We start from the raw sequence: 72,089 nt of genomic DNA on the forward strand, positions 1-72,089 counted from the left end.
AAATCCCACTTAGGTCAAATTTGCTGTTCATCTTTTCCGGGTCAATAAAATAAAGTATCAGTCTTAATGCTGGGGGGCCGATGGTATTAACTTGCTGCCTCCCTTCACAAATTGATAGCCTTGTGCCTTTCCTTTTTAAATCCTCTTAGGGTTGGTTAGTTCCGGCTGAGGACTGGGGTCGATGCAATCAACTTCCCCTTCCACTCAAAAACAGCTGGCCCTCTGCTAAAATTTGAAACCATTGTTGCGAAAATGGCAGGAGTGGATGGTACCTCTCTCTAAGTGTAGACCTGTGAGGCAGAGGGAAGAAATTGGAGAGGGCGCTTGCTCTTGGAGTTTCAGGGAAATCTCGGACAGTGGGGTTCCTCGATTATCCCTAGAGGCCTTCCTGTATCAGGAGGGCCACATCTCTATCATCCCCCCACATTTTTCTTACCTTTGTATGCTATGCATATGTCCCTTCTTTTCCACTGTATACTTTATTTTTTTAATGTTTTTTTTATCATTTCATTATTATATGTAAACCCCTACACTTTATGTCTGTCTTTGTATTGTCCCTCTTTTCCTTTGCCCTTGTGGCAAATAACTGAAATCATCATCATCATCATCATCATCATCATCATCATCATTATTATTATTATTATTGTTGTTGTTGTTGTTGTTGTTGTTTTGTAGTTGTTGTTTATGCTCTTAAATTTGGTTTGGAATATTTTTGTTCATTCAAAAGTTGAATGGTATTTGATGCTGTTTTTTTTTCTGCTTTTTTTTTTCAATGAATTTGTAATCTTATATTTTTTCTTTTCTTTCTTTTTCTCTTTTAAAAAGCTGTGATATAAATACAATGACCTTATTGAATTCTGTCATCTGATCTGAATATTGTTTCAACCACTACTCTTCATACGATGGATTCTACTGTACGATTTCCTGTCCTCAATCCTGTGAGTAAAACCCACTAAAATAACTTACTTCCTACAACACGTCAATGAAATACATTCTTATCACTCTCATCTAAACACGCCAATGAAATCCATTCTGTATTGCTTGATTTAAAACAATGAAATCTGTTCTTATCCGCTTCATCTAAGCCATCACTTGAAATCTATCCTAGGTTATTTAGAATTAATAAAACAAACAAGAAAAAAAAAAAGAGGAATAAAAAATACAATACTTGTTCTTATCTCAGCCATCTCAGCACTTAAAGTATTAACCATTGTGCTGGCAGAATTGTTACTGTGCTGGACAAAATGTTTAGCAGCATTTTGTCTGTCTTCATGTTCTGAGTTTCAAATGTCACTGGCATTGATTTTGTCTTTGGGGTCGATAAAATAAACACCAGTTGATCACTGAGGTTGATGTAATCAATTAGCTCCCTCTCCATAAAAATTACAGGCTTTGTGCCTGTAAAGAAGGGATTATTATTATTATTATCATCATCATTATTATTGTGCTGGTGGCATGTAAAAAGCACCATTCGAGCGTGAACGTTGTCAGTGCCGCCTGACTGGTTCCTGTGTCATGGCATGTAAAAAGTACCATTCAAGCTGCCAGTGCCGGCTGACTGGTCCCTTGCTGGTGGCACTTAAACAGCACCATTCAAGCGTGAACGTTGTCAGTGTCGCCTGACTGGCCCTTGTGCTGGTGGCACCTAAAAAGCACCCACTACACTCTCTAAGTGGTTGGTGTTAGGAAGGGCATCAAGCTGTAGAAACATTGCCAGATTGGATTGGAGCCTGGTGCAGCCTTCTGGTTTGCCAACTCTCAATCAAAACACCCAACCCATCTAAAAATAGCAGCCAAGTCCCTCTCAAATCACAATGTGTTGCCTGCAAAAGAGAAGGACATATTACGCAATGTAGTTTTAGATACACTGCCTGGGAGAAAGTAAAAGGAGTGGTCATGGTTAGAATTATTAGAAATTATAGTAAAGAAAGGGTTAAGATGATAGGGTGTGAATCCAGGGGGATTTGGTTGCTATTTCTAGCCTGTTGAACAGCTGTATACAGACTTGTTTGTTATTGGTCTTTGTGTTGTTTATCTTATTGTTGTTGTTGGTGTTATTGTTCTGAGAGAGGAAACCAAACACATTTCAACACAGCAACCAATAGCTTTATCATACAGCTGCTGCTGTTTAATATTCTCACCCTCTCTCTCTCTCTCTCTCTCTCTCTCTCTCTCTCTCTCTCTCTCTCTCTCTCTCTCTCTCTCTCTCTCTCTCTCTCCTTCCCTCTCTCTCTCTTTCTCTCCTTCTGTCTCCTTCTGTCTCTCCCACCATCACCACACTCACTTATAACTCTATTCTTGTTTTGAGATCTGGCAAATACAATCGCAGCAAACTAATTGTGTTGTTTAGTTTATTACTACGACTACGACTACTACCTCTACTACTACTACTACCACTGCTGCTGCTGCTTAACCTGAAATCTCTTCAGATCCAGCAGAGAAATCTACGATCAAAGACGTTCTAACCGTGACAGTCTTTAGTTCAGACATTATATACATCTAGTGCTGGTTCTCATTCCTTTTCCAACACACCGGAGGAAATTTAACTGCTCTTTCTAAAAAAAAAGAGGTTATATGACGCACCCGTTGTCATCTCTTGTCGTTGTTAAGAAACGGTCAGCAGTGTCCTCCTCACCACCACTGTATGTTCTAAATCAACCAGTCCCTGTCCTTCCCACTTCCAATAAGATCTCATTACTGGTGAAGGAAGTTATTAATGGAATAATCTTGGAATTGTTTTTACCATGTCTTCAGACCTCCACATGCTTCTCAATTTACCAAAATATCAGGTATGCTCTGAACATTTCTCCTTTTTAATTTCATTTTACTTCTAACCTATTATTTTTTCTATTTTCCTTTTTTTCTGATCTCCTATCCTTCCCTCGTTTTGGCCGTTTGACCGTGGTCATGCTGGGGCACTCCCTTTGATGGTTAGTTTAACAGGTTGACTTCAGTTCTTTTCTTTTAAATTTGTTGCTTATTCTATAAGTTTCTTTTGCCGAACTGCTAAGTCACAGGGTTGTAAACAAACCAACACCAGTTTTCAAGTGGTAGTGGTAGGGGGACGACAGCACAAACATGAAAACTTATGCACACAATGTTTCAGTCATTTGATTGTCTGGCCATGCTGGGGTACCGCCTTCAAGGGTTAGTTAAACAGACTGACTTCAGTTCTTATCTTTTAAATGTATTACTCATCCTATTGGTCTTTTTTTGCCGAACTGCTAAGTTACGGGGTTGTAAACAAACCAACATCAGTTGTCAAGTGGTGGGTGGGTAGGGGACAAACACAAACATGAACACATATACACACACATATACCTAAATATATACAACCGGCTTCCACAGAGTTTCAGCCTAACAGATTCATTCATAAGGCATTGGTCAGTTCCGCAAAGGTCGTCTTTGTTTTTCAACCTTTCATGCGTGTGTGTGTGTGTGGAGGTGGGGGGGTCGATAGAATTCATATCAGTCATATACTGGGGTTGATGTTATTGACTAGTACCCTCCCCACAAATTTCAGGCTTTTGTGCCTTTAGTAGAAAGGATTATTATTATCATTATTATTATTATTATTATCATTATTATTATTATTATTATTATTATTATTATCATCATCATCGTTATTGAGGTGGTGAGCTGGCAGAGTCGTTAGCACGCCGGGTGAAATGCTTAGTGGTGTTTCATCTGCCGCTATGTTCTGAGTTCAAATTTGCCTTTCATCCATTTGGGGTCAATAAATTAAGTACCAGTGATACACTGGGGTTGATGTAATTTACTTGTCTTCTCCCTAAAAATTTCAAGCCTTGTGCCTTTAGTAAAAAGGATTATTATTATTATTATTATTATTATTATTATTATTATTGTTATTGTTATTATTGTTATTATTGTTATTATTATTATTATTATTATTATTATTATTATTATTAAGGTGGTGAGCCAACAGAAACGTTAGCATGTTGGGTGAAATGCTTAGTAGTATTTTGTCTGCTGCTACTTTCTGAGTTCAAATTCTGCCAAGGTTGACTTTGCCTTTCTACCTTTTGGGGTCAATGAAATACCAGTGAAACACTGGGGGCGATGTAATCGACTAGTCCCCTCCCCCAAAATAGGAGTGAAATAGGAAATGAAAGAATACGTATGAAATATAAATGTCAACAAACAGAAATTAAAACACACACACACACACACGAACACACACACACACGAACACACACACACATACACTCTCCCCCCCTCTCTCTCGCTCTCCCAAAATGCAACACAGCTGGGATGAGTTGATAGTTGATCTTCCAGGACCAAATCCGGTTGAAATATTTCCTTTTCGGAGTTTATAAAATAAGAGGAAATTACTCAGTTTTCTAGAAAGTTCAAACACCACCACAATCATCATCACCACATTCATCATCACCACAATCATCATCATCATAACATTATCATATATTTGCTTTTACCTGCTGGTATGGGTTGGATGGTAAATATTAATTCAAAGTTACTGCCCTTCCCAGCATGTTGAAAAACCCTTTTGGATAGAAAAAGTCAAAGGCTGCCTGTGGGCATTGGTTGGCCTGGGGCTATAATAGAAGATAATAGAAGGTGCCATGCAGTGGCCTTGAACCCAAAATCATGTGGTTGCAAAGTGGGCTTCTTAACCACACAGCCATTCCTGTGCCTGTAGCAGCCTTCAATTTTTTTGTATCCAAAAGAATTTTTTTTTCAACTCAGTATTTATTTACTTACCATTATTTATAGCATTTATGTTCTTCAAGAACCAATTCCAAAAGAAAAGAATTATTTCACATTTTTCAAAAGTTTTTTTATGACATTAAAAAAAAAACTAATTTTTTTGTTTTTTTGCCAGAGGATATATTGCGAAACATCGAAGTCAAAACTGGCTTTTAATAAACCTAAAGGTGACAGCTGGATACAGCTGGCTGGACATGAACGTAAGTTGAACCCATTGCTTTTATCATATTTTTGCTGTTGTTTGATAATCCCAGGTCAGCTCTGACCTTGCAGGATTATGATTAAAGACATTCTAACTATGACCACCTCTCTTTGTTTTTAAAAAGACCCTGTACATTTTAGACTACCTGTCACATCTTCACCACCATCTAACTGGGATAGCCATGTGTTTCCCCAACTGCAAGACATATGTTCCTGTCCTTATCATACTTTAACCTCTCATCACCTGGTATAAAGTCATCCTCCTTAATACACCTCATCCCACACCATCACTTGTGGGGGTGGGGTCTTGCCTTGTCTGTCTTTCTCTATCATGTGTTAACTTTCATTACATGGAATAAAGCCACCTCCCTCAATACTAAACCAGTAAAATCAATGTAAAGACCCCCTTTGGTCACAAATGACCATGGAATTGCACCTAGGAAGCTCCCCTCCGAGGCACAAGTCCAGGCAAGGCTGTTTTATGAAAGACCAGCAGTTACCCATGCATACCAACCTCCCCTCACTGATGTTTGCAAGGGACAGGCAAAGGGGCTGATACAGCATAGCACCAGTGATGTTGCAACTCATTTCTACAGCTGAGTGAACTGGAACAAAATGAAATAAAGTGTCTTGCTCCAGAACCCAACACACAGCCCGGTCTGGGAATTGAACTTGTTACCTCATGATTGTGAGCCTGTAATGAATGAGAAAAAGAAATTTTGGCATTTGGAAGGGCATCCAGCCATAGAGACCATGCCAAAACAGACATGACATGGAGCCCGAATGAACCCTTCAACTGATTATCTCCTATCAAACCGTGTAACCCATGCCAGCATGAAAAGGGACGTTAAATGATAATGATGATACTTACCTGTATATTCCATACCTGTCTGCATGCTGAAATCTTTGCTAAACTCATTGCCTACTCCCACCTCTCAAACACCATTTCTGTACATGGCTTGCACAGTTCTCTCACAAGCCATTAACCAGCACTGAATTTTTTCAGCAACCATCTAATTACAGCTCTTACCCAAGAACTTCTTATGAAGTTGTCTCATTAGGAAGAGAAAGCATAGGTGGTAATTCTTTTTGGTGCAAACACAAGCTGTACCTTATCTAAGCTAATCCTGTCATTGATCTGTGTTGAGTGGTACATTCTAAACTCCTGAAGGATTTGATATTTAGAACTAATCATCTGTTCTGTTTCCCAGTGAGTGTTAAGTATGGTCTGTGCGTTTGCCTGATTGGTTGGTGATCGAGTGACTGTTGAAATTTTTGGCGTTAGTTTTGTAAACTGTTAGGTTACTGACGTCAGTAAGACTAAGAACCTTGAACCTTCTCCATTCCTTGTCTCATATATATATCCTCCAGCATAGATATCATGGCATTGCTCTATATATATAATATGCTTTTGTATTGCTTTTATTTTCAGTTTTTTTATTTCTAGTTTCTGGCCTTCCAAAGCACTTTAAACACGATTTCACGTACTTCAAATAAACTATTGTACCCTGCCACCCCCACAATACATTAATATTCTAACCAAACTTTTCTCTCTTGTAGAAACATTTGCTCCAGCCACAAGTAACACAATCTGGAAGAGACGATTGTCTGATGACAGCAACGAATTCCAAACATACAAAGAACTACAGACTGATGTAGCCAAGTCTATTGTTCCTAAATTCTACCAGCAGATTGAATACCATGGGCAGTGTATCCTTTTATATACATGCACATAGACACTCCATAACATACACACTATCAATTCAACTGATGTGCTGACTTGCCAAGAACTTCGGGTGTATATGTGTGTGTGTATGTATGTACGTATTGTGGTGTATTTATAGATATGTTTATATCTGTCTCTCTCCATATATATATATATTTGTGTGTGTGTATGAGAATATATACATATAAAATATAAAGAAAAAGAGGAGGGATAAGATAAAAATATTTTTCTCATCTTATACCTCCTCTTATTCTTTATATTATATACACTCGTTATGAAATAATATGTACCAAATGGATTTACCGGATTTCAACTGGATCGGATTATACATTACATCCCTTTGTATTGTTTTGGTTTACTATGAGGTAATTAAAGGATCCTTTTTTTATGAATGCCACTGGATTAGTTAAATCCATATACTGTCCATTATATATATATATATATATATATATATATATATATATATATACATATATATATATATATATATATATATATATATATATATATATATATATATATATATATTTCTTTATTTGTGAATTAAGGCTACCATTGGTTTCATGTTAAGAAGATTAAGAAAATATCCTGCTGTCTTAACAATTTTTCAAACTGATCGCACAGAGAAAGGTGTTTGCTTTCATTTTAGAAAACACTGCCTGTGTTTTTGAAAATGGAAATGATCAGCTTGAAAAATTAAGACAGCAAGATATTTTCCTACTTTTCTTAACATGAAACCAATGGTAGCTTTAATTCATAAATGAAGACATTATAAATACACACACACACACACACACACACACACACACACACACACATGAGAGAGAGGGATACAAATATCTATAAATAACAGATGTTTCAACATTGAGTGATTATCAATAAGAATTTGTTGTTGTGTGGTCCAGGTTGTTCCCATTGTGCGGTTAAGTATCTCTACCATTGCCAAGACTTATGAGAGAAAGTGCACAGCAGTCAAAAGGATTGTACCTATTGTTGGTACACTTAATCTGTTACTTGATTTAATACCACTACTTGACCTTTTGGTGCCCTAAGTAGATTTCATTGTGTTGCAAACTTTCAGAATGACCCTCCAATTACTTCCTCTGTTTAATCAACCAATCTTGATTGCCTTCCATAAAAATAATAAAACCAAAATGTACTGTTTTTCTATAAATACCCCATCCCATAAAAAATTTTTTTTAAAAACCCTGCCATGCTGTTCATATTTTGTTTTACAGGTGCAGCAGTGGGTGTGTGGTAAGTACCAACCACGTGGTTCCTGGTTTAGTCCCACTGTGTGGCACCTTGGGCAAGTGTCTTCTACTATAGCCTTGGGCTGACCAAAGCCTTGGGAGTGCCAAATAAACACACGCAGAATATATTCATTCTTCACTTGTTTATTATTGTTCTTATTTTGTGTCCATTGTCTGGAAATCTTTCATCACACATCTTGCGACCTCTTCAGCAACAGAATGAACTAAACAGAACAGGAGGATACATGTGGGATGGATCATTACTGAGGAAGTCACAGGATGTGTGACAAAAGATTTCCAGACAATGGACATAAGTAAGAACAATAATGAACAAATGAAGAATGAATATATATAGTGTGTGTGTGTGTGTATGTGTGTTTATTTGATAAGAAAAAATATAACCATCCCCCAATATATCAAGATCTGTTTCAACACACAATTTCAGATAAGGAATCTAGCAAAAAAATATATAAACATAATTTTTAAAAAATGTTTTACATTTATTTTGTCCTTATTTGCATGAAAGGGTTGTGTTTTATCTCTATCACACAATTTTTTTTTTTACAAGTGCATGCTCTTTCTATTATAGACTATCTAACTGAGAATCAGTAGTCAATTATGAAGGGGTGCTGAAAAATTCCTGGCTTTGGGTAAAAGAAAATACAGGAGGATCAGTTAATTATGATTTTATTCAACATATTCCCCCTCTCAGATTCACACACTTATTGCAGTTGTCCTTCAGTTTTTCTAAGCCCTGTAAAAGAACTTGGAAAGTTGGGCCTCCAACCAGGCCTTTTGCAATATGCTTAAAGCTAGGAACGTTTCAGCACTCCATCGTATTGTGTCCATCTTGCAAGCTGAGATCATCAGTTACCTGCTTTGTCTTTGCCACAGATTAACTGCTGTAGCATTACTCATTCTGAGTTAAGAGCTATACCTTAATGAAAAGAATATATTTTATAAAACTGTGAAAAATACAGAAATATCATGACTGGAAACAATCCTTAACACTTCTCAGATTTTATTGAAATTCAGAATTTGCTGGAAGATTTCCATGATCCGAACATAATTGATATGAAATTAGGAACCAGGTAAACTAAATTCCATCCAATTTCTTTAATCCTTTAATCATGTAAACCAACTATATCTGGCCCAAATATTCTAAGTGGGATCCATATAGCATGTGACTCTCTCAACTGCTGCCTATAAGACACAGGGATGCAAGACTGCATTCAAAATGTCATCAAATTGATTGACATAAAGGTACAGGCATGGCTGTGTGGTTAAGCAGTTTGCTTCCAGTCATATAGTTTTGGTTTCAGTCCCACTGCAGGGTACCTTGGTTAGACATCTTCAACTATAACTCTGGGCTGCCTTGTGAGTGGATTTGGTTGAAGGGAGTTGAAAGAAGCCCATTATGTACACACACTGTGTGTGTGCGTGCGTGCGTGTCTCCTTGTATTAATGTCATGCATTTGTTGTAAACAAATGTCTTGATTTCCAATATTTTATGGAAACATGTCTGGCCACGAGAAATATTAACTTGCTTGGAAACAGGTGACAGGAAGGGCACTCAGTCATAGGAAATCTGCCTTAAAATCGAACTCTGTCCAACCCATGCAAACATGGAAAAGTTGGTGTTAAATGAATGATGATGTGAGTTATTGTAGAGTCTTTTGTGAATCATTGCTATGATAGATCTTAGTTAAGATATCTGCTGGTTATATCTTTGCAGGACATTTCTTGAATCAGAAGTGATAAATGAGTCCTTAAGGACAGATTTATTTAAGAAGATGGTCATGATTGACCCTACAGCACCTACAGCTCAGGAGAGACAAGCAAAAGCCCTCACCAAACTTCGGTATATGCAGGTAAACTTCAGTACCAGATAATTCTATAGTCTTTGAACCTTTTGCATAGTTTCCTATCATTATTGATCTTTTTTCTGTCTTTCCTTGAAATGTTTGCTGATTACCCTATATACAAAGTGAAAAGTCCTGTTGTTGTCTTTGCCCTTTACTCTTCCTGGATTTCGGTAAACCCCAGCCAGTTGGTGACCCCCTTGACCTTGTATAAATTGTATAAACTATTTCTTTTTCAGTTTAGAGAACAGCAAAGTTCATCTGCATCACTCGGATTCCGAATAGAGGCTGTGAGGGTGAGTGAAGCTTCAGATCATTCTTAGTGACGGCGTTTTGAAAAAAATTGGTGGACAGGGGAGGGTAAACTTTGCGGTTGGCCCTCTGATCTAACACAGTTGTTCCTGAGATCTAAGCTAGGAACACTTTTCAGTGATCCTGACTTCGTGTGTGTGGATGTGTGTTACTGTCTTCTTCTGCTGGATGCCCTTTCTGTCACTACCCTTCACTTGTTTCCAAGTAAGGTAATATTTCCCCATGGCCTAACATTATGTGCTGTGAATAACCCCCCCCCCCCACTCAAGCACACACACACACACTCTGTGGGCTTCTTTCAGTTTCTGACTACCAGATCTACTCACAAGGCTTTGGTCGTCTTGGGGCTATAATTGAAAACATTTGCTCATGGTGCCATGCAGTGGGACTGAAGCTAAGAACATGTGGCTGGAAAGTGAACTTCTTATCCACACAGCCACACCTGTGCCAATAGTATTTATGTTCACAACCTGGAATTGAAGTCTATTGTAACCAAGACAAAAGCAACAAGGTATAAATAAACAATGTTGTATAGTTGCCTGCGAAGTTGTAACCATAGAAATTTGTGTGAGATAAAAGAGGAGAGGAGAGAGGGAGAGAGAGAAATTTACAAAAAAGGGAAAAGTAAGAACATGCTCAATAACAATAACAACCACCTTGTTTTTCAGAAAATATTTAGGACATTTTTACCCTGAATAATGAGGATTGACATTTTCTAAGCTAGATAAATGAATACAATGAAATGTAATATATTATACAAAGGTGTGGCTGTGTGGTTAAGAATTTTTCTTCCCAACTACATGGTTTCGGGTTCAGTCCCACTGCATGGCACCTTGGGCCAATGTCTTCTACTGTAGCCCAGGTTTACCAAAGGTTGATTTAACCCTAATTACAGTGGGATTGTTCACCCCAAGTAATCCTAGATGCTTCTTATTACTCGATGCACTCAGCCTGAACCTAGACTATACCTGAGTACTTGTACAGTGCATACCTGGATATTTTATGACTTTATACATATAAATATGTGTGTGTGTGTGTGTATGTATGTATGTATGTATATATATATATATATATATATATATATATATATATATACATATATATATATATATATATATGTAGCATGGAAAGCGGACGTTAAACGATGATGATGATGATGATGATATATATTTACTTGGAGAATGGAGCAACAAATACAAGAAAAAGCATTTTCGTTGGACTAGATAGCCGTTGTTTTATTATGTGGAGCTTGTGAAATGAGTCAGTGTGGAGGTTTAGGTTATGTAATAAGTCATTTTGTATATTATGTCATAGTCACTTACGCACGTTTCGATCCAGCCAGAAGTTTGGCCGATCTCTTCAGAGTGTTGCAGGGTATATTCGAAGTTTGTGGTGTGCGAAACGTAGGAGAAGTAATTATTGGGTGTAGTATATGTAGTGGTGTGATAGTGGTGATAGGTAAATACAGCCTTACGTTTTAGTTGTTGCGTTGGTCTTCTTGTAAGGGGATATAGGGTGGGTGCTATTTAAGAACATTGTTCCAGTTTTAGTCGAGCGCATCTCCACGTGTGTGTATATATATATACACACACACATATATTTATATGTAAGTATAAAGTCATAAAATAAATTTTGTGGATGTTGAAGTCTCCATACTGTTTATTATTATTATTAATAATAATAATAATAATAATATATACCCCAGACAGTTTTTACCATCCAGCGAAGCATATACATGGAATTACCCATCAAAAGAATTCAGAGTGACTAACAACAATAGTAATCACAGGCATTAAATATTGATTGAAGTTGTTAGCCATTAACTGGAACTTAACTGAGAGCCAATACAGTATCCACCTGGGTAATATATCCCTCCAAAGTCACATTTATATATATATATATATATATGTGTGTGTGTGTGTGTACATGTATGTGTGACTGTATATGTTTTGGTGTATGTTTGTACATGTCTATGTTTGTGTCTGTCTATTTGAGAAAAACCATTGAAAAATTCTGTTGAGTTAATCCTTCCCTATATTTGTTGCAGATGTCCGGAGAAGCACCAAATGCTAATTTGAAGAAAGTCAAAACAAGAGAACAAGTAAGTCGAAAGAGTTAGAATCTTTTTTGTTTTACTTCCTCTGCTTCATAATATCAAATGTGAGTTGTATGAAAGTAAGTCAGCTTCAGAATCATGAGTGATGATCACTTTTGGATGGGCATAACCATGAGAATGGTATGCATTGCTGTAGCATACCAGCAAGTAGTTCCGACACTATTTGTATAGAGTTATAGGTTGGTCATTGAGTTTGTCCTCCGTCTGATTCAGGTACGTGATGTTGACAAGCCACAAAAATAGTGAAATGTCGTTATCCATCACGCCTGAATGAGATTGCAGGTGAATTGTCTTCCATGTGTAGGACTCTCAAGTGTTTAAACACCCAGTACTAAAAAGGAGTCATCCCCAGAATGCTGTACCACAGCGAACAAGCAAAACACAAAGAATATGTGTGGTCAGTAATGTTTACAACACTAGCATGGCTTTTAGTCCATATATATTTTGTTCATTTTGTTTTTCTCTCTTCGCCAGGTATCACATATCATTCACAAATTTCTGCGAAACAAAGCAGTTCGACACTCGTTTCTTCGGCGTCTCAAAGAGATGCGTGCCGTATTAGAATCATCAACATTTTTCATGACACACCAGGTAAAAATCACTTCTTACCTAAACTACTCCTCCATCCCATTCCTTTTATTTTTCTGTCTTCCTTTCCTTCTTTCTTTCCTTCCCCTCTCCCCACTCCCTCTTAATATTTAATTAAGGTAAGGTGATGAGCTGGCAGAATCGTTAGCATGTCACACAAAATGCTTAGCAGTATTTCATCTGTTTTTATGTTTTGAGTTCAAATTCCGCCGAGGTTGACTTTGTCTTTCATCCTTTCAGGGTTGATAAAATAAGTACCAGTTAAACTCAGGGGTCGATATATTCAACTTACCCCCTCCTTCTAAATTGCTGGCGTTGTGCCAGAATTTGAAATCAACATAATAATAACCTTTTAGGTGGTGGATTGGCAGAACTATGAAAGTGTTGGGCAACTCTTCACTTTATTTTCAGTTCAAATTCCACTTAGATCAGCTTTCCACCCCTCTAGGGTGGAAAGAATAGATACCAGTCACATACAATCAATTATACACTTCCCCACCCCACTCCACCAAATTTCTGGCCTTGTGCTTATTTTGAAAATTAAAATAAGCATCAGAAAGTATTGTAGTGAGTGACAACTCAAAAGAAGTTCGTATTTAACAATACTTTTTTTTTCTTAATTTTTTTTTCCAGTTAATTGGAAGTTCATTATTGGCAATATATGACAGCACTGGCAAAACTGGGGTCTGGCTAATAGATTTCACAAAGACAACTCCTATACCAGACCACATCCAAATTGACCATCGCAGCCGCTGGAAGAAGAATTCCTATGAAGATGGTGTCCTCTTCGGTTTAGATAATATCATACAGGTATATTCTCTATTGATTAACATGCATTATCACATGCACAGACAATAAATATATATATTCACACATATATATGCAGGTATGACTGTTTGGAACTTACCACATACACACAAGTCATGTGATGCATATGGATGAGGACAGCTGTGTAAAGAAGTGCCAATCTATACATAGAACACACCCCATCATCCAGAAAGACACATTTTATTATAATTATAATAATAATAATAATAATAATGATATGATGTATTTCTTTGATTTATTCCAGATTTGGGAAGAAATGGATGAAGACACTGCTGAATCTCAGACTAATGCCAAACCTACGTGAATGTCATTGTAGACTGTCTGTGTGTCCCCTCAAACTAGGAGCAGCATTTCCATATAGAACCCCTATGCAGAAAGGCAATGTCTTTGAAGTTTACCAATCAAATTTGATAATCATCATTCCAGACATACACACACACATGCTGACAGTGTGTGCATGTGTATGTGTGCGTGCATGTATATATATATATATATATATATATATATGTGTGTGTGTGTGTGTGTGTGTGTGTATGTTCACACATACTCATGTGTGTATATACATACGCACACACACACATATACATGTATGTGTGTGTGTATATCTATATATATATATACGTACATACTTATGTATATATGTGAATGTATATGTATGCTTATATGTATATATGTGTGTGTATACACTCACACAACACACACATGCATATATATGCATATATATGTATGTCTGTCTGTCAGTGTGTGTGTATGTATATTTATATATGTATCTGTATGTACATGTGTGTGTGTATACATATGAGATAGGTAAACCAGATAATACAATCAAAAGAATCTAAAATTATAAAATGCATTCAATGATAATAATAAACAGATGTTGAAATTATGTGTGAGAGTTCCAGTTTGTGTGTGTATGTGTGTGTTTATATATACATGTTATCATTAATATGTAGATGATGGAAATGTTATTATTATTATGTTCAGTTCCTGCCGAGGTCAGCTTTGCCTTTCATACTTTTAGGGGCTGATAAAATAAAGTACCAGTCATGTACTGGGATTGATGGTAATGATTGACCCTGTGCTAGAAATAATAATAATTATAATTATTATTATTATTATTAAGTATGATTTTTCTATTACTTTATTTTCTTAATGGAACAGCAGCTATTGTAAGTGAACGAAAAGAAATCTTATCAAAATTAATTATTACTTACTAAAATAGAAGGAAAAATGGCATTAAAAAAAAAGCAGAAAATGCAACATCATTTGATTTTAAAATTTTTGGGTTAATAAAAATTTCGAATGATTACTATGAAACATTGCTAACAATTTTTAGTTCTAATTAAAAGAAAAAAATTGAGAAATAAAAACACTTCCTAAACAATTACAAGTACTATATACTGTTTTAACAACCATGTCAAAACAGACACAGAAGTCTAGTATCATCTTCTACTTGGCTGGCTCCTGTCAAAATGTCCAACCCATGCCAGCATGGAAGGCAGACTTTAAATGATGATGATGATGATGAATATCAAAACCAATTATAACTGTATGAAAAATTAGCTGTATTATAAAGAGTAAACTTTGGAAGCCAATTTGTATCACACTCTAAAGATTGAGTGTAACTGTAGGACTAACAAGAACTATCTTTTGGATGGAAAATGTCTGACAAACTATGACGGAGCAATAGAATCAAATCGAAATCCAAGATTTTAACAAGATTGACTGGTAGTTTACAGCCTACTGTCTTGTACTGTTGAAAAGCAATGGAAAAACTTAGTATTAGGAATATTTTTTTGATGCATTTGACCATCTGATATAAATAAGTCAAACCTAAAGTTTACTGTGTGGTATCATGTGATGCTGAATGTTATTGAAAGAAGCCCATTGACATTGGAAACACTTTTTTTGTTTTTTTTTGCTGATACACCTACCTGCTGACATTAAAACCTGCTGATTGCCCATTCAGCAAGAAATTTGGAGTAATGGAAAAGTAGTCAACTTGAATATTGTAATAAATATTTTCTCTGCTTGACCGGTGGTGAGAGTGACGCATATTCATCCCCCTCTCACCCCTATTCAAATATTGCTTACCCTATTTGTAGTGTTAAGTCAGTTAATATATTAATTTACACGAAAATATCAACTAATAATTAATGTTATTTTTTGTGTACGTGTGAAAATGCATGCACGTACGCGTGTGTGTGTGTGTGTGTAAATTCATATGGATATGTGTGCATGTATTTAAATATGTATATAAATGTATGTATGTGGTTGTATCTTGCAATCTCAAAAGGAAAAAATAAAATAAATAATATATAGTTTTCAATAAAAAAACATTGTTTTGTTATTATTTTCCATAAATTTATGTTTTGAGCAGAATCAATAGTGCACCAGATAAATTGCTTTACAATCCAGATTGCAATCCTGTCCAAGTTGGCTTTATTATTTGTTGCATCGATGTATTATATGTTCGATGTATAATATAACGGGACATTGATGACGTCCTCACAAACCATTCTACTCAGGATACTGGTAATAACCCTCAACAATACACAACTCTCAGCTTCACCCTACTTGACACTGCTCTGAAGGCTCTCTGCGTACGTCCATTTATATTGTGGCACAGTCCATAAGGAGCCGACCAATAGGGGTGTTCTACTTCTACACAACATTATTATATAATGCCAGCATTTTGCTTAGTCATTCATTAGCATGCTGGGAAAAATGCTGAGTGGCATTGCGTCTGTCTTAACACTCTGAGTTCAAATTCCGCTGAGGTTGTCTTTGCCTTTCATCCTTTCGGGGTCAATTTAATTCCTTGTTACACATGTTTCATTACAATATAGGAAATACTTTATGAATAGAAATATTACTATTAATAATAATAATAATGATAATAATAATAATAATATTGGTTTCAAATTTTGGTTCAAAACCAGCAGGTTTGGGGGTAGGGGTAAATAATTACAGAGGCAACAAATTGTTGGATCAGGTGATGAAGGTTACAGAGATGCTCACAGGCAGGAATTCCATAAGATGTGCCTGGTGCAAGCTATGGACACACAAGATGTGCAGCAATATCAGATGAGGGTTAACTGGGAAAATAGGTTTTGTGTGTAGAAGGTGCACGGGTACAATAAACACTGAAAATGTACAGAAAATAGACTCCATCAAATACCAAGCAGGTAAGCTAGATGTTGTTGATAGCTTCTGTTGATAGGTAACCAAGTTAGTAGTGGAGATGGATGCTCCAAGAGTTAGCTGCAAGAATAAGAATAGGCTGGGCGAAGTTCAGAGAGCTCCTCCCTCCGTTGTTAACAAATGGCTTCTCTCTCAGAGTAAAAGACAGACAGTATGATGCTTGTGGTGCGAACAGCTGTGCTACATGGTAGTGAAACATGGGCTGTCACCACCAAGGACATGCGTAGGCTTGAAAGAAACAAAGCTAGTATGCTTTGCTGGATGTGCAATGTCAGTGTGCATGTATGATGGGGTGTAAGCGTCTTGGGAGAAAAGTTGGGCATAATAGAGGCATCAGATGTGGTGTGCAAGAGAGACGACTGTGCTGGTATGGTCATGTGATGCATATGGACGAGGACAGCTGTGTAAAGAAGCACTGATCTCTAATTGTGGAGGGAGCCTGTGGAAGAGGTAGACCCAGGAAGACATGGAACGAGGTGGTGAAGCATGATCTTCAAACATTGGGCCTCATGGAGGCAATGACTAGTGTCCAAGACCTTTGGTGATATGCTGTGCTTGAGAAGATCCATTAAGCTAAGTGAAATTCTAGTCATAGCCAATACCAGTGTCACATAATTGGCACCTGTGGTGGTGGCACATAAAAAGGACCTTTTAAGTGTTGGGCCTCATGGAGGAAATGTGGCCGATGCTGGTGTTGCATAGCTGGCACCTGTGCTGGTTGCACATAAAAAGCATCTTTTGAGTGTTGGGCCCCACAGCAGCACCTATCCTGCAGACCTATGAGAAAATAAATAGCAGTAATATGCTCAGGATTGATTTGACGACTTCATTCTCAAATCAAATTGCTGCCTTTGTGTCTGTTGTAAAAATCCATGTTTTCGTCTATATTTTATTTCAAGACTGCTTCTCAATCAGAGAAATCCCTTGATTCTGCTCCCACTCTCAAAATTAGGAGAATTTTTTTTCTCTCACTCCTCATTATTGATGAGAAAACAAGATAGAAAATACAGCCATATAATTCTACTTTCTGCAGCGAAATTCTGGTCTAGGCACCCCATAACGTTTTTAGTTTTTGGAATTTCCCGAAAATTTTTGCGAATTTGTGTTCCACTCATGGGAATTCATACAATTATGCAACAAAAATTTTCTTAAAAATTTTTTTTACCCCACTTCCTAATAAATCTTAAAAGTTGGCATTTTTGCGCATTAAAAAAAAAATCAGTTTAAAATACGGACAGTCCGAATTTTTTATTCTTAAATCCCAGCTGTTCACCACCCTTGGGTGCACCATCATTCCATTAAATGTGTTTATGGGAAGAAAAAGTTGAAACATATCAATACAAGTTAGAAACGAGAAAGGTATCAGGCGGTCGTGAGTTGTGCTAAAAACAACAGCTAAACCAACCTTTAAATCATGCAAAAATTATTTTTCTGCATAATCGTATAAATTCCCGTGCGTAGAGCAAATTTGCAACAATTTTCTAAAAACGTTATGAGGGATTATATGGGGTACTTAACCAGAATTCTGCCCTTTCTTCGCCTTTTTGTTGGTTCCGCTAAAATAGTTCCGCTAAAATAATTTTAAACCAATGTAAATTTTAATTAACATGTAATTTAACCGCTGCCCCACCTCCATCTATGTTGTTGTTGGCACTCCGTCGCTTACGACATCGAGGGTTCCAGTTGATCCGATCAACGGAACAGCCTGCTCGTGAAATTACCGTGCAAGTGGCTGAGCACTCCACAGACACGTGTACCCTTAACGTAGTTCTCGGGGATATTCAGCGTGACAAGGCTGGCCCCCTTTGAATTACAGGCACAACAGAAACAGGAAGTAAGAGTGAGAGAAAGTTGTGATGAAAGAGTCCAGCAGGGTTCGCCACCATCCCCTGCCGGAGCCTCGTGGAGCTTTAGGTGTTTTCGTTCAATAAACACTCACAACGCCTGGTCTGGGAATCGAAACCGCGAGTCCACTGCCCTAACCACTGGGCCATTGCGCCTCCACCCCCATCTATGAGACAGTCTTAAAGCAAACTATAGTAGTTTTTTTAGCGGTTTAAGCGGCTCATCGGGAAACAAGGGAGGGAATCGAAAGGAAAGGAAAGCGGTTCGGTTATCTGAAAACGAGGCTGAAATTCAAACTATGGCGGGCATCGAACAAATTATCGCGATTCTAAACGATTTGCCTCTTGATCAACTGGAAGATAGCTGGGTAAAGTCGGCATGGGAAAAAGATTTTGTTGAATTAGACTCTGTTCCGGAAGACTTGATAATTGATTTAGAAGAGAACAACTTCTACATCGAAGATCTGCTTAAACTTCAATCTTCTCTCGATCGCTGGATAAACAGAGAAACAAACGAGGTTAGTTTTTGGACGGTTCTAGTCGAAAGTAATGTTTCCTATAAACATTTCATCGCTTATCTGGCATATTTGATAGAATCTGCTTCTTCCAAAACCAAAGTGGGTGCAACAAAAAGACATGCAGGTCTGTTGGCTTCTTGTAATTATTTCCAACTCGTATCCATTTCTGGTAGTGGCGCTTTTAAAATTTTTAATCCGATGTTATTAAACTTGTGCCTGGACGTTTTGCGTAGGTGGACGTCGAGCGCCGGCGCCAACAGAAAACGTAAACTCTCACAAAAGAATTCTCAGAAGAATATCCGCGCGAAAAATCGTAGATTGAATAGAAATACTTCGGTCGAGATGGATGATGATGACGGGGACAATGGAAGCGAAGAAAGTGACGGAGAAGAACTTTCTCCGCAAGATAACATCATTCTACAGAAAGCCTTGGTTAGTGCGCTAAAAGCTTTTATTCAACTTGTTCAGAATTTTTCTTTGCGTGGATCCGATTCTTCAATTCACAAAAGCGTCCAAGTTATGGCCGAACTTATCCGTCCCTACGCAGGTTTGGACAACCATATTAACTGTTCGTTTACTACTTCCACCGCTAAATATCCAGTCGAGTTGGCGTATGTTGCCTTAAAACAATTATGTTCCGGCTTTCAAGGTAACTCGTCTGCCATCATCAGCATTGTTTACAAACAACTAATGAGCAGCATATTAATGCTTGGTATCAACAACAAAGTGGTTTTCTCCCAAACAATTCCTGCTGCCTACACTCAATGCCGACTGAATTCTATTTCATTTGTATGTGACATTCTTCGTCAGCACAAAGATTCGGCAATGAAGTCTGCTAGGACTTTAATTCAACATTTATGTATTAAAACTCCAGACAAAACAGATTATAGAAGCAAAGTGGCGGAATCTATTTTGACTATAATGGACGCTTTTGACAAAATCAATTATGCCGAAATGATAAAATGGCTTGGTGTGTTGGTAAATACTTCGAAAACTAACAACCGAATGATAGCTCTTGAAATTTTTTCGTTGTTGCTTTCGAAAGCTGAGATACAGTCAATCGAAGATGTTCCTGTCGATCTACAAGAATATTTAAAACATAAACATTATATTGGTTACGTTGTTGACCGCTGTTCCGACAATTCTTCATCAGTCCGTTCAAGAGCAATTGTAATCTTTTCCCAGTGTGTAGGGTCGAGGAATCAAAAAATTGTAAATGTGTGCCAAAGTTTGTTTACGCCACAAAATAAAGAATATGACAGCAACCCTTCAAATTTAGAAAGTCTTCCAAATGTAGAAGCTGACAATGTGACTCCAATTTCTTGTGAGAAAGAAATGAATGGTACCACTCTTCCTTCAGGCTCTGAAAATAACAATACCCCTAATCAAGTTATTGTCCTCACTGGACAGACACCGTTTGTCAACTTGGATTTTAGTCCTGCTGATAATAATCTTTCTGATAATAATGGTGTTCTTTCAATGTTGAAAAGGAGATCATCAGATGAAAAAGTTTTTGTGAGGAAATCAGCTCTTCAGGCTTTTGAAAGTCTTGTACGGTTGCTGCAGAATGACTGCCAAATGGGTGTAAATATTTTGGAAGAAAGATGCCGAGACCCGTCTTTGTCTGTTCGGAAGCAAGCTATGCAGTCGCTCAGCTCCCTTCTAATTGATTTACCAACATGCTATTTCATTCAGAAGGCTTGGCTCAATGGAGTTTTACCTTTGATTTTGGATTGTGAAAGTACTTTACAAGAAAAATGCATGAAGTGCCTTGAAGAAGTCCTCCTTCAGAATCTGTGTACATACAATAGGTCTCTGTCAAGTCAGTACCAGTTAACATGGAATTTATTAAAAATAATGGCTGGAGAAGAGGAAGAAAGTCTTCGGCGATATTTCCAACGCGCTGTTAGCCAGTGGTCAAGGTTGAAGCTGATCAAAGCGTTTCACATCAATGTCCTTAAAACTCACATTGGTACTGAACATAACAATGCAGCATGGATGATGCTTTCAGAACTTTCGACTGCAAAAGTAAAATTCGATTGCTCTTTTGTAGTTCAGTTTTGGGAAGAAAATTGTTCATTAGACAGTGGCAACGAGAGTACATCAACTTGTAAATATGTTTTGAAAGTTTTATTGAATGTGGCTGAATCAGTGCCTTTTGAAGAGAAGCAAAAACTTGTAGCTGACCTCAGCAAGCGTTTGTTGCAGTTCTGTTCTCCTATCGACTTAATTTCTGTAACCATGGCAACTATCAAGAAACTAACTGAAGACAATAAATTTGAGAAAAACAAGTTGAAAACGTTATGCCAGGACATTCTGCAAGCTTCTGATAAATATTTATCCAAATTAATTTTGTCTGAAAAAGAAAACACTGTTGTTGATGAAGAAAAAGTTATTTGTCATTTGTTTACTCTTGGAGAAGTTTGTCAACTTCATCCAGCATATCCCATCAAACATATTTTGTTAGTAGTCCAGAGCATCATTGCTTCTCCTTGCATTTCGGATTTTGTATTGAAATGTTCCCAAGGATCAGCCGCCTCCCAAACAAATGGTCTGGATAATTTGTCTAAAACAAAGTCCAGTAAAGATCATGAAACTTTGCTTCATTTTGCCGGTTCCAAGTTAAGCAGTCGCGTGAGAGGGCATGCTTTCATTACACTCGGGAAATTCTGCCTTCAGAATGAAGATCTTGCGAAAAAGTGTGTTGCAGCACTTGTACGAGAGTTGGAAACGTCATCCGAAGAAGCGATCCGCAACAATGTGGTTTTCATTTTGTGTGACCTGTGCATACGATACACTACCCTTGTCGATCAGTATATTCCCAAGGTAGCAACATGTCTCAATGACGTTTCTCCTTTGATCCGGAAACAAACCATGACATTACTCACCATGCTCATCCAAGAAGATTATCTGAAATGGAAAGGTCCACTCTTTTATCGTTTCATCACAACTTACTTAGACGAACAAATAGAACTGCAAAAGTTCTCCGAGTTTTGCTTTGTTCATTGTCTGTTGGTTCGTAATCCAAACATCATGTTCTATCATTTTATTGAATGCATCTTTTACTTCAATCGTTACCAGAAACATCCAATGTATAACAGATTCACCCAAGATCAAAACACCAAAAACAGCCTTGATCTACGTGGAAAATCCAAATTTGAACTGCGGTGGCGTCTTTACACTTTCATGCTCCAACACATGACCGATGAACATAAAATCAACTTATCTGCAAAACTGAATCAGGAAATCCTTGCAGGCGTTGTTGATGGAATCATTGAACTTGATGCAGACGGAACTACAGTGTTGCAGGATTCTTTAACCATCCTTGGTAGTAAAGAAATCAAAATATCTTTAATTGTCAACAAACAAAATGAAGGTAACATGGATGAAGAGGAAATGGCAGCTGCTGTTATTGCAAAAATGAACAAAAATCTTATTTCAAAAGTGATGAAGAAAAATTTGATAGAAAATATAGTTCCGATTGTTACATCACTAAAGCTTGTCTTAGAAACTAAACGGTCTCCAGTGTTGAAAGAGCTGATGTTGTATCTCCGAGAACTCATTAAAGATTTCAAAAGCGAAATTCAACAGATTCTTGGTACGAACAAGCAACTTGCTGATGAAATCGAATTTGATTTACGTAAGTTTGAAGAACAACAACAACAACAACAGCAGCAAGAAGAAGAAAATGAAGAACAACAAGAAATCGCTCAAAAATCTCCTTCTCCTGAGCAAGAATTTGATGATGTGAATAACAATCGTAACTCAAACCAAGTTCCTGTTTCTACTGAAAAGCTGGGCAGAAATTTAGAAACCCTTTCCTTATCTAAGAAAGCAATTTTGAATTCTGCGAAAAAATCTATTGAAAGACTTCAGCAAATTAATGGAGAAAAGAGGCAGTCTCTTGGAATGAGTTCTGACAGCTCAACAAGCAATACTTCAAAATCAAGACAGGATGTCAGAGACAGTTCAGACGAACAGAATTATCTGAACCGTGCTATCAGCACTCCATTTGTTGCCAGCAGGTCTAAAAATGTCACATTTCACTCCGACCAAAATATTAGTATGACGCCACCTTCCCCCATTCGCCACAACTCACCAAACAGTTTAAGGAATACATCTTTGCAGTCGACAAGCTTAAATTCACTGCAAGACAATGCCGAGAATGTCATCCACCTCACTTCTCCTTTAAAGATCTCCGAGGCAAACAAGGTTTGGAACATTACCCCCGGACGGCATAGAACTAAATCAGCAAGACTAACAGCCTTGAAATGTGAAGACGAAGATGAAAATGACATTAAGATGGAAGAGCCTGCTACTACTGTTGCAGGCCAGACACGTCGAAGCTGATAGACTGAGATATAGAACTCTCAATAGCAATTATTGAGTAATGGAACTAGTTGCATTAATTCCCACTTAAATTTTTGCTTGTATGTGTGTGTGTGTGATACGATTGTAGTGTGGTGTGTTGTAAACTTATATAATATGTATGTATGATTCACTGTTAGAGCTATGTATATATAAAATTTCCTATTGAAACAGACTGTTTATGTGGGTATGTGCATATACATATATATATACATACATACATTAAACAAATAAACAAACATGTATACATACACACACACATGTATTTATGTAAATATGTGTATGTACATATATGTGTGTATATATTTACATGTATCTAGTTGTGTATGTATATATATATGTGTGTGTATATATTGTATATATGTATGATGTATATATAGGATGCAGTGAATAAACTGTCATCTAAATTATGCAAAAATGAAAATAACATTGACATCTCATTTTAACATATATTTACCAAAATTACATAAAAATATCTTGAAATACTAAAGAGTAAATTTATTCAATGAAATCGTCATTGGCTTCAACCACAGCCTCCAGACGATTTCGGAATCTCCTGCAACTCTTCTGGATGGTCTCCTTGTTGGTGAATGCTGCCATAATCCTTGCCTCCAGTTTATCTTTGGTGTTACAAGGAGTTTTGTTGGTCTTTCGTCCAACTGCGCCTCACACATAATAATCTAAGGGGTTGCAGTCTGGGGAGTTAGGTGGTCAGATGTTAGGGGTGGTGTGGTCACAGAAATAGTCTGACAGCCATGACTGGGTTCTCCTGCTTGTGTGGCATTGTGCAGAGTCCTGTTGCCAGACATAGGGTCTTCCCGCAGCCACCCTCTTGACCCAGGGTTGCACTACCTCATCCATGTTGAGTCTGAAGCCTGTGGGAAAATGAATGGAAGCATCACGTCACCATTCCTAGTGATCGCTTTACTGGCAGGTGAAAAACAACATTTGAGCATGGTTGTTGCCGGTGCTGCCGGACTTGCTCACGTGCCAGTGGAATCTAAAAGCACCCACTACACTCTCGGAGTGGTTGGCATTAGGAAGGGCATCCAGATGTAGAAACTTTGCCAGATCAGATTGAGCCTGGTGCAGCCTCTGGTTCACCAGTCCTCAGTCAAACCGTCCAACCCATGCCAGCATGGAAAGCGGACGTTAAACAATGATGATGATGATGATGATATATATATATTCATACATTGGTTTATATTGGATGAATGAGATCGGAGTGTTCAATACATACTGTAGAGATAATGCTCACATATACATAATTATTTGTCTACATAAAGGACCGATACAAGACTTTACTCGCTTGAAAAGAAAATGGTTAAAATAAAAATAACCTTAAAATAGAATGCTTGTATATACTTTATAAATGTATATATATATATATGTACATAAAACTTTAATTCTTAACCTGTCAACTTAAAACATGAACTGTTTTTCTCTTTTGTAAATAAATGTTCTATTTCTGATTTTCTTTTAAATGTAAGTTTTTATTTTCCGTGAACTGAGATGGTTTATTGGTCGGAGTATGTTTTTTATTGTTTAACACAGTAACTGTCACCTGCACCTTATTGCAAACTTCGTACAACTGCCATATGCACCACTGGTGGTATATTTTCATAATTTGTGAAAATATTTTATTCCATATCTGACTTGGTTTCGAGGATATTTAAATAACATGAATGCTAAATATTAAAATTTAATTATGAAATATTGTCTTTTTTTTTTTTCTTTTTGCTGCTTTTACGGATTCCCATGATTCTCTGCCACCAATTATTATTATTATTATTAATTTGAATTGGGAGTCTGAGTCAGAGTGACTCTTTCATCATTAGCTAATTACACAACCACGGACACCACCCCTACAGCTGCATTTCAGTTATTCTCTTGCTAGAACCTGGTGATCTTGACTTTGATCTAGGATTCCTCTGCTCAGCATTTATGTAAGAAGCATCAACGACTCATTTGAGCTCTCACAATCCACCATGCTGCAGTCCCATGATTTCGGCATGTCCCTGGCAAGGTGGCTAAACGGGTACTATGCCTAGCCAAGGGGCAGCCTGTAACTATGCAGAGCACTGTCACCATGGGGTATTTTCAAAATATCCACATAAAAGTGCAAGAAAATTATATTTCCTTGTAATTAAGCAGTGACTGAAAATATGTAGCATCACTGATAAGTTCTAGTAACAGACCATGGCAGTTACCATGTTAACCCCAGGTCTGTCCTGAATTCAGGTATTTCAAACATGACCATCCCTTCATATTTTACCCAAGACTGCATTATATGATGTGGCCTACCATTTTTTTTTAAAGACTAAATCATTACTTAAAGGAGATTTGGCTGTTATTTTGAACTGATCAAGCAATCATATATGAGGGATTGCTGAAAAATTCCTGGCCTTGTGTAAAAGAAAATACAGGAGGATCAGTTAATTATGATTCCACTCAACATATTCCCCTCTAGGATTCATACACTTATTGTAGTGGTCCTTCAGTTTTTCAAATCCCTGTAAAAGAACTTGGAAGGTTGGGCCTTCTGTAATACTCTTAAAGCGAGGAACTTTTCAGTAACCCCTTGTAGAAGATTCCCTTGTTTTTGGCAAAAATCATTTAATTCAGTTAGGAAATTTGAATGAGGTTTTATACGATTAGAGAGACAGAAGTTGTATAGTGTGATTAGTAAACTTGCATTATAATGTATTACTCTATAATGCATTGTGTAACCAGGTCACCCTTATATTACAAACGTCATTTATGTTTAAAAATGAAGTGAAAAAAAAAAAAAAGGTTGTTAAATGAAAGGAAAATATATTTTCTAGACATTAAGCTGTTGTTTCTAGCATATCGGGTTTTCTGGTGATGGTTTGATATTTTTTGTCTGCTGTTTCAAGGGAAATCTACACATGCGTAAAACATACGGAGTTCTTAGCGTTTTGAAAGTGGTGAGTGGGAGTGGGGGGAGAATAGAGTATTTTCTAAGAAAAATTAAAAGGAAAAAGGAAAAAAAAAAAAATTTTCCAGGTTCGTAATCGCTGTATTTCTGCGTGAATTAAAAAAAAAAATTCGAAAAAAAGTGATAAATTAAAAATTGGGGGTCCGGAGGGGGAAATAAAAATTTTGAAAACGTGCTTTTTTTTTTTGCAAAATCTTAATATTGATAACAAGAATCCAAAGAAATTTTTGAAAACAAAAAATGGGCGAATTGGGGTACAGTCCTATAGGTTTATTTTTTGAGGAAATAAATACCAGTAATATGCTTGGGAACGATGGCGTTGTGCTTTTATGCACATTTATTTTCATCTCCTAAGGCTGATTCTCAAACTGAGAAATTCCAAGACTCCACTTTTCTATTCTCAAAGTTAAGGTAATTGTTTTACTCCAGGGGAGATAGAGAGAGAGAGAGAGAGACAAGTGGATTGCAGTGATAGTGAAAACTAACAGGAAGTACAAAAAAAAATATTTCCAAATGTATTATTAACAACAGGATTTTAATAACTTTCAATGCGAATTGCAGTAATTTCATCTGTGATACTCACGATGCTAAAAAGAATGGGCACAACTGTGGTGGGTGTATTATTTAACGATTGATGATGTAGCTGCTGTTTCTAGCAGTACGACCCACTGCAACGTCGGACCAGGAAGTGAATTTGTTAGATTTTTTGAAGGGAGATAACTTTCAAGGGCGAGATCGCTCAGATACGACGAAAACTTTTAATGCCGGAAAAAAAGTAAGTCTAACTTTATTCCCGAATTGAATTTCAGATGGAAGGATGCCTTATACAGGTAAAGGATAAGGAAGTTAGTTCTTTCTTTACTCACTGCTTGCGTTTTATTTCTATAAAATATTTTGTTGATGGGGCTAATGTAGTTTCGCAACTTCCCTTGAAAAATGCAAAGTTTTTCACGTTTCTACGTTTTAGACGTCGGAGATTACGAAAAAATTTTTTTAATCCCCCACTCCCTTAAAAATTTAGAACTTTTTCGAAATTTTTTCCCCAGTGCCGGAGATCCCGAATATGCAAGAAAGTACGTTTTCAAAATTTTTAATTCAATAAGCTTGTATAAAGAGACGGATATGAATGTCTTCCTGGAGCTAAAAACAACAGTAACACCTTCTAATAGGATCACCACATTTAGTTGACAAATATATTTTATGAATAAACAGACAGGGATAAATAAATAGACAGATACATAAATAAATGGATGAAAAAGTTCAAAATTTAAAATTGGGGGAGGAGGTGAATTTTTAAACTTTATAACATTAATTATTAAACATTGCTTGTTTCTCATTTAATTTACATTCAATTATTATTTACGATTATTTAAGGCAAACACAAGTGAAACGCAAATTCTTTTCACTTTAATGTTGTTGTCTGTATTTAATTTCGATTTGTATATGTTCGTTAATTCGCTACGATCTCTTTAAAGTGAACAAAGTCAAAAATTTTAATTGGGAGAGGGGGGAAATGCGAAACTGCATTAGCCCCGTTATTGATAAACGTAATGTTATTATATATATATGGCCCAACAGGTTGTTGGGATCTGACGATAAGCCATAAAACTAAGCTGTTTGGTAATTTTTCAGATTAACACCCGCACGATCTTCACTAGGGTGTTAGGGTTAGGGTTTTAGGGTCAGGGTTACGGTTACGGTTTGGGTTAGGGAATTCCGTCCTTAACCGTAACCCTAACCCTAAAACCCTAACCCTGACCCTAAAACCCTAGAGCCCTAACACCCTAGTGAAAATCGTGGGGGTGTTAATCTGAAAAATTACCAACTGTTTATGGACGAGAAACCTAAGGTAATCCCATAAACCGGTCTATCCCTACTTTTAACATTAAAATATGTGTGTTTACACATATTTTACATATATATATACATGTATACATATATTACATACATTTCTATGTGTATATATATATATATATATATATATATATATATATATATATATACACACACATTTATTTATATGCAGTTAAGTATATTTCAGGTCAGAGTGACCAATGCTTTTGCATCCATAATAAAGAGCTTACCTCCATGGATGACTCATGTATATATATATATATATATATATACATATACATATAGGTTTATATATATATATATATATATATATATATATATATATATATATATATATATATATATATATACATATACATATAGGTTTATATATATATCATCATCATCATCATCGTTTAACGTCCGCTTTCCATGCTAGCATGGGTTGGACGATTTGACTGAGGACTGGTGAAACCGGATGGCAACACCAGGCTCCAATCTAATTTGGCAGAGTTTCTACAGCTGGATGCCCTTCCTAACGCCAACCACTCAGAGAGTGTAGTGGGTGCTTTTATGTGTCAAACCTATATATATATATATATATATATATATATATATATAAACCTATATATATATATATATATAGGTTTATATATATATATGTATATATATATATATATATATATATGTTATGAGCGAAAATGGTGTCAATTAGACCCAGAGGTTTCAGGTAATGCTGAGTAAGTGCTAGGGATAGACTACAGTTGAGCTCCAGGTTCGGTGATTATGTGAATAAGGGGTCCAACGTAGGTCATATATCATGTATATATATGAGGAGTTTATTTTAGTTTCTGTCTACGAAACCCACTCACAAGGCTTTGGTTGGCCTGGGGTATAGTAGAAGACACTTGCCAAGGCCCTGCATAGTTAACCACACGCTTGTGAAATGATCTTCATAACCACTCAACCATATCTGTGCTTCATTATTAGCTGTTTTATGTATATATGTATATATATATATATATACTCTTTACTCTTTTACTTGTTTCAGTCATTTGACTGCGGCCATGCTGGAGCACCGCCTTTAGTTGAGCAAATCGACCCCGGGGCTTATTCTTTGTAAGCCTCGTACTTATTCTATCAGTCTCTTTTGCTGAACCGCTAAGTGACGGGGGACGTAAACACACCAGCATCGGTTGTCAAGCAATGCTAGGGGGACAAACACAGACACACAAACACACACACATACATATATATATATACATATATACGACGGGCTTCTTTCAGTTTCCGTCTACCAAATCCACTCACAAGGCTTTGGTTGGCCCGAGGCTATAGTAGAAGACACTTGCCCAAGGTGCCACGCAGTGGGACTGAACCCGGAACCATGTGGTTGGTAAGCAAGCTACTTACCACACAGCCACTCCTATATATTCTTATTTCTGTTTCTCTTTACCAGATACCATGATGGAGGTTGACCACAATCTAAATGTTACTTTAGTCAAGATAGCTGAAAACCTTCGAGAGAAGGATGTGAATAATTTGAGGTTCCTGTGCCATGATATCCTACCAGCAGGAGAAATAGAAAAGTGTAATGCCTTAAATATAATTGATATACTTTCAAACTACCATATTATCACTTCAAATGACTACAATTTTTTATCAAAATGTCTGAAGAAAATTCATAGGATTGATTTATTGAAAAAATTGAATTCTGGTTCATCTAAAATTGATGATTTTGAACCAAATGAATTAAATCCATTTAGGTAAGTTTTTTTTCTTTTCTCTTTATTTTCTGTTAAAATTAAAAAAAAAAAGTGAAATAAGAAATGAATTGAAGAAAAGCATGTTTAGATTAACACTCAGAATGTTAATGGCTCATCTATTAATTAAGCGACTCATAAACTGCCTCACTACCAGCAATATCTTTAAATATCTTTAGGTAGTGTTTAGGTGACTCTCCTGCATCTAATCACTGTCCTGTTCTCCTGCTGTTGTCAAAGAGTATCCATTTCTCATCACAAGTAATGTTTTGATGCAAAAATGGTTTTTTTCCAGTCAAGAAAGCAATAATGAGCATACTTTGAGACATCTTTTTTTTTAATCTCGTTCAGTTGATGTGGAACAAATCTATCCATTTTCTTGACTTTTCCAATTTTTTACAAGTGTCCAAAAACAGTTGTGCGAGATGTTTGGAGTTCTGATGAAAGTTTTTGAACCTTTGTTCCTGGATTTTGTTCAATCAAAGCATTTAATCCATCATGCCAAATAACTGATTTTGGCCTACTCCTTGGTTTATTTTCAAGGCTATCATCTGAACGAGAGCTTTGGAACCATCTCTGAACAGTTCTGATGTCAACAAAACCATTACCAAAGGCCCACTTGATATTCCGTAGTGCTTCTGCGGCAGAGTGACCCAGTTTGTACTCATACAAGAAAATCACTCAGTATAGTTTTGTTGTTATCATTTTCATAAGGCCTGAGGGTACGAATTTTGTATACCAATATTGTTGAGAAAGAAAAAGAGTCAAGATTAAATGCATAACTGAGTTTTTAAATGACTGAAATAACGAATAAATAAGAATGTGACATTTCATGTGAAACAACCTAATATTATAAGCAAAGAAAATAACAGGCTTATTGTTTTATAAATTTCAGATCATTACTCTTTGATTTGGCATTGGATCTGAGATCAGAGGATGTTAAAAAACTGAGGTTCTTTTACCGGAATCATATAAAAGAAAATAATGTTGATGCTTTGTCTATCTTTACTCTCTTGTTGGAAGGTGATGTTATAAATGAAAAGTCTTATGCCAGTCTTGTGACTAATTTGTCTTCAATTAGCAGAAAAGATTTAGCAAGTAAATTAAGAGGTAAGCAATTATCCTCTTCTCTTTCTTCCTATTTCTCATTTCAAATTATATTTATTCGATTTAATCAGCTTTCGCTGTTTGTTGTTTGAAACAGACATGTTTTCCTAATAAATCACTTCTCTCTAACATCTTTGAATGAGAAAGAGAGAGAGAGAGAGAGAGAGAGAGAGAGAGAGAGAGAGAGATAGAGAGAGAGAGAAAATGTGTTTTTTATGTGTGTGCTTGTCTATGTGTGGGTGTGGGTGCTCAATGTGGTGGCTTGATCTACTAGAAATAGCAGCCAAATATCACTAAAAACTACACCCTACCAACTTAAAAAAAAACATGATATTTTGACTGATATAGTTATGGATATATAAATTAATGGAATGATCACAGGTGGAATGCAAGCAGAATTACAATCTGTTTGATCTGAGCTGACCCAGCACTAAACAACAATGACATGTTTTAGCAGTTTCACTTCCATATTTCTGTGTATGTATATATATATATATATATATATATGTATATATATATATATATATATATATATATATATATATATATATATATATATATATGTATATATATGTATGTATATATGTATATATATGTATGTATATATGTATATACATATATATACATACACACACACACATATATATGAGTGGTTGGCGTTAGGAAGGGCATCCAGCTGTAGAAACTCTGCCAAATCAGACTGGAGCCTGGTGTTGCCATCCAGTTTCACCAGTCCTCAGTCAAATCGTCCAACCCATGCTAGCATGGAAAGCGGACGTTAAACGATGATGATGATGATATATGTATATGTATATATGGCAAATGAGACAATGAGGCCTGGTGTGACCCCTGGCCTTGCTAGTTCCTGTCAAACTCTCCAATCCATGCTAGCATGAAAAATAAACATTAAATAAAGAAAATATAAAAACCAGATTCTAACAACGTTATGTGATGTTAAAATAAAAGAGGAGACTATAAAATACAAGAATCGGGTGTTTTTGTTACACAGAATCTCGTCAATCAATAAATGTTACTTTAAAATCGTTTTCCTTTTATGTAGACTACTGTCATTATCCAGTTGAACAGAGAAGGCTGCCCATTCCAGAAAGTCATGTGAAAGGAGGTGAGGAATTGTTTTATACTTTATCTATCTTCCATTTGTTTCAGTTATTGGAAAGAAGAATTTAGAAATTCTGAGAGAACGTGAAATAATTCTTTTTTTTTTCTTTTTTCTTTTTTCCTTTCTTTTTTTTTTTTTGTTTTGGAATAGTTTAACTTGGATCAAATAAAGCTATAGATAACAGCATGTAAATATTAGTTTCACCTTTTCATTACTGTATTTCTTTTAAGATGTTCTGTATTTCTTTCAATTAATTTTAAATATAACAAAGAATTTAGTAAAATAACTTAGTTATCATTAAGTAAGTGTTAGGAACATAAATTGTGACTAAGGTTTGGTGGAAGATTTTAATTCAAAACTTATGAAGACAAGACATTTGTAGTACAGAGCCAGAGGCGGTTTCAGCCGGGTTGGTAACAAAAGGGTTAAAAAACCATTTTTACATGGCACAAGCATTAGAGAGGTTGTCAAGTCTTCAGTTGGACTGGACTTAAGGAACCTTTCACTCCTACTTCTCCTCTGCTTGCTTATCAATCACTGTAAAGGGTGGGTTGGGGGAGCTTTTGCCATAGTATCAGCACAGAAAGAGTTCCCTTGTAAGTACTTACTACCCTTAAAGCTGTACTCACTACCCTTAATAGCTGTACAATTGCTCTTAAATATAAAAGGAGGTAGTCAAAGAAATGTGTATTTGCAATGATTTTGTCATTTTATCTTCCTTCTGGGCCTTTGCAGCTGAAATATAAAGGTTTTTGTAAAACTTTCTGCATTGTTAGAAGCTTTCTTTCTTTTTTTTTTTCTTTTTCTAATTTGCATTTATATTTCTCTATCTCTGTATTTTTGGGTATTGTGATCGCTATGATGTTGTCTAATATAGAATATCTCTAATATGCAGGCCAAGGAACAAAATTGCCTTCCGAAGAAGCTTCAATATCCGAATGTGAGAATCTCTTTTGTATTTCATGTTTTTACTTTTCTATGCTAAATAAAATATTTTAATAAAATATTTTAATAAAATATATAATGCATGTAGAATGTATAATATATAAATTTTTATATTCACTCACACACAAACATTATGCAGGGGAAGCCCCAATACTGCACTTTTCGAGTATTGCTTGTGAGAATTTATTTATTTTGTATTTCAAGTTTGTAATAATGCCAGGCTCAAAGGCCTACCTTCAGAAGGAAGAAGTCCAAGAAATGTGTATTTACATGAAGTTTGTCATTTCATATTCCTTCTTAGTCTGGGCCTTTGCAGCTGAAATATAAAGGTTTTTGTAAAACTTTCTGCATTGTTAGAAGCTTTCTTTCTTTTTTTTTTTCTTTTTCTAATTTGCATTTATATTTCTCTATCTCTGTATTTTTGGGTATTGTGATCGCTATGATGTTGTCTAATATAGAATATCTCTAATATGCAGGCCAAGGAACAAAATTGCCTTCCGAAGAAGCTTCAATATCCGAATGTGAGAATCTCTTTTGTATTTCATGTTTTTACTTTTCTATGCTAAATAAAATATTTTAATAAAATATATAATGCATGTAGAATGTATAATATATAAATTTTTATATTCACTCACACACAAACATTATGCAGGGGAAGCCCCAATACTGCACTTTTCGAGTATTGCTTGTGAGAATTTATTTATTTTGTATTTCAAGTTTGTAATAATGCCAGGCTCAAAGGCCTACCTTCAGAAGGAAGAAGTCCAAGAAATGTGTATTTACATGAAGTTTGTCATTTCATATTCCTTCTTAGTCTGGGCCTTTGCAGCTGAAATATAAAGGTTTTTGTAAAACTTTCTGCATTGTTAGAAGCTTTCTTTATTTTCCTTTTCTTTTTCTAATTTGCATTTATATTTTTTTATCTCTGTATTTTTTTGGTTTTCTGCTCTCTATGATGTTGTCTAATACGAATACCTTTAATATGCAGCTGAAAATACATCACTGATTTCCCAAATATCTAAAAGTTCTACAACTTTTGAATGTAAGAATCTATTTATTTTGTATTTTTACTTTTCTAAACTAAATAAAATATTTTAATAAAATATATAATGCATGTGGCATGCATAATATATGAATCTTTATGTTCATTCACACACATCATCAACATCGTTTTAACATGCAATTTTCCATGCTTGCATGGTTTGGCTGAAGTTTATTGAAGCAGATTTTCTACAACCAGATGCCCTTCCTCTCATCATCTTATACTTATTTCCAAGTTTGGAGACACACACACACACACACGCCCCCCCTCCATACACATGACTGGATTCCACTGTTTCCGTCTACTAAATTCTCTCACAACACTTTGGTCAGTCAACGAGCTATAGTAGAAGACATTTGCCCAAGGTGCCATGCAGCGGGGCTGAACCCCAAACCATGTGGTTCAGAAGGAAACCTCTTAGCCACAGACTCACACCTACACCTATTATATATGTACATATATAATGGTGCAAAACTGAGTATTACCATTTGGTTGACACCTGTTGAAGAATTAGGGACCTTCTCTGTCTGTTTCTCATCTGGTTATACACCCTCAGTATAAGTATATGATTTTTATCTGTTTACAATGCATTTTGTCATTTATTAAGTAACGGTACACAATACACACCCAACTTTTGTTAACAGGAAGTCTATACATATATTCTGTGTGACTCTATTCTTGTCTTCATTCTTTCTCCTTTTCTCTCTCACCCTCTTATTCCTAGTTTGTCCAATTTACCCTTTTTTCTCTCTCTGGCCCTCTCACTTGTATTTGTGGCCTTTGTCCTTTCCCTCCCCCACCTTCATTCCTTCCCTTATTTTCTCTCTCCATCCCTCTCTCTCTCTCCCTCTTTCTTGCCTTCTTTCTCCTCTAACCTGCTGCTGACACTTGACCTGTGGTCAGCTTCCCTTCAATTCTCTCCCTTTTTCACACCAGCTGCATAGCTATCTGGTTGCAAAAATTTCTCTGTCAAACCATCCCACCCATGCCAGCATGGAAAGTGGACATTAACTGATGATGATGATGAAACAATTTTCTGTTTTCTCTGTCTTTTAAGGTAGCAGAAAGATTAGTAGAGAATATTATAGAATGGAATCTCTGCCAAGAGGTCAGTTCTATTTCGTTTTCTCTCAGTTTTTTTTTTATATATATGTATGTATCTGTTTTGATATTTCTTTGACGTCACACGACTACCTGGTCTTTGGTTGCTTTCAGTTTGAGTTGCATGTCTAACATTGTACCCAGTTGCACATCACCATCCTCAGATGTCTTTAGCATTGTTGCACAAAATTCCGCTTAACCTTTAGTCACTTCTATCTCAACTCATTGACATGCGGATATCCAGATTGGGCATTTGCTTCGTTACATCTCCCTCACTCGTTTGAGAGAGTCTATGAAGTTCATTGACAGTCATCTCAATCTTGAAAGAACTTACAATGAAAAGAAATTAAATAAAGTTCTAATGAATGTGTTCAGTATCCCCATATCATAAACTCACTTAAATTCACTCCTTATATTTATTTGTTATTTGAAATCTAATGAATTAAACTCATTTCACTTGCCTTTTTTTAACTTTATTTTCATAGGGTATTGTGTCATAATAAACAACATTGAATTTAGAAGTGGGTCACTGAGACAAGGGGCTCAGGTAGATCAAAGTAAGTTGGTCTTCAGAGACCTTTTCAAATTTCATATACTCTTTACTCTTTTACTTGTTTCAGTCATTTGAGCAAATCGACCCCAGGACTTATTCTTTGTAAACCAAGTACTTTTTCTATCGGCCTCTTTTGCCGAACCGCTAAGTTACACACAAACATATACACACCAACATCGGTTGTCAAGTGATGGTGTGGGGGACAAACACAGACACACAAACATATACACACACACATATATATATACATATATACGACGGGCTTCTTTCAGTTTCTGCCTGCCAAATCCACTCACAAGGCTTTGGTTGGCTTGAGGCTATTGTAGAAGACACTTGCCCAAGGTGCCACGCAGTGGGACTGAACCCTGAACCATGTGGATGGTAAGCAAGCTACTTACCACACAGCCACTCCTATGCCTATGTTAAGGTTATCGCCATAGATTTTCTATAATAAATTATAGCCAGCACCGATTTGTTATGATGTTTAATATCTGAATACATCTAATGTAAACAACAATGCGATAAAAGATGGAAAAATTAAGGAACACTCTGTTGGTTATGAGGACGAGGGTCCCAGCTGATACAATTAATGGAACAGCTTGCTCATGAAATTAACGTGCAAGTGGCTGAGCATTCCACAGACATGTGTACCCTTAATGTAGTTCTCAGGGAGATTCAACATGACACAGAATGTGACAAGACTGGACCTTTGAAATACAGGTACTACTCGTTTTTGCCAGCTGAGTAAACTGGAGCAACGTGAAATAAAGTATGTTGTTTAAGGACACAACATGTCACCGGGAATTGAACTCACGACCTTACAATCATGAGTCGAATGCCATAACCACTAAGCCATGCACCGTCACAATGGAAAAATAGGTAATGGGTGTATATGCATATTTTAGGAGTTCTTCCTTCTTTAGTATTACTTGTGATAATAGCACTGCTAACACAGTAGGATACATTTGGCACCGCGCCAGTGGAGCACTAACAGCACTGTCGAGCGTGTTCATTGCCAGAGCAGCTGTCTGGCTTCTGTGCTAGTGGCCCGTAAATAGCACCATTTGAGCATAATCGTTACCAGCGTTGCCTTCTGGCACGTTAGAAAATCATTCGAGCGAGGTCGTTGCCAGTGCCACTGGACTGGCTCCTGTGCAGGTGGCACGTAAAAAACACCTTTTTGAGCGCGGCCGTTGCCAGTATCGTGTGACTGGCCCTCGTGCCAGTGGCACGTAAAAGCACCCACTACATTCTCGGAGTGGTTGGCATTAGGAAGGGCATCCGGCTGTAGAAACTGCCAGATCAGATTGGAACCTGGTGCAGCCTTCTGGCTTCCCTGACCCATGCTAGCATGGAAAGCGGATGTTAAACGATAATGATGATGAAAGTGTTTAATATACTTTGTAGTATATAATTAAATCTGGTGTCCCTACAAGTCATTAATTTTCAAATTTTTATTCTTCTAAATATTTTTTCTTCTAAGAGTTACCTGTAGTAAGCCGATGCAATGAATTTCTGTTTTGTTAATAAACAGATGAGATAAACCTGAGACTATACCAGTCTATTATAGGAAAGGAAACGTTCATCTCTTATCTTTTACTTGTTCCAGTCATTAGACTGCAGCCAAGCTGGGGCACCACCTTGAACAATCTGCTTTAGTCGAAGGAACTGACTCCAGTACTTACATTTTTGACAGAGTAATCTGAATATTGAAGTCTTGAAACTATAATATACAATTGCTATGTAATTATTAGTATCATTTCTATAATTAATTAAGAAATATTATAAATCATATTATTATAATCATACTATTTTTAAATGTCTTTTTCTTTGATTTTTAAACAATTATTTAATATTATATTACAGAGAAACTTCAGGATTTATTTGAAAAATTTCAATTCACTGTAAAAATACATCAAAATTTAAGTAGCGATGAAATGAAAGCATGTTTAAAAAAATATAGTGATGAAGACCACACGCAGTATGATTGTTTTACCTGCTTCATCCTATCACATGGAGCAAAAGGTGAAGTATATGGAAGCGACAGTATACCTGTGGGGATTATTGAGTTGGTAGAACTCTTTAATACAGACAAATGCCCGTCTCTTCAAGATAAGCCGAAGTTATTTTTCATCCAAGCATGTCAAAACAAAAATGATCAGAAAGATTGTTCTTTTGATGCTGTGAATGACTGTAAGTAATGTTTGAATTCTTTGATCTTTCCATGATAATATGTCTGAGGAAGAAGTATATTCTTTTATTTGTTTCAGTCATTTGACTGTGGCTATGCTGGAGCATCGCCTTTAGTTGAATGAATCAACCCCAGGACTTATTCCCCGTAAGCCTAGTACTTATTCCATCAGTCCCTTTTGCTGAACCACTAAGCCACAGGGATGCAAACACACCAACATCAGTTGTCAAGCAGTGGTGGGGAGGGGGTACACAAATACACACAGACGCAAAAATACACACACACACACACACACGAATTTCTTTCAGTTTCTTATTTCTTTGTTGCCCCCCAGGGGGCTAAACATAGACAGGACAAACAAGGATAGAGAAAGGGATTAAGTTGATTACATCGACCCTAGTGCGTAACTGGTACTAAATTTATCCACCCCGAAAGGATGAAAGGCAAAGTCAACCTTGGTGGAATTTGAACTCAGAATGTAACGGTAGACGAAATACTGCTAAGCGTTTCGCCCACCGTGCTAACGTTTCTGCCAGCTCACAAGGCTTTGGTTGACCTAAGGCTATAGTAGAAGACATTTGCTTAAGGTGCCATGCAGTGGGACTGAAAGAAGCCTGTCGTATATATATATATATATATATATATATATATATATATGTGTGTGTGTGTGTGTCTGTGTTTGTCCCCCCAACATCGCTTGACAACTGATGCTGGTGTGCTTACATCCCTGTAACTTAGCGGTTCGGCAAAAGAGACCGATAGAATAAGTACTAGGCATCCAAAGAATAAGTCCTGGGGTCGATTTGCTCGACTAAAGGCGGTGCTCCAGCATGGACACAGTCAAATGACTGAAACAAGTAAAAGAGTAAAAGAATCTATATATGTATATTTTCTAAATGGTGATATTCCAACACAACTTTCTCTAAGATTACTGTATGGATGGTTTATTTCTACTGTTTTTACATGAAAAGTGAAATGGAAGAAAATGAGATACATTTTCATCATTTGCTGCTCTTTTATTTCCTGAAAGGTTAAAAAACACTCCACAGGCCATGTGGTAAGAAGCTGGTTTCCCAACCACATGGTTCCAGATCTTTGGCAATCTGCTCTGCTTGAGTCGATTCATGAAGCCAAATGGAATTGTTGTCATGGCCAGTGCCAGTAACACATAAAAGATTATCATGTTAGTGACGTGTAAAAGGCACCTGTGCCAGTGACATGTAAGAGGCACCTGTGCAGGTGACGCTTAAAAGGGATCCGCTACATTCCTGGAAGGTTGGTATTAGGAAGGGTATCCAGCCATAGAAATCAAGCCAAACCGGACTGAAGCTCTCCAGCTTACCAGTTCCAGTCAAACTGTCTAACCCATGCCAGCATGGAAAATGGATGCTAAACAATGAAGATGACAACTATGATGTAATTTCTTTGCTGAAAGATCCGATGGATCTGGGATAGACAACAACAACCAATCCATTTGCTTTGTTTTCTCCTTTTAGGCATATATTATGGAAATCCTGTGGTAAAAGCAGATGTTTCTATCTTCATGTCTACCATTCCTGGTTATTTTTCATTTCGATGTCCAGAGGAAGGATGCAGATTTATCAAACACATTACTAATGAATTTGAAACTTATGCAAAGGAAAAGTAAGTATTGTAATTTATTCCCAGTTGATGCAAATATGAAAAAAAAAACGTTCTTATTTTTCTGGGGTTCAATTACTTAACCCTTTAGTGTTTAAACCGGCCACATCAGGCCAAAATTGTCTTCCTGTTTTATGCTCAAACCAACCAGCTCTGACCTCTCACACCTACCCTACAAAGTCATTCTAAAAATAATCAGGAACATCATTAAAATCTCAGAGTTACAAGATGCTGTACAATTAATTTAAAACAATGTAATTAAACAGGCCTTACATTTGTCAGAGTAATCTGAAGGCTAAAGGGTTAACTGTGTTCTCCCACAAAGAGAAAGAAGATTAGAGAGAAATGTTGGGTGTTGCTAAGAGAGAAGAGTGTTCTTCAGTTTAAGACCTGCAAACAAATATCAGCCAACATTTTGAAATATGAAATTCATTGCAATATATTTCGACAATGTAGGAGTGGCTGTGTGGTAAGTAGCTTGCTTACCAACCACATGGTTCCGGGTTCAGTCCCACTGCATGGCACTTTGGGCAAGTGTCTTCTACTATACTCTCGGGCTGACCAAAGCCTTGTGAGTGGATTTGGTAGACAGAAACTGAAAGAAGCCCATCGTATATATATGTGTGTGTTTCTGTGTCCGTCCCCGCAATATTGCTTGACAACCAATGTTAGTGTGTTCATGTCCCCGTAACTTAGCAATTCGGCTAAAGCGACTGACAGAATAAGTACTAGGCTTACAAAAAATAAGTGCTGGGGTCGATTTGCTCGACTAAAGACAGTGCTCCAGCATGGCCACAGTGAAAGAATAAAAGAATGATGATGATGATGATAATGATGATGTGCATCTTTGCATTTTCAGGGATCTTCTAGAAATGATTACAAACGTTATAAACTGTGTGTCAGCTGAAGGTAAAGATAAACAACTGCCGACCCACAACCATCAGCTTCGGAAATCTTTACGATTCATTAGTTCAGATTCCTTCACCAGCCATCAGTAATACGATTGGTATGTATCGTCCTTTCTTTCTCTCTTTTTGTCCTCCTCCTCTTCATAATATGTGTATTCCTGTGTGTGTGTGTTTGTGTACACGCATCAAGTACAATTGTATTTTATGCATGCAATTGGCGGTCTGGACAGCTCCCTGGCTTGTCAGACTGTCCAACCCATGCCAGCACGGAAAACGGACGTTAAACAAGGACGATGGTTTGTGTGTATGTGTGTGTTTGTACATTTCTGAGTTATGTGTGTTGGTTTTGTATTTGTGAAGAATGCTAAACTGTTGTACTACACTTTGACAATTTTTCATATCTTGGCATCTGAAGCAGCTGGAGATACGTTAGTTTGACCAAAAGAACTGGCTATTGCTAGCAAAAATAAATATTGAAAGAAACGCATTTGTCCGCTTTCCATGCTAGCATGGGTCGGACAATTTGACTGAGGACTGGCGAACCAGATGGCTACACCAGGCTCCAATCTGATCTGGCAGAGTTTCTACAGCTGGATGCCCTTCCTAACGCCAACCACTCAGAGAGTGTGTGTGTGTGTTAAATCTGATGTAGAATGTATGTGCTGTGATAAATGCATAAACTGATATGAGATAACATGTATGTATAATGCAACAGTATGTCACTTTTCTTTGCCCCAAACAAACATATTTAGCCTTATTTTACTTTCAATTATATTGGTTTTTCTTTTCATTTCAGAAATACATGATATAACAATTTTTTCGTGATGTATTAAAGTATACATACAACATAAACACTAAAATATATTCAATGATATATGATATATTAATGAAATTAATATTCATAAAACATCAATGATGAAGGAACTATCTAGAAGCACAATTCTAGATTATTTAAATTTTTTTCTTTAATCTTTTGACTTGATTTAATCAGCAGACTGCAATTACCATATTTCCCAACATAGAAGTTGAAATTTTCGGACCAGAATAGATCCTTTACGGATCTTGTTCAAAACGGGGGCACCAGTATTTTCTTAACGAAACACTTTGAAACTTGGGACACTGGTAGAATGTGTCATATAAAACATCTTTTTCTCTTAGTCTTCTTAACAAAAAAACGTACATCGCAAGTTATTTCATGTGAAAGTTGTCGTATTTCTGTAATTTCAACCAATGACTGACGTCCATTCAGCCGGATGTTATTAAGTGCTGACTATGTAAACAAACGATTCTCTAACCCTAACCCTAACCTTTCATGCAGTTCAGGCAAATGTTAACGAAATAAATACGCGTGAAAGAAAATGAAAAAAGCAAATGTTGTACACATACAGTTCAGGCAGATGTTAACGAAATTATAAATGGAGATTAAATACGCTTTACACCGCTTAAGAGTAAGTGTAAACAGCTGAATACTTGTCAGTGATTGGTTGAAATTATCGAAATAAGACAATTTTTTACATGAAATAAATTCGAATACCAAAATTTTTTTCTGTTCTATAACACAAAATAGATAAGTATACGAAGTTTGAAAGTCTTTCGGTACCCAAAACACTACATAAAACATTAATGAAAACTGGTGCCCCCGTTTTGAACAAGATCCAAATTTACTGCCATAAAACCAAGGCGGCGAACTGGCAGAAACGTTAGCACACTGGGCGAAATGCTTAGTGGTATTTCATCTGCCGCTACGTTCTGAGTTCAAATTCCGCTGAGATCGACTTTGCCTTTCAGCCTTTCGGGATCGATAAATTAAGTACCAGTTGCGTACTGGGGTTAGGGTTAATCGACTGACCCTTTCCCCCAAAATTTTGTGCCTTGTGCCTAGAATTGAAAAAAAAGAAAAAAAAAAACCCTAAAAAAACAAATGTTTGGTCAACTTATACTCCAAGATAAATTTGGAGAAAGACATTTCATTTGAAATGCAGCAGCATTTGGAAAGATGGTGGTGATATCTGAATATTTACAATATATACAGTGTTGACTTGTATGCTGGAAGATATGGTACAGCCTTCAGATGTTTCAGTTGATTTTATCCATGTATTTTGTCGAGTTCTTCAGAAGTAAATAGACACCCCATTATACTGTCTTACCCACGTGGACACTATTCTTTTGGTATGATGCCTATACATTTTAAATCGTTGAAACCTGTACAAAGTGTGACTACTAAATACTTGATTATGTATTTAAATTGGATCAAATAGCATTATATTGTTTCTAGAAATAAAGCTTTCAAAAACTATGGTGTCTATGGAGTTGCTTGTTCGATAGTAACACACTCATGGTCGCAGTCCAATGACTGAAACAAGTGAAAGATAAAAATCTGTATATATATGTGTGTATATATATATATATATATAGGCGCAGGAGTGGCTGTGTAGTTGCTTCCCAACGACATGGTTCGGAGTTCAGTCCCACTGCATGGTACTTTGGGCAAGAGTCTTCTGCTATAGCCTTAGGTCAACCAAAGCCTTGTGATGGAAACTGAAAGAAGCCCGTTGTATATATATATATATATATATATATATATATATATATATATATATGAACTCAAAATACTTCTCATTGTCGATCTCTCAGTCTTCCTAAAGTTTCAGTAAAAAGATCTCACCACAGCCATTGAAGATAAAATTTTAAAATATGAATATAAAAAAACAACAAAAATGGAATAAAAAAAAACAACAAAACATGTTTTTCCAATTGCAATATTTATGGAGGATTATTCTGTGTTGCTGTTGTTGTTGTTGATGACGACGACGACGACGACGATGACGATGATGACGATGAAGACGTCAGTCCGACGACGGGTCTCTGCTTATGGTAAGAACTGTTGCTAAATGATTCCTCAGAGTGTGGCCTGTGACGCGAACTCCTCTGATGGGCTCTCAGTCCTGCCAACTGTGAATACGAACTCTGGCACACTGTACAACGATAAGGCTTCTCACCTGAAAAATAGAAATTGTACAACAGAAATTATAACCTTTATATCCTTCCATACATAATTCTGTACCTGCTCCTTATGGTATGAATATGTATGAGCTCTGAAACTGTTTACTCTTATACACGTGTGTGTGTGTCCGTGCGTGTCTTTGTGTCTGTGTTTGTACCCCCTTATCGTTTGCCAATCGGTGTTGTTTCGTTTCCATCCTTGTGACTTAGCGATTTGATAAGAGGTCCGATAAAATAAGTACTAAACTTTAAAAACCCAAAATAAAACCTAATAAGTACTGAATTCAATTCGCTCGACTAAAACCTATCAAGGTGGTGCTCTAGCATGACCGCAGTTCAAATAACTGAAACAAGGGAAAGGTAAAAGATGACAGAATGCATGAATGTCACATACTCACCTGTATGAAGACGTGTGTGGTTCCGTAATGTCGACGACTGACTGAAGCTACGGTTACAGAATTTGCAAACGAACGGTTTCTCCAGGGTATGGATGCGCATATGTGAACGGAGATTGCTCCTTGAATTGAAACCTCTCCGACACAAAACACAATGTAATCGTGTGCCGAGGGTCGGCAAAGAATTCGAAGATGTCCTGTTACCATCTGAATGGTTCCATTGTGGATTTTGTTGAGTCACTTGTGACTGTACGGAATGCGGAGTCGTTTTACAGTTTCGGTTAACAGATTCTGAAAGTACAAACGAAATAATAATAATAATAATAATAATAATAATAATAATAATAATAATAATAAAAGGCTATAGAGACAGATGTATGAGTTCCTATCATTCGTTAACACCCAGGGTAGGTCACTGACGTATGTATGTGTGTGTGTGCGTATGTCAAAGGTGGGCAACGTTAATCGAAAAGTTAACTTCGATAACCGTTAATCCGTTAATTATTTCTTAATGTAACGGATGTTATCGATAAACCGTGGACATGCTTGTATGAATTTGTGCATGATTTCTTTTCCTGGCTGGAGTTTCGGATGACTGCCAAAGACCCGAAATATTGGATTCAGCTCTCCTGACGATAGGAGCACCAAACGATCGATATTCACTTCTGCTAACATAAGTATAACTAAAAAAAAAAAAAAAAAAAAAATACAAAACGCAGAGAAAAAAACACAACAAACAAAAATTTACTGACCTGCTTTCCATTTGACATATTCACTGTTACTGAATGACGTCATTCCGGGAATTCCCATATAGGCATCTTGTCTGGAGCTGTACCACACCAACAGCTCTTGGTCAGGCGGTATATCCTGCAGGGAAGATTAAGATTATATATATATATATATATAATACAAAGAATATATATACACATGTATACACACATATATGTACATACTTACATCTACATGTGTATATACATGCATATCAGGGTACAGGACGTTAGAACAATAAACTACAGACAACGGAACGAACACATAGGAAAACGGAAAGCCACTTGGAATATCCCTTCATCAGCTGTCTCTATTCTATCTAGACGTTTCGAAGACAAGACAGAACGTACTCTAGAATAGTCTCTTCCTGAGTAGTGGATCAACCCACTACACAGAGGATTCCAAGGTGGCAAACACAAACCAAGACAGGAAAAAATGGACAGTGAAAACAACATTCAAAAGCCGTACGGCCAAACGCAAATCTGAGGTAGAACGCTAGTAGTTCGTCTTGCCTTCACAGCGGCTGGAGTGAAAAGAAAGTTGACCACAGGTCACACGAGAGCAGAGAGGATGGTGGAGGGAGGAAGTGGAACAAGGAGGAAGGGACAGAAGCAGTGAAGTAGAGGCCAGGACAGAAGGGTAGATAGGAAGATAAAGGAAGACATATATATATATACTTGAAAATGGACGCGTGGTTTTCAATTAATAATATAGATCAGGGGTTTTCAAACTTTTTGACTTGTGGACCCCTTTATATTTCAGGCTTTACCTTAGTGACCCCCTTATAAACGCTTATGAAATTTACACATAAATATTTGCTTAAAATAACATTTTTACATTTATTTATTTAACAGTATCGAACAATTAGGTTTATTGTCAATTAAAAGATTTCGATTAAAAAACATATATAAAATCAAATTGCCCATAAAAAGTATTTGCTGTCCACGGACCCCCTGTCTTGTCCTTGCGGACCCCCTGTGGTCCGCGGACCACAGTTTGAAAACCCCTGATATAGATAATATATATCATATATATATATATATATATATATATATATATATATATATATATATATATGTATATATATATATATATATATGTATGTATATATATATATATATATTGAAATGAGTATAACAATAATGATGATGATGATGATTGCCACAAGGACTCAAGACATTGGGGAGTACATCAAAAGGAGAAATACAACACACAAAGATTATCAAAAGGGGAAACAATGATAAAGAGATAACAAAGAATATATTCTTTACTACTTTAGGCACAAGGCCCGACATTTTTTTTCAGTGGGGTGTCTGTCGATTAGATCGACCCCAGTACGCAACTGGTACTTAATTTATTGACCCCCAAAAGGATGAAAGGCAAAGTCGACCTCGGTTGAATTTGAACTCAGAACGTAAAGACAGACGAAATACAGCTAAGCATTTCGCCCGACGCGCTGTCGTTTCTACCAGCTCACAAGGCTTATGACTGAGAATATATTAAATAGAATTTACAAAAATAAATAAATAAATAATAATAATTCTTTCTAATTTTGACTCAACGGTCTTAGTTGATCACATCGACTCCAGTACATGACTGGTATCGTATATTACCGCCCCGAGAGGGATGAAAGGATAAGTTGATCTAGACTGGATTTCGAACTCAGAACGTTAAGCGTCGGAAGTATCCCACCCCCTCACTAACAGTTCTGCTCACGCACACTTTGGTACAGACATATCAGGACGGCTATTGGTTAACTTATGTTAATTCCTAGTAGGCAGTAACAGAAAGATCATCAAACTCGAAACCTGGTTGGCTACAATAGCAATATAAGGGCGGAGTTTAGAGAATTGAGCGTAGTGGGCGGTGTAAACTATCGAAAGAAGGGAGTGTTGTATATACTTATATTTACACACACGCACGCACGCACGTAGCTGATAGTTTTTTTTACCTTTAGAGCTCTGTAATATATTTCTCTGCCGGACTGGTAGATTTCCAAATTTTGCTCTTGGTCATTCCTGGCACAGTTGATATAAGAGAGCCACGAAGAAGGCGTACTGTGGTCAGTTTCCAGAAAATACAGGATTCCTCCACTTTCGTCGAAAACCTATTCACAATAAAAAAAGCAAATAAATAAAATAAATAAACAAACGGATGATATCTATCTATCTACAGATATATAATAGGAGTGGGAGTGGGTGTGTGCTAAGAAGCTTGCTTCCTAACCACGTGGTTCCGAGTTCAATCCCACTGCACCTTGGGCAAATGCCTTCTTCTATAGTCTCAGGCCGACCAAAGCTTTGTGAGTAGATTTGGTAGACAGAAACTGAAAGAAGCCCGTCGTGTATATATATATATATATATATATATATATATATATATATATATATATATATATTTGTGTGTCTGTGTTTGTCACCAACACCAGTTGTCACGCTGTGATGGGGGCAAATACAAACACGCGCGTACGTGCACATGCACAAAAACTATATATGTATGAAATATATACATATACATACATATATATATATATATATATATATATATATATATATATATATATATATATAAAGATAAACTTACTTGACAGGCTTCTTTCTGTTTCCGTCTATCATATCCACTCACTTTGCTTTGGGTCGACCCGCAGCCATAGAGGAAGTACTTACCCAAGGTGCCACACAAAGGGACTGAACCCGGAATCATGTGGTTAGGAAGCAAACTTCTTGTCACAGAGCCACATCTGCGCCCCCACCTACCCACACACACGCACACATTTATGTGTGTCGTTGTGTCTGTGTATACGCCCCCCCCTAATTAGCGGTTCGGCAGAAGCGACCGATAGAATAAGTACCAGGCTTGCAAAGAAAAAGTCCATGGGTCGATTTCTTCGACTAAAAAGCGGTGCTCCAGCATGGCCCCCAGCCAAATGGCCGAAACAAGTCAAACAATAAGAGAATACGGATGACGGGCTTCTTCCAGTTTCCGTCTCCTAATTCCAGTCACAAGGGTTTGATCGACCTTTTTCTTGCAAGAATTCACGAAAAGGAATGGAATCTACGTTTGGCTTACCTCCCACATGGTTTCGTTCGGTATCCGCATATTGATCTCACAGCACTGTACTACTCGGCCGATGTAAGGACCCATCTCGGTGCCGGCCTTGATCCAGCAGCTACTGAACACGCCAAAACGGTAAGTAGGTATCGATGAGAAACCTAAGCGCACTTGTGGCGGGGTTGACAGAAGCGGAAGCAGGTTTCGGTCCCCTGTGGCAATATCGAAAGTAAAACAATATTAATAAAAACAATAACATCGTTGATGACAACCACAACAACAACAACATCGATAATAATCGCATTTAATCTAGACGCAGGGCTAGCAGAGCAGGTTTGATGGTAAGGGATTAAGTCGGAGCCATCAACCACAGTGAATGACTGGTATTGTATTTTATCGACCTGGAAGTGTTCAAAGGCAAAGTTGACTTTCGTGGAATTTGAACAAAGAACAAAATATAATAATCCTTTCTACTATAGGCAAAAGGCCTGAAATTAGGGGGAAGGGGGGAGTCGATCACATCGACCTCAGTGCATAACTGGTACTTATTTCATCGACCTCCGAAAGGATGAAAGGCAAAGTCGACTTCGGCTAACGATTCTACCAACTTGCCGCCTCAGACAACATCAATAATAACGACGAATAGTCATATATGGACACAGCAATGGCCAAATGGTAAAGAAGTGCGCTTTGTAATTGTTAGGTTTCGAGTTCGATCTCACTACGTGAAATCTTGAGTAACTATCTTCTTTCATAACCTTGGGTCACCCCATACGCCTTTTGAATGAAATTGGGACCCCCAAAAATCTGATGTGGACCTTCAGGGGCCATATGGACCCCGGTTGAGAACCACTGACATAACTGGGAGTTAATTTTTATATGACTATCAAAATGGTAAAAATCAAAGACAACATCAGCAAGATTTGAACTCAGAATGTAACTAAAATACTACGAATCAATTTTAATCCTGTCGTCTGCCATTTCCTTTGCACACACAACAACGACAGATACATCAAAATAAACATCAACGATAAACATGACTTTCTGTTTTTTTTTCTCCCCCGCTAATATTTATTTCGAATTCTTTTGCATTTTTACACCACCCCCACACACACATGAAAAAAAAAAGAAACAGAGATTAACTGTGATGTGTGGTGAAGTGAAAGATTCAGTGAAACGTACGAAACTAAGATCATCCATTTTTTCACGTCACCCATTTTTTTTTAATACTGAGGGAAGAAAAAATAGAAATCATATACATAATAATATCGATAATAATAAAAAACGATAATGATAATTATCATAATAAAAAACGATAATGATAATTATCATAATAATATCAACTGAAGGGAAGATATAGTTTGTAATGTTTTTTTTTTGATCTTGTCAAGAACGATCATTATTAATACCTTTTGATGAGTCAGTTATATACAAACATAGGTGTGTGTGTGTGTGTGAACATAGGCACATATGACATGCATAGAACAATTCGAATCGAACACACAACACAATACACATACACGGCACAACATAACGCATATATAGACACACACATGTAACAATACACAGATACGTCAACACAATGCAAACACGCATACAGAACAAGGTGCGCGCACACACTCATATAGAAACTCAATGCTAAAGCACATGCCCTATGTGATACATAACAATACACACACACACACACACACATATATATATATATGCATATATATCGTGGCACTCCGTCTGTTACGACGACGAGGGTTCCAGTTGAACTGATCAACGGAACAGCCTGCTCGTGAAACTAACGTGCAAGTGGCTGAGCACTCCACAGACACGCGTACCCTTAACATAGTTCTCGGGGATATTCAGCGTGACACAGTGTGACAAGGCTGGCCCCTTTGAAATACAATGTACAGCGGAAACAAGAAGAAAGAATGAGAGAAAGTTGGGGTGAAAGAGTACAGCAGGGGTCGCCACCAACCCCGGCCGGGGTCTCGCGGAGCTTCAAGTGTTTTCGCTCAATAAACACTCACGACGCCCGGTCTGGGAATCGAAACTGCGATCCGATGACCAGGAGTCTGCTGTCCTAACCACTAGGCCATTACGCCTCCACACACACACACACACACACACACGTACATACGTGATAGTGGTGATGGTGTTTGGTGGTGGTTGTGGCGCTGTGATGTTCGATGGTGCAGGGAACAAACAACGGACGTTTCGAGCGCAAGTTGATAATGATGTGAGCACGCAAGTCATCCGCATCGGCAGAAAGAGAAAGTAGGAAGGGGAGAGAGAGAGAGAGAGAGAGAGAGAGAGAGGGACAGGGGGGAGAGAGAGGAGGAAGAGAAACGACCAAAATAGACCCGCATCTATAAAAAAAACAAAAAGCAAAGCGGTTGAGAGGACAGGAAAACATGGAGAGAAGAGGGGTTTGTACGTTCGTAGGTGGATGCGATGGGTAGTAAATGGGGTGGAATGTGCGGTGAAAGTGAAACATAAGATTGTGGTGCAAGCTGAAGGTGAGAGCGACTGTCGGACGAGCTCAATCGCACGCAAAAATTTCCTCGAGATTCCCCTCCCCTCCCCGCCACCTTTTGTTTTCCATTGTTATCTCTTTCTCTCCTTCTTTTCATCCTTTTCCTTTTCTTCTTCACCCTCATATAAACAAACAAATAAATAACGTCTTTTTAAAAATTTTCTTGTTTTTATCTTTTTTTTTTGTTTTGTTTCAATCGTTTTGACTGTGGCCATGCTGGGACACCGCCTTGAGGGTTTTAGTCGAACAAATCGACCCCCAGTGCCGAAACGCTTGATTACGGGGATGTAAACAAACTAATACCGGTTGTCAAAAAACACACACACACACATACACACACGCACACACACACACACACACACACACACACACACACACACACACACACACACACACACACACACACACAGAGGATCTTTTCTGTTTCGCTGCTGCTTTGCAATTTCTTCAGTTTTTGTTCCAATTGGTCTCATATTTGGTGTATTGGTGTAGTTTTGTATGGTAATCATTGACAGGAAATTCATTGTTGTCATAAGTCAATAAATAAAGAGTTAATAGTTTTTAAAGTTTGCAAATTTTGGGTAATTTTAGCCAGTCGAAAACCACAAACATATAAGTGCCTGTTTCCATAGTAACAAGCCAAGCTGTTACGAAGCTGCTTACCCACGTGGTCATATGCTTAAAAATACATGAGGTATGAAGTGGTCGTGAGATGTGCTAAAAATAATAGCTAAATAAGCCTTAAATCACCAAAATTCTTGGCGGGTTTTTGGACAATCGTATGAATTCTCGAGTGTAGAATACAAATCTGCAAAACTTTTTCTGAAAATTCCAAAAAATAAGAAAAAGATTCAGCGTGGAAAATTACATCGAAACAACCAGATTTTTAAATTTTCAATGAACTTTAAAATTTCCACAGGTGCAGCCAAACAGAAAAGACCCAAACATATGTATATACACAAATGTATATACGCAAATGTATATACACATGTTTATACACCAGGAGCTTCTTTTATGTCTACCAAATACACTCACAGAGCTTTGGTCAACCTGGAGCAATAGTAGAAGACACTTGCCCAAGGTGCCACACCAGAGGGACTGGACCTAGATTCACGTGGTCGGTAAGCATCTTCCTTCATTTAGGAATAAGAGGAGGAGTATAATAATTGGAGGAGGAGGCAGAAAAGGGTTTGGCTGGTGGTGATGGTGGGAGAAGCTTGTGAACAAAATAAATAGATAAATAAATAAACAGAAATAAAATCTGTTAAAAAAAAAGCAAGAAAAAACAAAATCGAAAGTTCAAAAAGAAAAGAAAGAAAACAAAAGAACAGAAGCAAAAAAAAAAAAGAAGAAAAGTCTGAAAAACGAGGGAGGTGGAGGAGGTGAAGTAGATAGTAAGACGCAGGAGAGGGAAAGGAGGAGGAGGAGAAGAAACTAGAGAGACAAAGATTAAACAACGATAAGAAGATAAATAACGAAGGTAGGAGTGAGGAGAGGTGAGAGTGAAGAAAGAGTGGAAGGGATGAAAGCAGAAAGATGGCCGATTCAAGAAGAGATATTTGAGACGTGATAAGTAAGAGGAGACTATTTAGGCTTCTATAATCCTTTCCAACGTAAATAAATATTTTTTAAATATTTTAATTATCATCATAATGATAATAATAATGCGATAGAGTGAAGCAGGTCGCCTGATGGTGGAGGGGGAAGTGTGTGGGCATTGGACAGACGGTGAGGTGCGGTTGGAGGTTTAGCGTGTGAGCATGTATGTGTCTGTGTATGTATGTATGTATGTGTGCGCCTGTATATGTGTGTGTGTGTGTGTGTGTGTGTGTATCTGTGAGTTTGTGTGTGTGTGTGTATCTGTGAGTTTGTGTTTGTGTGTGTGTATGTGCGCCAGTATATGCGTAAAAGCGGAAAGTATTATGTCGGCGGCTTTCTAATTCCTTGTTATTTGAGACGACAATGAATATTTATTGATATTTAAACCTATTCCGTAGGGGGCACAGATTGTGCTATTGTCGACTGTACAATGTCATCAAGTTTGTTCATTCTGCTTTTATCTTCAATGAGGTGCAAAGACCCGCATTCGTCGGCTTCACAGAAAAAAATATATTGAAAAAAAAATTGAAAAAGAAAAAAACGTCCACCAGTGTCGGCTGCTTGAATCCACTGGTGTATTGGAGAAGAAAAATGAGGCAACCAGCAGACAACACGTCACATATACTGGCAAATGTAAGAGAACGAGCGGAAAAGACCAGCAGAAACCACCAGCAGAAGAGACCACTGGCAGAAAATCCTAGCAGGAGAATAAAAAAAATGGTGAGGGGGAGAAAAAAGACAAAAGAAAAAACATTAGCTGCTTATGGCTACCGTCTTGCTCGAATCCACTGGTGTATCAAGAAACGCGAAAAATGAAAGGAAACGAAACTGCCATAAGACAAAGTGTTGGAATAACAGAATGGAAGAATAAAAGAGAATGATCAGAGGATTCCTATTCTGATTTAGATATTTGTTATTTGTTCGATGTAACAAAAGTTAACAATGGTTAGAAACAAACAGCATCCGTTCAAAGAACATTAAATCTCATTAGATCAACTAATCAGAGTTGTTCCTCAAGTGTTCCATTTTTTTTTTTTTTTCCTTCCTCTCTTTTACGTGGTTGTCCAGTTACAAGTTAGGCTTAATCCATCAGACCCATCTATTGTCAAAAGTGTTCCAGCTACGATCATTCCATCTTTTATTCAAACATATTATATCTTGGAGTAACTTTCCTAATGTCTTCTATTTTCTAAAGAGGGCAGGATGTGATTTGACGGAGACTTTGCTGTTATTTTTAGCAGATTGCACGACTACGTACAAGCCTCTCTCATCAGCTACTTCGCTTTTAAATGTTTATATGTACAGAATACAAAGTTAGCAAGCTGGTACGCCGGAAGAAATGCTTAGCGGCATTTCGTCCGTCTTTACGTTTTGAGTTCAAATTCCGCTGAGGTCGACTTTGCCTTTCATCTTTTCGGGGTCGATAAAATAAGTACCAGTCGAGCATTAGGATCAATGTAATCGACTTACCTTTTCTCTCAAATTGCTGGCCTTGTGCCAAAATTTGAAACCTGTGCGTGAAGAATTTAACAAGCGTTCTTGGTTGGGAATTTTCTAAGGAAAAATTATGGAAACAGTAGAATTGAAAACTTTGACGTTGGATGGGGCATATGAGGCAGAATTCCTTGCCTGATACAGCAGACCACCAGTGCCCGACCTGCCTCAGTCTTTCGAGCATGGATCGGACTTATCGGCCATTGCTTGACACACCTTGCTCTGTTTCTTCTCCCATGTGATGTCCTTGGTCATTGTCCACAACGACGGATGAACGAACGAACGAACGAACGATATGCATGTATATCCTGCCCTCTTTAGAAAATAGAAGACATTAGGAAAGTTACTCCAAGATATAATCAGAGGTGCAATCTGTGTGGGTGTTTTTTCAAAACACTGTCTGGTTTAAAAAGCCACATCAGACGCCATGAAAGGGCTAAGGTGTAGGTGCAGGAGGTGGTCAAACTCTGTTTAAGGAGTAGACAACCACCATGTATGGATGGATGGATGGATGGATAGATGTATGGATGGATGGATAGATGTATGGATGTATATGTGCAGATTTGTAAGCTTTGTTTTCCTGTATGTATTCTTATGCATAGAATTACATATCTAGACATGCCCATATATATTTAAATGATAAAATGATAAACTTCTGGAAAGTTTTGCAGATTTTTACAGTTCCAGTGATGGATTGGATCTGTAGTCTTCGAATTAGCTTTCACCTTTCTGGTATGTATGTTTGTTTGTATGTATGTATGTATGTATGTATGTATGTATGTGCGCGTATAGACAGATCGAGAGATAGAGATGAAGCGAGACAAGAGTGGGGGCGAGAGACATTAACAAGAAAGAGATACATATACAAAAAAAAAAGAAAAGAAAAAACACCACACAGTAACAGAAAACGAAAGAACAATGGGAGGTGGATATGAAATTCGTAGGCGACGTTCGAGCCCGCGGGTAAATTCAATTACAAAATAACATCGTCACAGCCACCATATATAACCAGTAGCAGAATCCGCCACTATTGTCGTGCTCCCCCCTCCTCCCATTGTGGTAAGTGAAGTCAGCTACGAAACTCCATAAAGTGACAACAATGTATTTATGACTTGACTTGAACATAATGAATAACATTTAACCCGCCCATTTTTATACCGCTAGGATGGGTCGAGCCGGGTGGGGCTCTGCTGTTCTACTTACTTCTCTTTTTTCACCTCTTCTCTTATGCCGATCTTTCTCCAATCTGCTTTCATTTTTCTCTCACCATTTTGTTTTGTTTCGTCACTAACCATAACTCTCTCTCTCTCTCTTTCTCTTTCTCTCTCTTCCCCCCTCTCTCTCTCTCTCTTTTTCTACCCCCGTCTCTCTCCTCGGCGGAATTTGAACTCAGAACGTAGCAGCAGATGAAATAACGCTAAGAATTTCGCCCGGCGTGCTAACGTTTCCGCCAGCTCGCCGCCTTGCGCGCGCGCGCGTTGGTAAGACCAAAGACAAACCACTAATGTTAGGTTCCGCTGTAGTTAAAGGTGGAAAACACTTAAAAACTCATTAATGAACGGAGAGAGATGACTTTCTGTGGTTTCACAACGTTAGACTTTATCTTGTAATCTTCCATCCCGGATATTTCACATCAGACCGTATGCTCTCCACATCCCGCCGGAGGCTGCTGGTGGCGACGTATTCTGAACTGCCTTTCATCCTACCGTACTAATTAAATAATTACAAATGGTAGAAGTGATGATGGTACTTTTATGTATGCATATTATATATATATATATATATATATATATATATATATATATATATATATATATATATATATATGTATATATATATGTGTGTATGTGTGTGTGTGTATATACATGTATGTATATGAATATATATAATAAATATTATTATTATTAAAGATAGTGTGATTCTGCTCCATACGACTTGCATACATTCTTACATACATAGATACATACATACATACAAACATACATACTTGCGTACATATGTGTGTGTGTGTGTATACATACACACGCGCGCGCGCGCGCACACACATACACATATACACACACACGCACATATATATTTTAGTGACTTTGGAATTGCATTATACAATGTACCATTCCACAATTTCATATTTTGTCTCTCTGCCAAGCAACATCAATGAAGGTGAATGATCTTCAAAGTAGATGAGGGTACGGAAGTTTCCTGTAACAGATTCTGATATGGTCTGTTGTCCAACTCGTTGGTAGGAGCCAGCTTGCACCCAGTGGCAAAATTCTTCTTAGCATGCGAACTGTGTTTAACAGTAAAGATATAGGCTATTGACGAAGCGTAAAGAAGCAGAAATGTGTGTCTAGCATTCTCACCACCACTGCTGGACAGTTTTCGCCTGCTGCTGCTATATTTGTGTTTTTAAGCAGAGTTCGTTCATAAAAAAATATATAATCTGCGAACGAATGCCGCAATTAATTTGGCATTTAGGGGTGTATCTGCATTAAATAATGGTTATTGTAGACTAATACCATTTCAAATTTATAAATGATACGTTTCTAAATCTTTCAGAGAGATTTATGCAGTAGTGATATGATGAAGTAGTTGTAGGCTGTCAACTTAATGTGACAGTCCCCTGAAGGGAATAATACTACTGTTGGTTAGACCTAGGAAGCTGCACCGCTTCCTGTCAGCCTTGACACATTTCCTGTGTCCTTATGTTCTCTCCCCCTTGTAAACATAAGGACACAGGAAATGTGACAAGGCCGACAGGAAGCGGTGCAGCTTCCTAGGTCTAACCAACAGTAGTATTATTCCCTTCAGGGGACTGTCACATTAAGTTGACAGCCTACAACTACTTAATACCATTTCAGTTACATATAATGACATATCTATGTAGATGCATGTCTGTTTGCCTGTGTGTGCGTGTGTGTGTGTGTGTGCGTGTGTTCATATATATATATATATATATATATATATATATATATATATATATATATATATATATATATATATATATATGTGTGTGTGTGTACTCTTTTACACGTTTCAGTCATTTGACTGCGGCCATGCTGGAACACCGCCTTTAGTTGAATAAATCGATCACAGGGTTTATTCTTTGTGAGCCTAGTACTTATTCTACCGCTCACTTTTGCCGAACCGCTAAGTTACGAGGACATAAACACACCACCATTGGTTGTCATGCGATGAAGGGAGGACAAACACATACATAAGTACATACATACATACATACATACATACATACATACATACATACATACATATATATATACATATATATATACATACATATATATATATATATATATATATATATATATATACACGACGGGCTTCTTTCAGTTTCTGTACACCAAATCCACTCACAAGACTTTGGTTGGCCCAAGGTTCCACGTAGTGGGACTGAACCCAGAACCATGTGGTTGGGAAGCAAGCTTCTTACCAGACAGCCACGCCTACGCATTAAACAAATGTGTGTGTAAATTTGTGCGTGTCTGTGTTTGTCCCCCTTCCCCACCATCGCTTGACAACCGATGCTGGTGTGTTTACGTCCCGTAACTTAGCGGTTCGGCACAAATTCGATAGAATAAGTACTAGGCTTACAAAGAATAAGTCCTGGGGTTGATTTGTTTATTATAACTAAGCGCAAAACAAAACGCGCACGCGCATACAGACACACACGGACACAGATATACAGCTATAGAGGGAGACAGAGTGAGAGAGAGATGAACTTGAAAAATTGAACTTGAGTTTGATGCTTGTGGTGGGCGGTCTTTACGTTGAAACAGATTCGCTCCATGACCCCGCCCACCATCAAACGCCAATTTCCCTAAGTTTTGTTGGCTTTATGGTATGTCGTCTATTTAAAAGGTAACGCCTACATCAAAAACCACGACTACTACCACTGGTGCTGTATTTTTTTTTCTACGTGGGGATAAATGTACATCTATCTATCTATCTGTCTGTCTGTCTGTCTGTATGTCTGTCTATCTATCTATCTATCTATCTATCTATCTATCTATCTATCTGTCTATCTTTACTTTTTCTTGTTTCAGTCATTTGACTGCGGCCATGCTGGAGCACCGCCTTTAGTCGAGCAAATCGACCCCCAGGACTTATTCTTTGTAAGCCTAGTACTTATTCTATCGGTCTCTTTTGCCGAACCGCTAAGTTACGAGGACGTAAACACGCCAGCATCGGTTGTCAAGCGATGTTGGGGGGACAAACACATACATAAGTACATACATACATACATACATACATACACAGATATACAGCTATAGAGGGAGACACAAACACACATACACACAATATATATATACATATATACGACGGGCTTCTTTCATTTTCCGTCTATGAATTCCACTCACAAGGCTTTGGTTGGCCCGAGGCTATAGTAGAAGACACTTGCCCAAGGTGCCACGCAGTGGGACTATCATCATCATCATCATCATCATCATCGTGGTCGTCACCATCAAATTACCTGAGTATAAACGAGATGTTTGTTCTGTTGTAAGAAACTTTAAGAAATTAACTTACCTGTGTCGGCCGTTCCGCCACCGTCTCCTGCTGTGAAACTCGATGTAAGTCGCCAATGACCGTACAACACGGTTCGAAGAATGTCTCTTGTGATCTCCATGCTTCAAGGCTTCTCTCGTCCTCCCTCCCTCTCTCCCTCCCTCTCTCCCTCTCTCCCTTTCACCCACCTAACACACACAGCCACGCCAATGTTAGGATTCTCTGAATTTGCGTTGTTTAATTGTTGTTGATTTGTAGCAATGTTGTTGTTGGTGGTAGTGGTGGTAGTGTTGGTGGTAGTTGCTGGTGTTGTTATTGTTGTTTCAGTTGTTTGTAGTGGATTTTGATGGTCAGGAGTGTCCCTAACGATGTTTCTCCGTAGAATTTTGTTGTTTGAAAAAAAGAGATGTCAAATACAAGCAAAGTATATATCCATGCAAATTAATTGATTGGTATAATTATAAATGTTAAATCTTTAAAAAGTATGTGTATATGCGTGCGAATGCGTATGTGTAAGAGTTTATGTATGTATGTATATATGTATGTATATATGTATGTATGTATGTGTATGTATGTGTATGTATGTATCTATGTTTTATGTATGTATGTATGTATGCGTGTGTGTATGTATATATTATATAAATATGTATGTGCGTGCGAATGCGTATGTGTGAAAGTTTATGTACGTATGTATGTATGTATGTATGTTTGTATGTACGTATGTATATGTATGTATGTATGTATATATGTATGTATGAATGTATGTAGGTAGGTAGGTAGGTATGTTTGTATAAACAAACCAAATTATGAATGAAATACTTGGGCTGTTTTTAACGCCAAATATTATATAAATGCATTTTGTAGTGAAAGTAAAAGAAGGAAGTTCTTGAAGGTGAAGTATTTGCCTACGAACGAGTTCCTTGAATTTCTATGATGAACTTCTTCCGATGAGATGCAAACGTATCTCTCTCTCACTGTTGCCCCGATTGAAATAAGCAGACGATAAAGGGAAAACGATGGCTCCTTATTCTTTATTAAAACATTTAAAGGATGGATAAACAATCACAGGGAGTGGAGGGAAGAGTTAGAGAGAAAGTAGGAAGGGGGGGGAGGGAGTTCGATTAAGAGACGGTAGGGAGAAAGGGAGACAGAGAGAGAGAGAAAGATGGAAGAGAGTGTAATAGAAGACAAGAGAATGGGAGGCGGGGAGGGAGGGAGGGAGGGAATAAGATTTATTTTAATAAAAAGGGGCTGGAATGAAATATGTGGCTGACTTGAAGTGTGGGTGGAAAAAATGGGAAGAATATGTGCGCGTGCGTGTTTGTATCTAAATATATACAAACATATATATATATATATATATATATATATATATATATATATATGTATATATATTCATATATATATATATATATATATATATATATATGTTTGTATGTATAAATACATATGTTCTTGTGCCATTCTGTATTATTTATATGTGTGTGTGTGTGTGTGTGTGTGTGTGTGTGTGTGTGTGTAGAAGGTTGAAGAGTAACACATGAGTTGGTATGTATAAGCAAAGGTAGAAATTGCCAAAATAATTTTATTATGAATAACATTTTGGTACCGGTTTCAGTCTTTGCGACTTTTTCAACTTAGAGTAAAGCATGAAAAACAATTAGATCGTGGAAAAAATTTCAGGAGAGACAGAGAGAGAGACAGACAGAAAAAAAAAAGGAACATGTCTCTTGCATTTGAAAAGTATGGAAATATATTTAAAAAACGTTTCATTTAATTTTTTCACAATTCAATTGTTTTTCATATTGAAACCGGTACTAAAATGTTCTTCATGATGAAAATATTTTAGCATTTTCTACCTTGTCTTATTTCCCTTATATATATATATATATATATATATATATATATATATATATATATACACGACGGGCTTCTTTCAGTTTCCGCTTACCAAATCCATTCACAAGACTTTGATCTGCCAGAAGCTATTGTAGAAGACATTTGGCCAGGGTGCCACGCAGTGGTACTATAGCCGATGTACATGTGGATGAAGGTATATACATACATGTACATATATATGCATATACTCATATATTGTTTATATATATATATATATATTATTTAAAAGCAGCAGAAATATAACCAAAAAAACTGTTACTCGGAGTTTCACGTTCCCGTTCATCGGACAGTTTAGTTTTGCACATTTAGAGGGAGAGAGAGACGCGAGAGAGATGGAAAGTGTGTGTGTGTGTGTGTGTGTGTGTGTGTGTGTGTGTGTGTGTGTGTGTGTGTGTGTGTGTCTAACGGCGCGCAAAAGTAATATGCGTTCATGCGTGTCTATGTTGAAAGAAGTAGTGGGAGGCAGGTAGTGTTTAGAACTTGATCTCAATGGCTGCGGAAAATTAGCCGTTTTAATTGGATCAAATCGTTTTATAACCCGGGTATCTACTGAATAAATTCTGTGATAGATTAGGGTAGTTAAGATACTCAGTGTGTGTGTGTGAGTGAGTTGAGGTCTTGGTTAAAGGGATGGGGGAATAGTGTATCTTCAGATTGTCATCATAGTCTTGTCGTTTATCACAACCCGAACCACCACCGCCACCGCCGCCACCGCCGCCACCGCCACCGCCGCCACCGCCGCCGCCACCGCCACCACCACCGCCGCCACCGCCACCACCACCGCCACCGCCACCGCCGCCGCCACCGCCACCACCACCGCCACCGCCACCGCCTCCATACCCTCATCATCATTAGGGTCATTATTATTGTCAGCTTCTTGAATACGTTTTCGAGACATTGTCTGTAAAGTTATTACTTCACCACACCGCCGCCGCCGCCGCCGCCGCCGCCGCCTCTCCAGCCGACCCCGTCGCTTCCACCACCACCACCACCACCACCACCACCACCACCATTATCACTCTCCGCACCAGCTATTATACGCTTTTTACTGTTATTGCTAGCGGGGCGGTTGTTGTTGTTGTTGTTGTTGTTGTTATCTCGTTACCGAGGTGACCATACCGGTAGCCACACCATCCGCACAGCACGGCCGCCCCCGCACTCTTCCATGACACCCCGTCAAGAATCACCCCCTCAGGAACCCCCACCTCCCCCTACACACACACACACACACACGGCATTGCAACCCCCGTCTCACCCCGCCACCACCATCCAGCAGGTACCCGCAACTAGTAATTGGGTTTCAAGGTTTGTTTGTTTTTTTCTTCGTATTTTATTTATTTATTTATTTAACATTTTTTTACCTTCATGACTACTACTACTACTACTACTACTACTACTACTACTACTACCACCACCACCACCAATGACCAAGTGGCACAACAAGGTACTTGGTACCTTGTTGTGCCACTATTTCCTATTTATAATTCTATCTTTACTGTACTTTATTTCGCTGGAAAATAATATTATTATATGGTATATATATAGATATAAATATATTCTTTTACTCTTTTGCTTGTTTCAGTCATTTGACTGCAGTCATGCTGGAGCAGCGCCTTTTTTTTTATCGTCGAGCAAATCGACCCCGGAGCTTATTCTTTGTAAGCCTAGTACTTATTCTATCGGCTTCTTCTGCCGAACCGCTAAGTTACAGGGACGTAAACACACCAGCATCGGTTGTCAAGCTTTGTCATAGTATGTGTGAGTGTGTGCGTATGAGAAGGAGCGACAGTGAGACAGAGAGGAAGAGAGAGAGAGAGAGACAGAGACAGACAGACAGATAGTCGGATAGACAGACTGACAGGCAGGCACGGAGAGGAGAGAGAGTAAGAGAGAGAGAGAGAGAGAGAGAGAGAGAGAGAGTAAGAGAGAGAGAGAGAGAGAGAGAGAGAGAGGCGGGGAAGAGATAGAGAGAGAGATCATGTCCAAACTTATGTTGTTGTTGGCACTCCGTCGCTTACGACGTCGAGGGTTCCAGTTGATCCGATAAACGGAACAGCCTGCTCGTGAAATTAACGTGCAAGTGGCTGAGCACTCCACAGACACGTGTACCCTTAACGTAGTTCTCGGGGGATATTCAGCATGACACAGTGTGACAAGGCTGACCCTTTGAATCACAGGCACAACAGAAACAGAAGAGTGAGAGAAAGTTGTGGTGAAAGAGTACAGCAGGGTTCGCCACCATCCCCTGCCGGAGCCCCGTGGAGCTTTAGGTGTTTTCGCTCAATAAACACTCACAACGCCCGGTCTGGGAATCGAAACCGCGATCCTATGACCGCGAGTCCGCTGCCCTAACCACCGGGCCATTGCGCCTCCACGTCCATACTTATATGAGGAAGTATACCGTCATGTATGTATGTGACGTCTGAACAATGCACCCAGCCTACACCGATGGCTGCGAAGCCTCCGCCACCCACGTCTCATTACTCGAAAGGTCCTTAACTCCTCAACACCATCGTACTTTGTGATATCGTTGCCGTAGACATCATTAACCAACTAGAAAGCTACCCTAATGGTGAAATGGGCGAAGTGTGAGGTGTGTGAGGAGAAACATTTCAAGGTAGGAGCTGAGGGCTTAATTTTTATGGGGGTTAAAGTAAACGATTTGAATGTTTTTTTTTTTTTACATAATAGTAACATGGGAAGCTTATTCTCGATTTTTCCTTGCGTTCTGACATACATATAATCTTTCGATTCTTTCGATTTGAGTCAATGCTGTTGACTGCGTTTTAGTTCAAACCACGGATTTAAGTCTGTCCAAAGTCTATCCAAAGTTACCTCTCTTTAGTATTTCCCATTGACAGCGGCTAAAGAGATAGAAATGCAGCATCTGGGAATCCGGAAGTGAGCAGAACTGGACTGATACGGTGTTTTTACCCCCTTTTACCATAAAACGGAATATTTTATGGTAAAAGGTCATCATCATCATCATCATCATCATCATCATCATCATCATCATCATTCGACGACAGTGACACCGGCGGTGGATTCGATAATGGAGGTGGTAATGATGACGACGACGGCGATAATGATGATGATACGCATGTACACACACACAAGCGCGCACACACACGGATACACACACACGGACACACACACACACACACACACACACACGCACTCAGATACTCAGATACACACACACACTACATATTCTTGCAGACAACACGCACAAACTCCAAGGCAAACGCATACACACATACAAGCACACACACACACACACACACACAAAAAAGAAAAAAACACAAACGCAGGAGAGACAAGCGACCCATATTAATTTTGAAACCCGCATCTACGTCTTCAGATTGATGTATATCTGAAGTGGGGTAGTGGTAGGGACAGTGGGGGATTTCTGGGTGGGGGATGTTGAACGATGGGGTGCAGTCGGTGATGGGTTTGTCGCTGTTCAACCCCAGGTTAGCCTAAAGGAAGGACAATAGGGAGCGATTTGACTGAGGTTTGGTATCTATTTCTAGTATTTCGGCCGATCTCGTACAGAGGCTTTCACATTGGGGTAGAGTCGCATATATGAATATATATATATATATATATATATATATATATATATATATATATATATATATATATATAATCATCATTATTATTATTATTATTATTATTATTATTATTATTATTATAATAATAATAATAATAATAATAATAATAATAATAATAGAAAGTAGCATATTCCCTAATGAGCAAAAGGGATGTAAACGTGGATCTTATGGTTGTAAAGATCAGCTACTCATCAATAAGATGATCTTAGAAGATTGTCACAAGCGACACAAAAACTTGTCAATAGCCTGGATAGACTATAAAAAGGCCTTTGATAGCCTACCACATAGCTGGATTAGGAAATGTCTGGAAATGTATAAAATAGCTCCTACTCTGCGAAACTTTTTATCTGTAAGTATGAGATCATGGAGAACCACACTGATGTTGAACAATGACAATGAATCTCTAAATGCTGGAGATGTAAGAATTTCATGTGGCATTTTCCAGGGTGACTCACTATCACCACTCCTCTTCTGTCTAGCCCTAATACCGCTCTCAAAATTGCTCAATGATGCACAGTATGGTTATAAAATATTTGATAAAAATATAAATCATCTCATTTACATGGATGATTTAAAGCTCTTTGCAAAAAATGACCAACAACTCAAAGGCCTACTAGCGATTGTTAAACAATTCAGTGATGACATCAGGATGCAATTTGGCCTTGATAAATGTGCAAAAGCTATCTTTATCAAAGGAAAAATGACAAATACATCTAATGTGAACCTTGACCAGCAAAATGTCATAAAAGAGTTAGAACCAGCGGAGAGCTACAAATACCTAGGGGTAATTGAAGGGGACAATATCAAGCACTCAGTGATGAGGGAAAGGATCAGAAGAGAATGTTATCGCAGGGTGAGAGCAATACTGAAGACAGAGCTGAACGCGAGAAACAGGATCGAAGCGATCAATGCTCTAGCCATACCAGTCGTGACTTACAGTTTCAACATCGTTAACTGGTCAATTACTGAAATATGTAATGTTGACAGAAAAATACGAAAACTGTTGACAATGCATAGAATGCACCACCCTAAGGCAGATATAGAACGTCTTTATCTGCCAAGAAAAGAGGGAGGTCGAGGACTACTACAGCTGGCATTATCAATGAAGGTAGCCACAATTGGCCTAGACACCTATATGAAAAACTCTGAGGACTGGATGCTAAAACTTGTCTTAAAATATGAAAGCAAGAAAGCATCTTACTCAGTAACAAAACAGGCAAAGGAATATCTAAGTGAATTCCAATTGCAACAAATTCAAGAATTAGACGAACTAGAAACACCTACAGAAAAAGCTAAGCGCTTGAAAACCCGTGCTAAAATTGCTGCCTTAGCTATTATGACTGAAAAATGGCATGGAAAACCTCTCAATGGCAAATACCCAAAGAGAGCGAATAATGCAGATATTGACAAAGCCCTTACCCACCAATGGTTAATGGCCTCTGGATTGAAATCAGAAACAGAGGGGTTTATCATAGCAGCCCAAGATCAATGCCTACCTACAAAGAACTACCAGGCCAACATATTAAAGAACGGCAGCTCCCCATTATGTCGTATATGCCAACAACAAAATGAGACCATCGATCATGTTGTCTCCATGTGCAGTCTGCTTGCGCCTACAGAGTATCTCAACAGGCATGATAGAGCTGCACAATATATTCACTGGGTAATATGCAAAAACCTGGACTTGCCCCATGATAAAAACTGGTGGGAACACAAACCACCCCCAGTACTTGAAAATGATCACATTGCACTCCTCTGGAACTTCACCATTCAAACTGACAGAAAGATAGACGCAAATAGGCCAGACATCATACTGAAAGACTTCAGACAAAAATCATGCCTCCTCATTGATATGACTGTCCCAATTGATATAAACGTATCTGTCAAGACCTACCAAAAACTGAGCAAATATAAAGATCTTGAAATAGAAATTAGCAAAATGTGGAATCTGAAGACGAAAACAATACCTATTGTCATAGGTGCCCTGGGAATGACAGCGAAACGGGCTGATTACTACCTAGCTCAGATACCAGGAAACCCCAAAATGGCTGAAGTCCAAAAGATAGTGCTCATGGGAACTGCCCATATCCTACGTAAAATACTGTCTATGTGATCTCAAATTTTAAAGCAAACATAATTTTCTTATGGTTTCTTAAACATTCACTTGAACAAAACTGTACAAATCCAAATATATGGTACCCTAGGCATAACACCTACATGAACTTCTAACTTGTTGTCTCTTGAGGTCTCTGGGTGAGACTTGGATCCAACTTGTACAAATGCAAAACAAAAGTCAAACATAAAATAATAATAATAATAATATAAGGTGGCGAGCTGGCAGAATCGTTAACGCTCTGGACGAAATGCATAGCGGTATTTCGCCCGTCGCTATCGTTCTGAGTTCAAATTCCACCGGGGTTGACATTGCCTTTCATCCTGTCGGGGTCGATAAAACAAGTACCAGTTGAACACTGGGGTCGATGTAATCGATTCATCCGCTCCCCAAAATGGCTGCCCTTGCGGCAAAATTTGAAACCCTATTATCATCATCATCATCATCATTATTAAAGCGGGCGAAATGCTTAGTGGTATTTCGCTTGACCTTACGTTCTGAGTTCTAATTCCGCTGAGGTCGAATTTGCCTTTCATCCTTTCGGGGTCGATAAATTAAGTACCAGCTCCGCGCTGGGGTCGATGTAACCGACTTAATCCCTTTGTCTGTCCTTGTTTGTCCCCTCTATGTTTAGCCCCTTGTGGGCAATAAAGAAATAAGAAACGTTAGCAGGCCGGGCGAAACGCTTAGCGGTATTTCGTCTGTCTTTATGCTCTGAGTTCAAATTCTGCCGAGGTCGACTTTGCCTTTCATCCTTTCGGGGTCGAAATAAGTACCAGTTATGTACTGGAGTCGATCTAATCGACTGCCCCCCCCCACTCCCCAAAAATTTCGGGCCTTGTGCCTAGAGTAGAAAAGTATCTCCCCTTGATTGAAGTTACCCCTACATGTTTTTGTTTTTGTAATCTTTCTGTGCTGTAACTTGTCTGTCCTTCGATATTGTTCTTCAAGTCTTCGGCCCTCGTAGCCCACCACCACTGTCTTCGGCCCTTGTGGCCAATAAAAGAAATCATTATCATTATTATTAAGGCGGCGAGCTGGCAGAATCGTTAGCACGCCGGGCGAAATGCTTAGCGGTATTTCGTTCGTCTTTACGTTCTGAGTTCAAATTCCGCCTAGGTCGACGTTGCGTTTCATCCTTTCGGAGGTCGATAAATTAAGTACCAGTGAAACATTGGGGGTCGATGCAATCGACTAGTCCCCCTCCCCCAAATTTCAGGCCTTGTGCCTTTATTTGAAAGGATTTAAAAATTTTAATTGCGTAGTGTGTGTTTGTGTCTGCGTGCGTATATATGTGTGTGGAGAGAGAGAGAACGAGAAAGAGATATATGCATACATACATACACAAACACACATAGAAAGGGATAGATAGAAAGAAAGTAGAAAGAGGAAGAATTTGAAGACAGTGAGATACGCATATATTTGTGTTTTATTTATTTATTTATTCATTATGTTAAATTTGGCCTGGGCTGCTGCTATTGACCAAAATTTATCCAAGATTTGCTTCGTGTATATTGTTTTATTATACGTGCCGAATACGTGCGCACGAGTGTGTATGTATATCTATGTGCGCGCGGTCTGCGCGGCATTGTGTTTGTGTGCGTGCGTGCGTGCGTGCGCCGTCAGTGCAAAACTGAAGTGGTGGTGGCGGTGGTGGTGAAGGATGGGGGGGAGGGTTTGCACGTTTAAAAAAGGCCATGACAGCCGTTTTAAGTGGAAACGATGAATATATGAGGGTGTTTATAGCAGGCAATAAGGCAGTAACATAGTGTCGTCCTGTCAGCACCACCATGGTGGTGCTGGATAGTCTGAATGGCACCAGCCGTAGAAAACAGGTCATAAACGATTATTATTAGCTAAGGAGAAAATCTTAACAAAGATAAAGGAGGATGACGGGACAGGACATCGTCAGTTTCTCTCTCTCTCTCTCTCTCTCCATTTCTTTCTATATTATTTTTGCTCCTTATCTATCTATCTATCTATCTATCTATCTATCTATCTATCTATCTATCTATCTATCTATCTATTTATCTATCTAGCCAGCTATCTCTTCCCCCTCTTTCTATTTCCATCCTCTCTCTCTCTTTATCCTTTCCCCTCTCTCTACCTATCTATCTGTCCGCTTGTTTGTCTCTGTCTGTCTATATGTCGGTCACTCCCTTCCCCTCTCTCTTTATCTATCTATCTATCTTTGGTTGCATGCACGGCTTTGTGGTAGAGAAGTCCGCTTTGTAACCAAATGTTTCCGAGTTCAATCCCACCACATAATACCATAACGTCGGGTTGTCCTTTTACACCTGTGTCCACTTGACATTTCCTATCTTCCGATACTGATGTAATAAAAACCAGACGAAGTACCAAATATAATCGACTCTAATCCCAGCGTGGCCGCAGTCCAATGTCTGAAACGAATAAAAGAACAAACTTATCTCAATATGAATCTATCAATTGAAACATTTCGTCTTTCGGGATCGATAAAATTTCACGCCTTGTCTCTATAGTACATTGGTTCTCAACTAGGGCCCATATGGCTCCTGAGAGTCCATATAAGATTTTGGGGGGTCCATGCAACGAAATAATAAATTGAGGATCCCCAGTAGTATCTTAAAAACTTTGCCTTAGACTTATTATATAGCTCTTCTGTTTTCCGCCTCCGGACCCCACAAAAAACACATATTGCCTACGACAGACCCAAAAGTGCCTCCCGGGGAGGACCCCTCCCCCCGCTACGCCAGTGATTATGGCATCAATAATTGTTTAACATTTACTGAATATTTTATCTGAATATGCTGGTTGTGGGTCTCCCCGAACGTGAAGCAAGCGGAAACATGTTGGAAGCACTAAGAGATTGTAACGGGTACTCTGGCAACTGCAACACCATGGCAATTTTTTGGTTCAATATAAAAAGCACATCTTATACACCGGCATATAAGTATCTGGGCCCACATTATCTAATGTATCCGCTTCCTTTTGAAGATGGTAGGATGTGATTTTAAGCTCGTCTGGCTGCTATTACCAGCATTTCTAGTAACTTGTGAGAGGCACCCTTTTTCTAGTGTTACATAAATTTTGTATGTAATCTTTTGTAGCTTTATGTCACTTTGGACTTTTTATAGCTTTCGGCGTGTTATAGGTCAATAATAAAGCTTTACATTTGAGTAACTTTTAACCAAACGAAATTTTGTGATGTGGAGGCCTTTTCCAACTTAATTAGTGCCACGGATGAAAAAAAATAAATAAATAAAAAGCGACTCTGAGAACAAAAAGCAGATCTTAAGACACCGATTCCGAATAACTTAGTAAGGGAAGTAATTATTTATCTTCATTTCTTTTAAGCAAAATTTTAATTTGTCTCCCTTTAATTGGCTGGCTTTCTAATATATTTGCCAGCAATATCTTACAACTTGTTCAATAGAATGTTTAATTACAATGTGTATATATGAGTGGTAAGTTTAATCCATCGCCAGCTTTAACACCACCACTTGAGGGAATCTAGTGAAGTCCATTTTGTTGCGTGTATCTGGTTGGGGTTTCCGTGTCAAAGATAACTTGCTATACCTCATGGTTCTGTTCCAGCTTATGCACAGATTTTTTAATTAATTTTTTATAATTAAACACTTTGAAACTTCGGATACTGGTTGAATGTGTCACGTAGAACAGGGTTTACTCTTAACGTTTTTGACAAAATTTTGTATTTTAGAAGTTATTTTGTGTTAAAATTGTCGTATTTGGGTAATTTTAACCAATCAATGACGTGTACTCTCAGCTGAAGAAAATTACTGCTGCTGTTTGTGAACAACAACTTCCGGGTCCATTGACAAAACGATGAATCTTCAACAACAGAAAAATTTGGTAAGTGGTCAGTGCTAGTGTGTGCAGGATGGTGTGATGCAATTTAGACCGCATAGCTGAACTTTATAGAATGTCAATGATTGTCATTAGGAGCTGAAGTACCTCCTGGTGCTGAATAGAAGAACCAGCTTCTGAGATGTGAAGGATGTGCTTTTGTCAGGATAGATTATTAACGAGAACAATTAGTGATTGTGAGGAAGCTAACTGAGTGTTGCTCATCATTAAAAGAGGTGCAATGATGTCATTCAATATGAATGGCATCTGAGCTGGCAGAACTGTCAGCATTCCAGGCAAAATGCTTAGCAGTATTTCGTCCATCTTTACATTCCGAGTCCAAATCCTGCTGAGACTGACGTTGCCTTTTACCCTTTTGGCATCATAAAACAAGTACCAGTTGAGCACTGGGGTGTGGGAATCGATTAACCCTTGCCCCTAAATTGTTGACCTTGTGCCAAAATTTGAAACCAATATGAACAACATCTGAGTTTTCTTGCTGATGAAATTATATGGGTGCTGGCCGTTTAAATCTTGTGGAGTCCATTCCTCTCCAAGGTTTGAATAAAGCCAATTTCTTTCACAAACGGATACGTAACCTGACACCACAAACCAGTTATCTCTCCAGGTGGTGGCTGTCATCACTGGAATGTCACACACAACAGAATGCCAACAAATTGACACCACCTTACCTGCTACAATACAACATGGATCATATAATGAAAGAACTGATGTTGGTAGATGACTACAATATCCCTGTGACTTAAACCAACAAATGGGGGCCCAAGTATTCTCATCTAGACGCCATTTTCAAATTTCAACTTTCCTAATTTTTTTAAAAGATTCTCAACAACCTGATTTTATACATCTAATGATGAGGATGTGTTCTGTAACCATCAAATAATGGTGAAGCTGAATCATCCTGTTATCGAACATTTACAACTACAGTTAAATGCGCTAAGTCCTATTTTCTTTGTATACTCACTTGCATGTGTGTGTGTGTGTGTGTGTGTGTGTGTGTGTGTGTAGAAAAGTCATTACTAATATAAATATTAAAAAAAAAAAACGAGTAAAGTACTCCTTCCTGAATCATACCGACTCATTAGGGCCAGTTTCCTGGCTCCCATGACATATAAGTTCCCCACCTGAATGGGATGCCAACATGCCACAGGATTACTCATTTTTGCTAGCTGAGTGGGATGATGCAACAAGAAATGAAGTGTTTTGCTCAAGAACACAATGCATTGCCTGATCCAAGAATCGAAACCACAATCTTATGATCATGGGTCCAACACCCTAACCACTAAGCTACGTGCCTCCCCTAAGCAAATAGTAGAATAGAAGAAATAAATGAAGTTCAACATGCATAGAGAATATATGGAAGTTTATTCAAATTTTAATACACAGATATATATGTATATATATATATGTATATGTATATACATATATATATATATATATATATATATATATATATATATATATATATATATATATATATATATATATATATATGTATATACATATATGTATATGTATGTATATGTATATATATGCATTTACATATACATATATATGCTTATAAATCAAGGTAATGATTATATCAGTGGTTAGCGTATAAAAAGTGACCATATTGGTAAAATTATTTTTTAGCATAGAATTATAAAATATAATGATATTTCAGGGCTCTGGAATGCCAGCCCCTATATGTCAAATACTGACAATCCACTCTAAATTTAGAGTGGATTGTAGGTGTTCGGCATCTACTTTTAGTGTATAGGCACTGGCATTCCAGAGCCCTTAATTATAATTACACACACATATACAACGGGCTTCTTTCAGTTTCCGTCTACCACATCCATTCAAAAGGCTTCGGTTGGCCCGTGGCTATAGTAGAAGACACTTGCTCAAGATGCCACGCAGTGGGACAGAGCTCAGAACCATGTGGTTGATAAGCAAGCTACTCACCACACAGCCACTCCTGCACCTACATATATGTGTGTGTGTGTGTGTAAATGTATATGTATATATAACACATGATAAACTAAGTAAATACTGCCTCCATCATAAAAGTGAGTCAAGGCAAAGCTCTTGCTCTGAAGTAATGTAAAATAGCTGAATGCTGATATCTGATATTTGATAGAATAAAGCTTGTATTCTGTGTTCCAAACAAGCTTCCTTGTTACTTATTTCTTCCACCTCTGTTTTTTTGTTTTTGTTTTCTCGGCAAAAGAATCATTAGTGTTTACTGGATACAACACAATTACTGTTGTGTCAAGATTTGAACTCTTGACTGTATCGTATGTATTCCAGCATTAATATAGGTAAAGGTGTGGCTGTGTGCTTAAGGAGCTTGCTTCCCAACCGTCTGGTCTCAGGTTCAGTTTGACTGTACAGCACTTTGGGCAAGTGTCTTCTAATATAGCATCGGTCTGGTCAAAGCCTTGTGAGTGAATTTGGTGGATGGAAACTGAAAGAAGCCCATCAAACACACATACACACATGCATATATATATGTATATATATATAT

The 72,089-nt window shown here is 37.8% G+C and overlaps 4 protein-coding genes across 9 annotated transcripts in view; 3 read left to right on the forward strand and 1 right to left on the reverse strand.

Moving 5' to 3' along the window:
• Positions 1-15,969, forward strand: part of LOC106867819 (inositol-trisphosphate 3-kinase homolog) — a 28,461-nt gene extending 12,492 nt beyond the window's left edge. For 2 of the 4 annotated variants that reach the window (XM_014912878.3, XM_014912869.3), the window contains exons 2-11: positions 826-938; positions 4,862-4,946; positions 6,508-6,657; positions 8,945-9,017; positions 9,662-9,797; positions 10,028-10,084; positions 12,148-12,201; positions 12,691-12,807; positions 13,438-13,614; positions 13,877-14,087. In XM_014912878.3, coding sequence (XP_014768364.1) covers positions 903-938; positions 4,862-4,946; positions 6,508-6,657; positions 8,945-9,017; positions 9,662-9,797; positions 10,028-10,084; positions 12,148-12,201; positions 12,691-12,807; positions 13,438-13,614; positions 13,877-13,936 — 945 coding nt within the window. In that variant the 5' untranslated portion in view covers positions 826-902 and the 3' untranslated portion in view covers positions 13,937-14,087. Of the gene's footprint in view, positions 1-825; positions 939-2,427; positions 2,790-4,861; positions 4,947-6,507; positions 6,658-8,944; positions 9,018-9,661; positions 9,798-10,027; positions 10,085-12,147; positions 12,202-12,690; positions 12,808-13,437; positions 13,615-13,876 lie in introns of those variants that run through there. The other 2 variants (XM_014912854.3, XM_014912845.3) reach the window with 2 other exon arrangements.
• A 2,986-nt stretch (positions 15,970-18,955) lies between these two features.
• On the forward strand, positions 18,956-25,038 carry LOC106867847 (condensin-2 complex subunit D3). Its single transcript, XM_014912890.3, has one exon. It carries the CDS (start codon positions 18,980-18,982, stop codon positions 23,546-23,548), a length of 4,569 nt encoding a protein of 1,522 aa, XP_014768376.2. The 5' UTR covers positions 18,956-18,979; the 3' UTR covers positions 23,549-25,038.
• A 2,122-nt stretch (positions 25,039-27,160) lies between these two features.
• LOC106867725 (caspase-8) lies at positions 27,161-43,025 on the forward strand. Of its 3 annotated transcripts, none has more exons than XM_089339603.1 (13): positions 27,161-27,300; positions 29,818-30,124; positions 31,017-31,231; positions 32,289-32,351; positions 33,244-33,288; positions 33,770-33,814; positions 34,282-34,335; positions 35,393-35,443; positions 35,922-35,993; positions 37,856-38,182; positions 39,677-39,824; positions 40,681-40,827; positions 41,526-43,025. In XM_089339603.1, the coding sequence occupies exons 2-12, from the start codon at positions 29,823-29,825 to the stop codon at positions 40,817-40,819; spliced, it is 1,461 nt and encodes a 486-aa protein (XP_089195729.1). In that variant the 5' UTR covers positions 27,161-27,300; positions 29,818-29,822; the 3' UTR covers positions 40,820-40,827; positions 41,526-43,025. The 3 variants fall into 3 exon arrangements, with proteins under 3 accessions (XP_089195729.1, XP_089195728.1, XP_089195730.1); XM_089339602.1 differs by having other exon boundaries at positions 27,237-27,355; XM_089339604.1 differs by having other exon boundaries at positions 27,262-27,370.
• A 447-nt stretch (positions 43,026-43,472) lies between these two features.
• LOC106867737 (PR domain zinc finger protein 12) lies at positions 43,473-59,075 on the reverse strand. Its single transcript, XM_014912701.2, has 6 exons — positions 58,109-59,075; positions 47,965-48,158; positions 46,847-47,002; positions 44,880-44,994; positions 44,131-44,418; positions 43,473-43,728 (listed from the first exon to the last, which is right to left on the reverse strand). Exons 1-6 carry the CDS (start codon positions 58,206-58,208, stop codon positions 43,493-43,495), a joined length of 1,089 nt encoding a protein of 362 aa, XP_014768187.2. The 5' UTR covers positions 58,209-59,075; the 3' UTR covers positions 43,473-43,492.
• Positions 59,076-72,089: the final 13,014 nt, after the last annotated feature.

This window comes from Octopus bimaculoides, chromosome 22 (genome assembly GCF_046866305.1).
Source record: "Octopus bimaculoides isolate indiv1 chromosome 22, ASM4686630v1, whole genome shotgun sequence".
Taxonomy (NCBI): domain Eukaryota; kingdom Metazoa; phylum Mollusca; class Cephalopoda; order Octopoda; family Octopodidae; genus Octopus; species Octopus bimaculoides.

Excerpts from the sequence above, each read along its gene's own strand:
- LOC106867725 (XM_089339602.1), top strand. Across the intron at positions 32,352-33,243 it reads AGAAAGTCATGTGAAAGGAG|GCCAAGGAACAAAATTGCCT; the intron begins GTGAGGAATTGT and ends TCTAATATGCAG. Across the intron at positions 33,815-34,281 it reads AGAAGCTTCAATATCCGAAT|CTGAAAATACATCACTGATT; the intron begins GTGAGAATCTCT and ends TTTAATATGCAG.
- LOC106867847 (XM_014912890.3), top strand. The coding sequence starts at position 18,980 with ATGGCGGGCATCGAACAAATTATCGCGATTCTAAACGATTTGCCTCTT.
- LOC106867737 (XM_014912701.2), bottom strand. The coding sequence starts at position 58,208 with ATGGAGATCACAAGAGACATTCTTCGAACCGTGTTGTACGGTCATTGG. Across the intron at positions 48,159-58,108 it reads TGGCGGAACGGCCGACACAG|GGGACCGAAACCTGCTTCCG; the intron begins GTAAGTTAATTT and ends ATATTGCCACAG. Across the intron at positions 44,995-46,846 it reads TATATTACAGAGCTCTAAAG|GATATACCGCCTGACCAAGA; the intron begins GTAAAAAAAACT and ends TCTTCCCTGCAG.